Source organism: Carassius auratus, chromosome 13, assembly GCF_003368295.1.
Source record: "Carassius auratus strain Wakin chromosome 13, ASM336829v1, whole genome shotgun sequence".
In the NCBI taxonomy this organism is placed as follows: domain Eukaryota; kingdom Metazoa; phylum Chordata; class Actinopteri; order Cypriniformes; family Cyprinidae; genus Carassius; species Carassius auratus.
In genome coordinates, this window is record NC_039255.1 from 1993941 (window position 1) to 2066029 (window position 72089).

General features: G+C 34.6%; 1 protein-coding gene across 3 annotated transcripts; it reads right to left on the minus strand.

The window, feature by feature from the left end:
- Window positions 1-9173: 9173 nt before the first annotated feature.
- Window positions 9174-54271, minus strand: LOC113112315 (gamma-aminobutyric acid receptor subunit pi-like). 3 transcript variants are annotated; one of them, XM_026277764.1, is made up of 11 exons: window positions 54190-54271; window positions 53946-54087; window positions 27180-27260; window positions 18943-19055; window positions 16567-16634; window positions 15437-15654; window positions 14386-14468; window positions 12745-12882; window positions 11558-11710; window positions 11253-11446; window positions 9174-9696 (listed from the first exon to the last, which is right to left on the minus strand). In XM_026277764.1, exons 3-11 carry the CDS (start codon window positions 27221-27223, stop codon window positions 9337-9339), a joined length of 1371 nt encoding a protein of 456 aa, XP_026133549.1. In that variant the 5' UTR covers window positions 27224-27260; window positions 53946-54087; window positions 54190-54271; the 3' UTR covers window positions 9174-9336. The 3 variants fall into 3 exon arrangements, with proteins under 3 accessions (XP_026133549.1, XP_026133550.1, XP_026133548.1); XM_026277765.1 differs by lacking the exon at window positions 53946-54087 and having other exon boundaries at window positions 54190-54258; XM_026277763.1 differs by lacking the exons at window positions 53946-54087; window positions 54190-54271 and adding an exon at window positions 30101-30288.
- Between the last annotated feature and the right edge of the window lie 17818 nt (window positions 54272-72089).

The following is a 72089-nucleotide window of genomic DNA, read 5'->3' on the forward strand; positions in this document are numbered from 1 at the left end:
AACTTGCTGTATAAAGCAGAACGTCATGGAATTCGGCCATATTTGAATGAATAAAACAAAAGTAGAGCATTTAATCAAATCTCGATATGGACTAGTGTCTGCAATATTAAAGGTGTTCAGTACCGTCGCTCCCTAAACGCAGAGTACGCAGTCTGCGTAGAGCACCAACTCCCAGAGGGGACACCATCTACTGTCTATGGGCACCATCCCAGTTGCTCAAAAAAAAAAAAAAAAAAAAAAAAAAACTTCCTCCATTCTCCCATCCGCGCTCGCGACCGAATGTTTTCTATGGGTGGAAGATCTGGACTGCAGGCTGGTCATTTCAGTACCCAGATCCTTCTTCTACACAGCCATGATGTTGTAATTGATGCAGTATGTGGTCTGGCATTGTCATGATGGAAAATGCAAGGTCTTCCCTGAAAGAGACGACGTCTGGATGGGAGCATATGTTGTTCTAGAACCTGGATATACTTATTACTTAAAGGACACTTAAACTACAATGCACTGTGAGTGGTGTAGGATAATCTGTGATTTATCTATTTTTTGGATGTGTAAGCATTAGCGTGTTTCTGTGTGTGTGTGTAACATCATGCATTACTCATCAGAGTGTGTGGCGTCAGTGGCTCAAGTTTAGCGTTTCGTGTTTTTTCTTGCTCTGAATTTGAACTGGAAACTTCAAGCGCCTCTAGTGCGCTTTAGGCACAAAACTGCAGAAACCCCGTGATCATCTTCATCAGCGTCATCGACGGCACTGACCTCACGCTTCTTCAGAGCTCAAATCATCTTCTCCACAGAGATGTTCATTAATAAACAGCTGTAAGCCTTGAACCCAATCAAAGGCTCCATGATGAATCTTTCATGTGAAGTAAAAAAGTATGAGAAGTCAGAAAAACAAGACAAACGTCATCAAATGAATTATTGAATGAGAAACTGCAGTACAATATAAAACTGAAATTGTAATTTAAATATCTTTATATGCTTTAAAATCGCTGTGCATGAATAGTCTGTTATGTTGAGAGTTCACAGCAATAAAACATTTTAAATTCATGACGAAGTTTCGGTTGTGACAAAATCCCCCTCTTTATGTACATTAGCTTTCAGAATGGAAAATTTGAGTAAATACTGATTTACTGGAAAATACACTTTATTCAAAAAAGATTACTGACTTTGATCAAAATGATAATAATATTTACATTATTGTTATTATTAATATTATATGATTTTTTTATTACAATTATAATTAATACTCATACTACTACTATAAATAAATTATTATTATTATTATTATTATTTATTTGTTTACATTATTATACATTATTGATCCATCCATAATTGAATATTAATGTTCAAAACTGACATGTATTATTATTTAATATATTAAATAATATATTAAATAATAATAATAATAATTAATAATATTATTATACTTAATATTTAATTATCATCATAATAATTATTATTATTTATTTGAATTATTATGGCCATGATTATGTAACACCTAATTATTATTATATATTATTGATCTATCAACAGTTAAACATTCATGTTCAGCAGAGACATGGATTATTATTTAATATATTAAATAACATTAAATGCAGTCATGTTCGGTAGTAATATGGGTGTTGCTCTCTGAACATTTCTGATTATAATTTGTTAATTGTTATTTACAGGTTGTTTGAGAAGGAGTTGAGAGCCAAATCAATAATTTACATAAAGTTCTGCAGGATCCCCAAAGAAAGCAGACCTGCGGCATACGCTTCGTAATCCACACAGATGCATGTTTAAGCATCTTAAAATGTCCCGGATGTTTACAGCAGCAGATGTCTGCACGTACAGTCATGTTTCATAATGAATAACTGAAGAACTCTGAGTGAACAGCGCCACCTGCTGGCGACACTGAACACACTCACTCTAGATCAATGTCTCTGTGTTGGTGAGGTCAATTGTCTATTGATTTCAATTCCTGACCTGACTGCTGTCCAGAAACACGTGTAAGAATTGTGTCAGAATCAACAAGATCGACAGATTGAACAGACCATAAAACATGAGCTTCTGAGATGAAGATATCATCAGGAAGAGAGGCTTACAAAACCATTCGTGAAACAAACAGTTCATGAAGATGGAGCCCAGTGAGATCTATTTCACATCTCTGTTTTTACAAAAACAGAAAAGAAAAAACTCAAATATGTCTCAAACTGTGCTCATATTTGACAAATCCCTAAGTCTGCAATCAGAAGTCAAGAGATATGAACTTAAACATTTGATTTACTTCGTTAGTAATTTTAGTGCTTCAAATTAAACTTATTTTAAATTATTTTAACTTGTGCAAACGTTTTACAGTTCTAAATTTAGTTGATTTTAAGTTTTTCATCTGTTTTATTTAATTTTTATAATTTTTTTTTTTAATTTCAGTAACAAGAATGTTTACTTTTTTTAGTTAACAATAAAAACCCTGTTGTAAATGTTTACTGCATGAAAATGAGAAGCCTAAATATTTTGAATAATTATTATTATTAAATAAATACATTTATATAACATTATATAACAATTTTTTTATTTTTTAATAAATTCATTCCAAAATGTGAAATCAGAAGTCAGACATCTCAATCTAAACTTAAACATCAGTTTTAGTTGTTTTATTTATATTTTTTATTTACTTGTAATTTTACTGCTTCAAATTAAACAAATTAAATGAAAAAAAAAACATTTGCATTTCGAATTTTTTATGTATTTTTATTTAATCTCATTTCATTCTCATTTAAGTTAGCAAGAAAACAATAGTTTTAATTTTAAATGATAACAATCCTGTTCCATATTTTAAATTGTTTGAAAATGAGGGGCCCATGAAGTTTGCATATTTTTTATATACATTATAATAAATTAATAATAAAGATCTGAACTCCAACATTTCTCATCAAATGATCTGAGCTGATTTTCGTATTATTTTAACAGCTCTGTAAATCTCCTGAGCAATAAAAGAGCGTCCACACACACACACACACACACACACACACACACCTGTGCACCTTCACGACACATTAGTCATAAACACTGTGAGCAAGATCATCTGTCTTTATTAATTTCATGCTCAAAGACAGATTCATAATTAAAATCCAGTAGAGGAATGATTCTTCAGGTGGTGTTAGTCTTTAATGTGATTACGACTTTAATATCAATAATTGAATATGAATATGAACAGTTTTCTGCTCAATATCAGGATCGTTATACAATCTGTTGTGTTTAATTAGGACTAATGAGTGAAGCTGCAGTCGTGCTCATTAAAGTGTAATGATACTCCATGACCTGACGAGACATGAACAAATCATTCTGCACTCAGAGACGGCAACACACACACACGTGCACACACACATGCACACACACACACATGCATGCATGCACACACCCACACAAACACACACTCACACACACACACATGCGCACACACACACACAGACAGACCTTTAACTCAACAGTGTGATGTTCTCAGGTGCACGAGTCTCAGTCTCACTATTCAGTTTTCAGCGCTGATATCAATATTCAGTTCATGCATCTAAACTCAGATCAGAAATACAGACTATTCTGCACGGATTACTTTGAATTCAAATCTTTAAAACACTGAAATCAAGATGCAAATACTCAGATGAACTTACCAAATGCATCTTTTGAAGAGTGTGTGATAGAGAAGGTCAAATCATTTAAAGTACAGCTCCTATTTGAAGAGAGACAGACTGAAAACTTAAACTGCATTTCAACTCAACTGCACATTTCAAAAGAACAATAAATCATGCAAAATGATGGCAAAGCTTCTGCTCAAATCAGGCATTATTTTTCATTTATGTCCAGTGCATATATTAATGAATGTGTGCTCAAATATACTCACCATCAATCCATTAGAATTAAATACTGCTGGGAACTTGTAAAACTTGTGTAAGAGTGATTGAGATATTGTAAAATGAAGCTGTTCATGCTTCACTGGCTGCCCTTAGACTTTAATTATGAAGCATGACGATTCACATCATGAACAGTCAGTAAACTGAAATCATGCTGTAACTCGCAGAATTATATGGCTGCATATATTTAAATAACTTTGGCTTAATGTGATTCATTTAATAAATTTTTTTATTAAAAAAATAAAATAAAAACATGTTTAGAAGACAGTATTTTACCTAATAAGGTCTGAAGTGCCTGTTAAAGATCAGTGAAAATTGACAACAATTACAAATAAAGGCTTGAGAAATGAACATCAGAACTGCACAATAAACTGTCAACCAAATATTATTTTAATTGTTTACCTTATGTGCAATTTCCATGCATTATTGATCCACAATTTAAGCAGAAAAGAAAATTTCACTCACAGACTCTTATTTATTTGTTTTTATTAGAATTTGTGCTATTAGTGTCATTTTTAATACATTAGTATAAGCATCATTAAGTAAACATCAAGTAAACATGCAGCATTTACAGCCGTTCATCAATTACGCTCTTGTCTGTGTATGCAAATGTTACATTATACACACATGTTCACATCAGGATGATCGAGAGGTTCAGAAACCAACATAAACAGTCTGGATCTGTGACATAATGCCCTCAAACACGGTTAGAATTGACAGAGCTAAACAAACAGGCTATTGATCGGGTAAGTGTCGTGTGTTTTAGGTGGATTTCTAGACATTTGAAGTCTTTGGATTACATGTTTGGCACTGTCTTTATCATTCTCTCATCGTCCTGTTCGCTGGAAAAGAGATCATTTATTAGAAATGCATGAAGATTTCACACAGAATATATTAATACTGGTGTAAATAGAATTAAACATTGCAGGGATGCTAATAAAATCTAAATAAAGTTCATGATTGTGTCATACAACGGGAATCACTAAAGAAAACTGTTTTCTATTAATTCTGAATATGCATCAGTGTTATTTTTGTATCGAGGAGATACTATTATATTTTTAATTATATTTAGAATTTGTTTTTATATTTTCATTGTTTTAAAGTTTTAGCAAATTTATTGTTTTTGTCATTTTTATTAGTTTTTGTTTATTTCCATAATTTATTTATATTTGAGTTATTTTTGCACATCAAGTCAAATGAAAATGAGAATTATTTTTAGCTGCGACAAAGCATATATATATATACATTTTCAGTTAACATTTATATCAAGTACTGAAGTATTTTGCTCTTATTTTCTTTCTTGGTGTTAATTTTAGTTAATGATTATTAACAGCAAAGCCTGATATGCATATACAGTAAATGACTGAAGTTATTGCATTAACTCTCAACTTGGCAAATTAAAAATACCCTAAGAATAAACAAAAAGAAGTCCCATAAATGCACATCAATAGTAATGTATTATTACACTGAATGTTACCCTAAAGTGGTAAAGAAACATGCATTAAATTGAAAATCAAGCACTTTGTAGTTTTAATAATTGAACTGAAGGCATTCGACGTGAAATTAATGATCTGACTGCATGCCGAAGGCAAATGCTCAAAACATCTAAATGAAGCCGGTTAAAAGTTACAAAAATAGCAGATCTGTTTGAGAGCATCAACAATCCCAAATAACAAACTTTAAAAAAAAAAAAAAAAAACAAGGTCCCGAGAGGAAAATTCATCCATTCATAAAATACATCAGTTTTAATACTATATTTAAAACCATAACCAAAAGTGTTCAATCCAGTTCAGTACAGGCTGCTGTCACTTAGAGCTGTAATGCACAGAAACACATCCCAAAAAATGGGTCAATGTTTCCAGACAGTTTAGCATTCGTCACCACACGCAGTCCATGGTCTTTGGTTCGGTCCGAATGCGTCCCATATAGAGTCCACAAACACCTCCAGATCATTAAAACCAAGTCATTTAGAGAGCTTACACGACTCCTGCAATCCATCGATAATGTGCAAGAAAGTGGCCGAAGCCGGAGGATTTATGGAAGCAATAAACTGGTAGCAATGGTTTCTTTCTGCCCTCAACACCGTAACTCAAACTCGAGAACCACATGCACGCGAGGAAGACACGTTCGAGACATTACAGTGTGGAAAACATCGAAACAATAGAATAAAAACAGACTCCAGTAGAGCAGTCACTATGCTTGAAGGATAATTCACCTAAAAACCACTATTTATTGACCCTCATGTTTCCAACGGCTCTCATACCTCGTTCACACTTGTGTTTAATACAAATATGACATGTTGCACCGAATTAGATGTCAAGTAATGCTGCAAAACACAATGGTTTCGATAATCGATTAATCTAACGATTATTAGAAGAATTAATCGACTAATCGCCAAGTATTTCACTGATCAATCAGTAGACTTTGATCGATTATTCAGCTTTTGCAATTCGCTAAAATATTAAGTTATACCACACATATTCATATACATATAGAGCTGCTTGATAGCTGAAAATCAAGGTGTTTTCTAACAGAAAGCCACACTGAGACAGTCTACTGTATAAAGTGTTAAATAAATTAAGGTGACAGATAAACAACAAACGTGCACTTTGATCAGATGCTTACTTAACTGCTGTTTTCTCACCGCTGTCATTATTGCTGTTTTTATTTTGTTATTGAAAGGAAATGCACAGCATATATGTCACAGGTTTTCAATGGAAGTGAGGGTGAGTAAATGACATTGCTTTCCTCTTTGAACGAACTTCATTTTTAGGATATCAACTTGTTAGGCCCTTTTTGATAATATTTTTACATTTACATTTAATCATTTAGCAGACGCTTTTATCCAATTTTTCTGATTTGTGCTGTTTCAACAACCCTTAGCTGATGATGATGAACACCCAAATCAAAAAAAAAAGATTCTGACAGTTCCCAAAAAATGCTAAAAATCTCCCTTTTATTTATTTATTGGTGATAAAACCTACGTGAAGGATGAAGGTCAAATTCATCCTGCAGAGCACTAATGCTTTTTTATTTTCAGCCAAAACCCTTTGAGATTAATTATCTGCTTGAAGTCCCCTGAGATTCAATTTAATTTATTAATAATTTAATATTTCAGTAATTTAACAACACATTTGCATGTTCATGGTTTTCTGTTGTTGGTTAATAGTCACAAGACAAGCAGGTAAACTAATATTAAAACATTTAGTGAATGTTTTATTATTTTTTATTTTATTTTTTTCATACATTTTTATTATTTAATTAATTGCTGTATTAGTTTGGGAAACTCTGCTCCACAAAATCTCCTTATCAAATCCATCATTATTTGCTATTTTGCTGTAACCTCTATTATATTAAAATTTACCAGCATTAAATGTTAACTATAAACAATATTTCAGAAAGGATATATTAGCTAGAACAGAAGCCTAAAACAACATCTAAATACTTGACTAATGCTTTAGTTGAACATAATCAAGTAGTCCAAAAATCATCCACAGCCCAAATTATTTCAATGGAAACGTTGGCTGAATTTCAATTTCATGTTGATGTTAAAATATAGTCTGCTCATCCTCAGCCACATGTGAAGTCAAATACAGATTTCCAGTAATCTGACGTTAAAATTCAGTATATCTTTAGTTATCTAGAAGATTTAATCATGGGAGCCATTGTTGAGATCCAGGGTTGAATAGCCATCATCAACCACTACAAACTTCCAACCTGACGCTGACGCTATCAGTGAGATTCATATATGGGAAATTACGAATACTGAACACGTCTCCTCGCTATGTTCAATGCAAGTTAATCTCTGTCAACAGCATCTGTAGCACATCAAAACTGGTAAATACAACGACTTTCAAAAAATAAACATATGGACGTTTTCCATACAGAAAAAGCGACTCACAGGGATTATGTTGCTAAATTTGCAAGAATGACAAATAATAATAGGGATTAAAAGAGTAACTAAAAAAGTTGACATTTTAGCTTTTAAATGGTGCACTGTTTTCTGCCATTGTAAGTGTTTAGTAAATGAAAAACTAAAAACATTTAGTAATGGAGATTAAAGCACAAAAGCTGACTAAAGATCTATAGTATTGGAATCATTCTGAATAATCGGCTGTCCATATCATTATTTGTATCTGTATCGGCAGATATCATTCTGAATAATCGGCTATCTGTATTGGCATGTATCATTCTTAAAAGTAAGCTATTTGTATTAGTATCTGTATTGGTACATATCAATCTGAATAATCGGCTGATAAGTATCGGTATTTGTATCGGTATCGGCAGATATCATTCTGAATAATCGGCTATCTGTATTAGTATCTGTACTGGCAGATATCATTCTGAAAAATAAGCTATTTGCATTAGTATCTGTATTGGTAGATATCATTCTGAATAACCGGCTGATAAGTATCAGTATTTGTATCGGTATCGGCAGATATCATTCTGAATAATCGGCTATCTGTATTAGTATCTGTATTGGCAGATATCATTTTGAAAAATAAGCTATTTGTATTAGTATCTTTATTGGTAGATAATGAATAATCGGCTGATAAGTATCAGTATCGGTAGATATTATTTTCTGAATAATAAGCTATCGGTATCTGCAGATATCATTCGGAATAATCGGCTATCATTATCGGCAGATATCATTTGGAATAATTGACTATCAGTATTTGTATTGGTACTGGCATATATTATTCTGAATAATCGGCTATTGGTATCAGCATATATCATTCTTTACAGCATAACCGTATATTTGTATCAGCAGATATAATTCTGAATAATCAGCTATCTGTATCAGCATAAATCATTCTGAATAATCGTATTGGCAGACATCATTCTGAATAACTGACTATTGGTATCAACAGATATTCTATATAATCGGATATAAGTATCAGCAGATATTAATCTATATAATTGACTATTATTATTTTCATCGGTACTGGCAGATATCATTCTGAATAATTGGCTCTTGGTATCTGCAGATATCGCTCTATATAATCGGATATTAGTATCAGCAGATATAATTCTAAATATTCGGTATCGGCAGAAATCATTCGGAATAATCGGTATTGGCAGATATCACTCTGAATAATTGACTATTGGTATCGGCAGATATTATTATATATAATCAAATATTGGTATAAGCAGATCTTATTCTGAATAATCGGCTATCGTTATCTGCAGATATCATTCTGAATAATCGGTACTGAGAGATATCATTCTGAATTATCTGTTACCGGTATCAGCAAATTTCATTCTGAATAATTAGCATTCATAACGGCAAACATCATTCGGTTTATTGGTATCTGCTGAAAAATGTAGTATCGGTGCAACCCTAATTATTCTCCTTCTCTGTTGAGTCTCTACTGGTCTTTCAGACACACATGCCTACGCTATCATAGTTACTAACACACAGAAATGATTCAGCATGATGCGCTGGTTAAAAGTACAGGTAGTATGTCCAGTATAGCAGATTAACGATGATAAACGACAGTGGGAAGGTTAACCGAGAGTAGTTGTCTATATAATGTGGGTTTTTCACATGACAGCAGTTGATGGATCTCAGGATCTTCCTCAGGACGGAGATGTTTTTGGCACAACGGCTGAAGAGCTCCGATGGGACCTCTGCGGTCTTGGGTTCACTGGTGGTCGGGCTGGAGGGTGTGAGGCCAGGCTCTCCAGCAGCGGTGGGCTTGGGTACTGGAGCGTCTTTACGCCGCTTTAGCCGTGAAGAATCACTGGCGATGGTGGTGACGATGCCGTTCATCTCCTCCTCGCACACATGTATGTGATGACCACACTGACAGAGAAAACACGGAGATGAGAGTAAACGAGCAAGGAAATTTAACATGAGATGTTGTGGTCTGTTAGTGGCTGTACATTTTTGAGAATAGAATTAACACAAAATTAATAGCCATGGCTCCTGACAATATATTGAGGTCTTATGAAGCGAAATGATTGATTTGTGCAAGAAACATAATATTATTTACAACATTGTTACCTGTAATCCAGGGCCTCAGGCAAAGCGATATCTGGCTCTCAAACGAATCATTCTTTGGAGCCATTTTTTTTTTTGTGACCTACTTGAACCAGTGCATCAAATCTTACTGAACCATCTGAAACAGTTTAAGGTTCAAGTTACTCATTTAAAACTCACTTTCAGATGCCCGACAGTCACTCCAACTGGAAATGAGCCGAAATAGCAGCATATCTGATCCTGTGATGAATGAATCATTCAGCGCTCCAGTTTCTCCAACAGTCACTGAACTTAGGAAACAGTTTTTGTAGTTTCTCTTGGTTAACTGTAAACAGTTGGGTGCGTCAAAACTTTCTTCAGCTAAATGAGGAAAAAACTGAAGTCGCTGCATTTGGAAACAAAGTTGGAAGTTCTCAAGGTAAATGCACACCTTGACTCTAGGGGTCAAACAACTAAAAATCAAGTCAGGAATCTTGGTGTGATTCTGGAGATAGACCTTAGTTTCAATAGTCATGTCAAAGCAGTAGCTAAATCAGCATACTATCATCTCAAAATTTGTTTTTTTGATTGTTTTTAAAGTACGTTTGCTCATTTATAAATCAGTCAATGGCCTAGGACCAAAATACATTCCAGATATGATAAATGAATATAAACCTAACAGAGCACTCAGATCATTAGGATCGAGTCAAATAGAAATACCAAGGGTTCACACAAAACAAAGGGAATCTGCTTTTAGTTACTGTGCCGCCAGCTGATGGAATCATCTTCCAGAAGATAAGAGATGTGCTAAAACACTAGCTACTTTAAATGTAGATTTAAATCTGTTTAGCTGTGCATTTATTGAATGAGCACTGTGTGATGTCCGAACTAATGTTGTAAATAATGTTCAGTTTCTTACACAGACAGATCGTTTCGCTTCATAAAACCTCTATAAATCACCAAGAGACACAGGATTATAATTTTGCGTTTAATGATATGCTTTTTTATTCTCAAAGACGGGCAGCTGCTGACTTGCATTTTATGAATCCCCTACTACGGTTTCAGCTAGAAAAATATCTTCCTTATTGTTCGACTAAATAAAAAAGGTCACCTACATCTTGCATGGCCTGAGGGTGAGTGCATTTACATTTTGGGGTGAACTATCCCTTTAAGACTCAAAGTAAAATACATTAACATTTATGCATGCTATACTTTTTGTGTGTGCATTTATGCATGCTATACTTTGTGTGTGTGTGTGTGTGTTCTACTGGGAATCGAACCCACAACCTTTTGCACCGTTAACGCAATGCTCTACCACTGAGCCACAGAAACACAAGGGACGTATGGAACACAAGGAGAGTATAAGCAATAACACTATGATGATGGTAATCCTCTCTTACCATGAGTGCGTTGTTGTAGTCGGGGTGCTGTAGCGTGCAGAAGTGGGCCACAGCGTACTCTATCAGCGCCCCGAAGATGAAGCTGAAGCAGATGCCCAGGTACACATCAATGGCCTTGATGAAGCAGTTGGCGTTGGGCAGAGACGTCCGTGCGCCCATCATCAGCGTGGTCATTGTCAGGACGGTCGTCACGCCTTAAACATGTACCAATAACACACATGCTCAGTTGAAACGCCCATCTGCCCAGCTCTAAACTGAAATCAGCTAGAATACTATGTGGTCATCAAGGGTTTGGTTGCTCATACCAATGCAGATGCGAGCGGGGACGGATGATTGGCTGATCCAGAAAGAGACCCAGGACAGCACCACCAGCAGACTGGACGGCACGTACGTCTCCAGGATGAAGTACAGGATGCTCCTCTTCAGCTCGAAATGAAAGATCAGCTTGGGATAATTGCCTGGGAAGAGAATCAGAGAGTCCTTTAGTAGGGATATAAAACATTGATGCTGTGCGTCCAAGTAAAAGGACTATCAATCAGAAATTAAGAAGCTATTGGAGTGGTTTTTATTGCTACATGCACACTGTAAAGTTTCAGGAGTGACAACCGTATCATTATTGGTATTACAGTTTCATGTGTGAATCTAACAGAACTCATCGTCAAAACTGTGATGATTGACACCATTGCAACGTTTCGCCATCTCACGTTTTCAGTATTTGCTATTTCAACCAAAGTTATAACACATCGATCACATCGACATTGTTTGGCGATTTTATCTAAAGGCGTCCTCTTTTGCTTGTGTTTTAAGGGCTACTTAGCAGAGTGTGCTCTTGAAGGGTTGCCATGTCCACTTATTATAAGCGACCCTTATTAACTGTCTTTGGGCTTGGTTCATTAAGCGATCCAATTTACAGAGTTAATAAGACCTCTCAATATCTTGGTATGTGACTTATTTCCAAGATAAGGCATCTGGATTTGATTTTATCATGAGTTTGTGCTTATTTGATGTTTTTTCTAGGAAGATCTGGCAACACTAATGAATCAAAACATCCCGTGATATCTTACACAGCACGAACAGAAAACACACAACTCTGATACACGTATAAATGCGTCATTAACAAGTAGTTGTTCAATTCAGTTTCCGTACACACTGCATTACATTTCTGTAAATGCGGTTGACACTACTTGCATTTTTTTTTTTTTTTTTTTTTATTTAAGTAGTCAATTTCATTGTAAAATGCATCTCTCTCTCCCGTAAATTAACTGTGTGCACAGAACAAGATCAAGCACTAAAAGGTGAATTCACACCCAAATTTAGCTGCAGTGTGTATTTATCCCACTCATAAAATTACAGGAATGATGGTCACTTTGCAATCTGCCATAAACATGAAACACAGTCAATTCTGTGCCATTTCTAAAGAAACCGGTATTATTATCAGGTATCTTTTAATAAGCGCTCCACAGACGTTAGGAGTGTTTGTGGTATTGTGTACCTGTCTCATATACGGCCTCGGACACTGAGGTGTAATGATCTTCTACGGTGAACTGAGCCAGTTTCAGCGTGTCCAAACCGCTCACAGAGTCATTCCCACGAGTCCAGTAAAACATCACATCATTGATGTTATAACCCCCTGCGAACAGACACACACAGATCCACACAAGCACTCTCAATACTGACATTATCAGTCTGGGACGCATTCAGACACGGGAAATAATTCAGTCAAGGCTGCACTTATCTGGTCAAAAATACAGTAAAAATTCTGAAATATTTTTACAATTTAAAACAGCTGTTTTCTATATGAATATATAGTAAAGTGTAATTTATTTCTGTGATGCGCAGCTGAATTTTCAGCATCATTCCTCCAGTCTTCAGTGTCAGAAATCAGAATAATATGATCATTTACTTATCATCAATGTTGAAAACATTGCACAATATTTTTGTGTTAACTCTGATATATTTTCAGGATTCACACATGAATAGAAAGTTCATAAAAACATCATTTATTTGAAATAGAAATCTTTTGTAATTTAAGAAATAATAAATGTCTTTACTGTCACTTTTTGATGAATTTAATGCATCCTTGATGAATACAAATGAATCATTTCTCACATTTACTTTGATCTGTGAAAACTAAAATTGGCATGTTAATGATAAAGCAAACATCTAAGACTTGAAGTACTACGTTTTTGCACTTTCATGCAAAAATTAATAATAATATCAACAGATTAAATAATATAATGTAAATGCTTAAACAATGAATGTATTTATGAAAAAGAGAAGGTGATCTGAAATGGGACACACTGTGAAGAAATTGTGAATGCAGTTTAATTCATTTATATAAAAATATTTCGATGTGTAGTGGACTATATCAGATAAACAGCCACATGTATTAGTGTGTAATGTGTCCTTTAGGTGGCGCTGTGGGACAGTAATCAGATACTGTTTATATTGTGCAAATAATGTTCTCTAGAAACCTGTGCAAAATTACAATTTGGGCACAACTGTCATGAAAATATCACAATGCAAAACAAAAAAGTATCTTAAAGTTCCTGCAGTTTGTGCATGTAAAATGCACCAAGAAATCTTATTCTGTCTTTTTATTTTTAGAGTGCAATACGACCCAGACATTTCTTAAAATTCACCCAAGAGTGAAGCTTTCTGTCGTTTCATTAGAAAAAGACTTCAGAAGCTCCTCTAAGCCTCCTACTCTTTATATAAACACGAGCAGAAGACGTGAAAGAGATCCACATCCAGACAAACAAACTCACAGAAGAACAGCGGACGGGCGGAGAGAGGAAGAGAAAGATAAACTCAGCACTCAGCAAATCAAGGAAATTGACCTGAATCTAGACGCCGTCACACACACATCTTTCTGTCTGTCTGTAATATGTATTTATATTAATGATCTTATGCAACTACACATCAGAGATCTGAATTGCATGCATAATTCAAGGAAAGAAAGCAGGCGTAATGTGGTGTGTTTGTGTTGAAGCACAGCATGCTCTTATGAAATATGAAACAGCGTGAACATTGTGTGAGGACAGATGTCACAAACAAGAGCACAGAAATGTCAGCTTGTTGCCTGAGCAACACTTTGGGGAAGCAGAAGCTGGAAATGTGTGTGTGTTCTTACAGCTCTCCAGTTGTAAGGTGCACGTCTGTTTGTCCATGGGATATTTGGTCAGATCCATGTTACAGGCCACAGTCGTGGTGATCCTACGGAGAGAAACACTCATATCTTCTGATATCTTCTGATATTTAATGAATGGTAAAGAGGCACAGGCTGCAAAACTTCCCATCTGTAATCAGTATTTTATTCTTGTTTCCAGGAGAAATATCTAAATGTCCTTAAACCAAGAAGTGTTTAAAAAACTTAAAGTTTTTCTGTGCTTGTACATAGAGACGCACAATTTTGGCAATATGTTTTGATTCTATATGACTATGTAATAACAATAACAATATAATTAAATATTATTATATTTGTATTATTAAATTATTTTAATGTTTTCCTATTATTATTATTATTATTTATAATAATAATAATTTACAATTATTATTTTTTTTATGTATCAATACTACTGCTACTAATAATAATAATAACAAATGATACATATCTATTTATGTTACCATTATTATTAATAATGTTAATAATAATAATAATAATAATAATAATAATAATAATATTTATTTATTTTTTCTAAAAAAAAAACAACTTTATATCTTTATTTAATTCTCATCCTTTCCATTTTAATAATATGCAAAACTGACTTATTTCGATTTTTTTCTTTTTCTTCTTCTTAAAAAAAAATAAAAACAAAATAATAATAATAATAATAATTAGTAGTAGTAGTAAATATTGTAAATATTTTTATTTAATATTATTGCTATTAATAATAATTATTTTTATAAACATTATGTACTTTTTATTATTTATAGTTTTTTTTCTTTTCTTCTCACTATTAATAATTAATAATGTACAAAATGCAGTAATAATAATAAATTATTATAGTTATTTATTATTAAAATTATATATATATATATATATATATATATATATATATATTATTAATATTGAAAAAAATACATAGATTACTAACTGAAATCAGAGTTTTTAACACATCAAGAGATCACAATGGTCGCATTTACAGCTACATATCTGTGCTATAGACCGGATGAAGCCTGACCGGAGCGCATAGAGAACCGTTCCGTTGGGAAAGATCCGGATCAGTCGGTTCTCCACAGTGATGTCGTGGAGGAAGGACTTCTTGGAGTCCACTATGAAGGTGTCTGGGACCCACAGCAGCTCCACCAGTCGCCCGTCCAGACTCAAGCTCTTATTGCCTTTAAACACCAGCCGCTCGTCCGTCCAGCGCTGACGGAGGAAGATCGTAGCCGTGTAATCCTGACCAATCAACAACAGCACAGCATCCACAATCACTGAGCAATCATACAAATATACACTTCACATTTTACATGAACTGTGTGAGATGAGCCCAAGTTTAATACAAATTAGGACTTGAAACAAACAATTAACTTTATTTAAAAGAAATAATAATAATAATAATAATAATAATAAATTTTAAACTAGTATTATTTATGAAAAAAATATAATAATAATTTTTTTTAATTATTATTATTATTTATTATTATTATTATTCATAATAATAATAATAATAATAGTAATATAAGTAGTAGTGGTAATAATAATAATAATAATAATAATAACATATTTTTACTTTATTAGTATTGTATTATTAGTATTATTAGTATTATAAATTTCCCTTTTAATTACTGTTATTTTAATAATAATATAAAATAAAGATTTTTTCAAAGTAATAATACTTTTCCAATATTTTGGAGCTATTTATTATTATTAACATTAATATTAATATTAATATTATTATTGTATGCTTGGAATATTGTTATTATTATTATTGTCATTTTTTTATAATTATTATCATTATTAATATAAAATAAACCAATTAATAATAAATAAATAAATACATAAATAAATAAATCATACTTTGTAAATATTTTCTTATTATTATAAAAAAAAAATGGATAATAATGTTTTTTTTAATATAATTCTTTAATAATAATAATAATAAAGTATACATTTATTTTGTTTTACTACTACTACTACAACTTATAATAATACTGGTTGGGATAAGTTTATTACTTGAGGTTAAGAAATTGAACAAGCCCTTAATCACAAGTGTGATCAATAATGAAATAATACTCACTAATGAGCAGATAAGAGTTTGAGTCATCATTAATTCCCACTGATGTGGTGTGCGAGTGCTCTGTTTCTCACCATGTTGATCTCAGAAATGGTATCAATACTGGCGATGTCTAAACTCATGCCCACCGTGACGGGACCATCTGCAGAACAGAGATGGAGAGAAGGCATGTAATCATAATTCAGAGAATCGTTGATAAAGACAGAAACCATGCTGGTGTAACTCTGCTCATTAAAGCTGACGATGTGGGATGCATGTGTTTTACTTCTTCACAAATCTTTACAACAGAAGCAGATGATGGGGGTGAACATGCGGTGAACAGGGACAAATTAATGAGAAATAGCAACACTTCAGTGGAATGCAACGATGGAGAAGAGGCAATAGTTAAATATTTTTACTCTCATGGTTTTTGTTGAGTCTTAAGTAACTAAAGTAACTAATCTTGCTGCCGCGTTCTGAATTAATTGTAAAGGTTTGATAGAACTGGCTGGAAGACCTGCCAAGAGAGCATTGCAATAGTCCAGCCACAGAACAAGAGCTTGAACAAGGAGTTGTGCAGCATGTTCTGAAAGAAAGGGCTTGATCTTCTTGATGTTGAATAAAGCAAATCTGCAGGATCAGACAGTTTTAGCAATGTGGTCTGAGAAAGTCAGCTGATCATCAATCATAACTCCAAGGCTTCTAGCTGTTTTTGAAGGAGTTATGGTTGATGTGCCTAACTTGATAGTGAAATTGTGATGGAACGATGGGTTTGCTGGAATCACAAGCAGTTCTGTCTTGGCAAGGCTGAGTTGAAGGTGATGATCACTCATCCGGGAAGAAATGTCTGTTAGACAAGCTGAGATGCGAATAGCTACCGTCGGATCATCAGGATGGAATGAGAGGTAGAGTTGAGTGTCATCAGCATAGCAGTGGTATGAAAAGCCATGTTTCTGAATGACAGAACCTAATGATGCCATGTACACAGAGAAGAGAAGTGGTCCAAGAACCGAGCCCTGAGGCACCCCAGTAGTTAGATGTTGTGACTTGGACACCTCACCTCTCTCAAGATACTTTGAAGGACCCGTAAGACTCAAAACACTGAAGTGTGGTTTCTGAGATGACTTTTGCCAGTAGGGTTGCAAATCATTTCATTCAAAACTCTGATTCTTCAATGTAAAACGAGAATTATATTGTGACAAAACTAATTAATCAATTTCATTGCAAATAAATCGGTAGTTTGAGAAGCTTCAACGAGTTTCAAAGCAGCTTCCTCAACACTGGTGGAGAAACGGTGGGCTGGAGACTAAAGTAAAAGACACAATACTGAAGAAGCTCCAGAAACTCAACTCATCAATAACTGAGAGCAGGAGCAACAGGAGAGACACTTCGAAATTTTACATAATTTACAATTATTTTATTTCAAATAGTTGCCAATGCAACATTTCATTTTCGTTAAGTACTTCTAGTTGAAGTGCTAAATATAGCGACAAGTTTTTTTTTTTTTTATTCACAAAACTAAGGTCAGAATTTTTCTTCTCTGAGATAAAAAAAAATGGTGAAAAAGTCAGATATAGTGAGTTCATAGCTTACAATTCCAGAAAAACAAAACAAAAAGAAAAATCTTGATTTAAATTTTAAATTTTTTTATTTTTATGCTATGACAGAAACAAGCTTCCATGCAATAAAAACTAAAACTAAATAAACTAAAATATAAAAATTATATAGGCATATTAAAAAAATTAAAAATAAAGACAAAAAAACAACTAAAACTGTAACTAAAATTAAAATGAAAACAGAATTACAAAATCTGATTCAAAATAATAGCTAAAAACTATAATATATCAGTTCTACTAAAATAAGACGTGAGCATGCATATGTTTCTGTGAGCAATGCAAGCTCCACTGCAGGGGTTTTCAACCTGTGGTCCACGGCCCCCTAGTGGGTGGGCCGCCCAATTACTATTAAAATAAATAATACTGTTAATATATGTAAAAATGTCTAAGTCGTAACATAACATAATTTCATATATATAATTAAATAACAAAAAAGGAATATTAAACTGTTACTATGCTTCCAATATTCGAGCTCGCTGATTGGTTTAAGAATAAAACACCAATTTGCGCAAACACGTGTGTGTGTGGTTGTCTGGGCCGCGAGCTGAAAAAGGTTGGGAACCACTGATTTACAGTATTTTGTAATGTCTCATAGATGCCACAGGGGGCGCTATAGTCATCTTCAGTCATGGTGGAGCAACAGTTTACACAGAATCTTGCTGTTATGTTATGCATGTCTTTCGCTTTCTGATGGATGATACTGTGTTTTTAATCACATTACGATTCTCATTTGCATGTGTAATATAACGGAGCATCACTCAATCTGTTCTGAATGAAGATGTGAGAGAGTAAAGCGCCGTTCAGCACACGTACAGTACAGTACACGCATGCATTAAACATTCATTATGTCCCTACTGTCAAAGAAAGGCCGGAGGTATTTGTTGTATCCTTTCATCAGCTTCTGGATGGTCGGAGGAAGAATCTCTCCCTCTTTCACCTCAGCGCTGAGAAGAGAGTTTTCCAGAAACCTGAGGGAGAACAAAAAACGGAGGAATATGAATGAAGATCGCTGATCGACGGTTTGGCCCACACTGATAAGAGCGTTCAGATCCCAGAACAACTTTACATTAAGATAAGAGAGAGAGAGAGAGAGAGAGAGAGAGAGAGAGAGAGGGCAAATATAAGCTCATTTTCATAATTGGATTACTTTGATCTGTCAGTGTGGAAGACTTGGAAACATACCATCAGAATACGCTTCACTTTTACACACAACTGTAAAAATACACCTGCACCGTCAGCAGAAACTAAAACACACTTATGATGCCATGAAAGATTTGTGCACGTGTGTAACATGTACAATAAACACAGCAATCCACCGAGACGTGCAAAAACTGACTACAGGAAAACTGTACTTGTTTCATAACCACAGAATCTGTTTAAGTGTTAACACTTTTAGAACTAGGGCTGCATGAAAACAAAAAAAAAAAAAAACGAATTGTAATTTTGTACAGAAGGGCTGCAAAATATTATATATTAACATGGCTATACAAGTAATAATAATAATTATTATTATTATTAAATAAAATAAGAACTATATATATATATATATATATATATATATATATATCCCCAAAATCAAAGTAAAATGAATAAAGCAAATAAACAAATTACATTTATATTCATCTAAAAATAAGAATGAATAAAAAATTAAGCCTATTTGACATCAAAATATTTATTTATTTATTCATTCAATTCATTTAAAAATAGGATACATATTTTTTTTAATGGGCATAAATGCTGTGATAAATTGTATATTGTTATTAAATTTATTTATTGCATTGCATGGACTTAATGCATGAGGAAAAGAAAAAAATGCAGAAAATACTAATGGTTTGTCAGATTTTTACAGATTTTTTTTTTTTTGATCCACACATTAAAATAAATGCACATGCTCATTATCCATTATTTAAAATATGTTTTCATTGTTACTTTCTTCATATGTAAAACAAATATTAAATAATAATGAATACTATTTTAAAATAACATATATGCTATAATTCTACCATGAATTAATAATAGTTTTAGCAATTATCTATCATTCATTTTCTCTCATTATTAATAATGAGCATAATTTTATATATATATATATATATATATATATATATATATATATATATATATATATATATATATATATATATATATATATATATAACTTTTTTTTGTGTCATTAAAAGAATTTGTGGAGAAATATGCCTAATTTTACATTTATTTATTTAATTCCTGCATTCCTTATATGATCACAAATGTAGTGCCACCAAACAAATTTATGACAACTAAAGCTAGAGAGGCATTCAAAGAGATTCATCTCTAATGTATCTCCATTTATACGGAGTCTATTAGAGAAAACCATCAGAAGAATAAAAGATTGTGTGAATGAGTGTGAATTCCTCCCAGCCTCAAATCTGCTGGTAATGATCTAAAGATTGCATTCGGTAGCTGATTACTGACACACCATGAATCATCTGAATATTTAACCAAAGGCAATATTGTGTGGATTGACCTACTTAACAATTACTCAAAGTCTCACCTCACTTCTGTGCAGTTTGCTAAAGAATGCATCACTGTATCACTATGCAGAAATGCAGAAAGTATTCAATTAAACATGCAACCATCTAAAGCTCAGCAGTGTCATAAATACACACATGCAACGCTATGATGAATTAAATTAAAGTTTTATGCATTCATTTGATTAATACCATTTTAGAAAATACCAATTTGTTTTGAATAATTAAACAATTTCAAAAAAATAAAAAAAATGTTAAAAATCATTTCATGTCCTATTATAATTTTTTTTAAATGCAATAAATTATTATATTTTCATAGTTATTTTAATTCAATTAATTAGACCCATCTTTTGATTATCAATTATTACGGATTATTATTTATTATTTCTTTGAGTAAACCATAAAAAAACAGTTTAGAAAAAGATTTGGAATTTGGAATTTTAAACATTTAAAAAAAAAAATCTGAAAAATAAATATAAATAATATTTCATAGACCACTATTATAGTTAAATTAGTAATAAATTATTTACTTGCAAAAAATGTATGAATTCAACTGATTATGCATTTAATTTAATTAAACCACTAAAAACAGAATCTAGAAAAATGTTAATGGGAAAACATGGAATTTTAAAGAAAAACTAAATCTAGAAACAGAATTTCTGAATGAATGACTATTATAATACTATTATTGTCAAAACTGCAATAAATCTAAGTTAAAATTGATTAGACATTAATTAGACAAGCATCAAAAACAGAATCTTGAATAATTCAAATTAATAATACTATATTGTTCTGAACAAATTCAAACAGTACTACATTTAGCGTGCAACCATCCAAAGCTGTTTTCTTCAGCAAACTTTAGTGTGGAATATATGCAGCCTCTAAACAAATATTGAATAAAAAATAAAAACAAAAACTAATAACAAAAACAAACAATGCCATTAAGATGCTCTGTAAGTGAGCATTCAGGTAGAAGTCTATGAAGCGACCCCAGCAGGAGTCGGACTCAATAAATCCCCTTGTGATTCACTATAAAGGAAATAATAACCTCCTGGATGCGTTTGTGAACACGCGGAGAGCGCCGAGTTTGGACACATGACAGCTGGGTTTCACAGGGGCAAGTGGAAGATGCTGTGCATTCAGCAGGAATATTTTCTGCTTATTAATTCAGCGATAACATGCTCCATGCAGTGTATATATCAGCCGAGCGCTTTGCAAACATGCAGAGGACTGATTGAGATGCATAGGGGAAACGGCTGATGATTTGACTTTATGATCGAGTTTAAACATGGTATTTTTATAAGTTGAGGGGAACATTTCTGGTACGTTGTGCTCAAATGATGTGAAAAAACATTTGTGGTGGTACAGAAAAAAATATGCATGACCTATATGTGTATAGTGTACATATAAATGTTTTGTCGGATTATGGTTATCGCTCTGGAAAATCAGCAAGACTCATTAATCAGCAGAACAAGAACCGAACAGCAAACAACCCTGAGAAAGCGTCTGGCTGCTGCTGCGATCTGCTTTAGATCAGATTGAAATAATAATAAGAGTAACTTGAGTGAGTGCATGAGAACTGATGCTTGGCTGTATTTGTGCGGTGCATTAGAGAATCCCTCTGGATGGTTGCTATGGCAACTGCTTCTGAGGCGGGGAAAAAAGTTACATGTTTGAGGATCATTTATAGAAACGGGAGCTTAGAACCGATCCGATCAATTTAGTGCGAACCTCCCAGAAACTGCCAATTAAGTTAGAAACGTTTGCCAAGTCAAGCATCACTGTAACTAGTGCTCACACTCACAACTTCTGTGTAAACGGCATCAGTTTTAGCCATTTTTTTAATAATTTAAATATTTTTTTATATATATATATACACATGCAACTTTATTGAAACAACATATGCAAAAAAAAAAGATGTATTGAAGAGCTTTAGGTTTTGCGTGTATTTATATATATACAGTATATTACATTTGGAAATGGGTCCCTTCAGAAAATGATTTTCTGAAAAGCTTAATATAAGAAAACAGAGGTTTTTAGGTCAAAATGTGATGAGAGCCTATTGCATCATGAAACCCTGTAAGAAAGAAACAATAAATCATCATGTACAATCTCAGACAGCGCTTTCATGCGAAGCTGTATGAGTTTCACTTTAATATATGTTTGTTTAAACTGCTGGAAATGAGTTTAATTTAGGACTTGTGACTGCTGAAACCAACACCACTCGTATAAAGAGCTTCATCATTAATAAGAGGTTAATCCATGACTTCCAGTGAATTGGGACGCTCTCGAATGTGAGCGTCTTTGTGTGTCACGCAGCACACGAGTAGCTTTTAAGACTTCGTTTCACATGAATCCACCTTATCTTTGCCAGCGTGTGTCTGAAATCCCTCGCTGAGGCCGCCGGCAGTGTTTGAGATGCTTGTTCTCGGTCTGTGGGGAAACTCGCTCATTTAACATGTGTGCTTTGACAATGTTCATGATTTCGCTGTCCCAACACAGAGATCAGCTGACCGAAGCAGTGGAATCCATGTTCCACTCATGCATTTATTTAAAACGACTTACAAAAGGGAAACAAAAGCCATGCATGACAGAATAATCTAGTAGTACAGCTGGTTAAACGCTCGGTGATGTTGTGGGATCATTATTGCAAGGTAGTTTGTGTTCAAACTTTACATTTACACTGAATTTTTATATATATAAAAAAAGTAAACCTTGAAAAGATATTAATACTCATTCAACTGATCAAAAGTTGACAGTAAATACATTTATACTGTTACAAAAGATTTCTATCAGGGATGCATGATAATGGATTTTGCCGATATTTACCGGCTCATTTAGGCCGATATGCCGATATATTTCCATTAGTTTGGAAATAATACAAAGTCTCTCATGTATAGAGATTATAAAAAATGTTTTTCATTTTGGTTAGTTAAAAAAAAAAATCTTACTGCATAATTGTCATATCGGCCAATGCCGATATTTGCATTTTGATAACGTTCCGATAATATTTTGCATCCCCAATTTCTATTATTTTGAACTTATCTAACTATATTGTAATAATATCTTACTGTTTTTGCTGTATTAAATTAATTCAGCCTTGTTGAGAATTACATTTTACATTTACAATTAATAATTTAGCAGATGCTTTTATTCAAAGCAACTTATAAATTATAACAACAGAAGCAATCAGACCAACAAGAGAACAACAACAGTACACAAGTGCCATGTGCAGTATGCATAGCTTCAGTAGATACCGTGACAAACCTCCCTCTGCACACCCACACCATACATAAAGCCTACAGCATATAAAATGCTCCTCTGTTCACACAGTTCTAATGTTTTCTAGCTTTCCTTGTGGCTGCATCCATCTGGGTGTTTTAAACAAGACTGATTTGTGACCAGAGCTGAGCTGTGTGACTGTTTCTGCTACTCTTGGATCTTCTCTTGTTTTGTTCTTTCCCAGCAAATGGAAAGTGGGAGATGAAAAAGACAGAAAAATTATAATTCTGTCCCAGAAGAGTGAGAGAGAGAGACATAAAACATGACACAGACCTGTCAAGACCATAACCTCTCACACACACACACACACACACACACACACACACACACACAACACTGAACGCTTCTGAAACTGTGTGTGGGGCTTCACTAGACCTCACACAAATCAGACTTTAAAAATTAGATGGAGAAGTTTTAACTAAAACTAAAGCCATTAAAAAAATTAAAAATAAACATACTTAATAATATAAACATCCTCAAAATGAAAAATAACTGATTTTATTTTTTTAAGATTAAAAATGTCAGCTAGTTTCCAAGGCAAAATGTCTAATTTTCATTTTAATTAACCAAAATAAAATTTGAATAAAAATGAATAAAAACTAGGGATGCACAATATATTGCATTGTGCAATAAATGTTTATTTTTTATGTTGCCTGTGAAATACTGTAAATGCATCAGTTTCAAGATGCATTTAATCAAAAAATTAAGTTTTATTGGTCAATATATAGGTTATCGGTTTCCAAACATAAAAATCATTGGTTATCGGTATCGGCCTAATTTCAATATCGGTGTGTCCCTAAAAAAATAAAACTTTTTTTTTTTTCTGAATCAATTACAAATATCACAAACCAACAAAAAAATAACCAAAACATAATCTTAAAAAAAAAAACAGGATAAGTGAGATGCTAATGTTTTTCTTTGAGAGTCTTTCTCTGTTTAGCACCCAAATCAACACGCTGAAGATAAAAGACAGCCGTTTCTTTAATCTCATGCAGCATTTTTCTGATAATCACCAGATGAAATGACACGTGAAGATCAGTTTCTGTTTTTGTCTGTGTGCATGTGTCCATAATAATGTTTCCTCCAACACGCAGGACCGAAACAAAGCAAATGAGAAGTCATTCAAATTGATACCTGACGCTCTGAAGTCAATGTAATAAGATAAATAAGAATTGTAGTATTCTGCATTATTTTTGCATGCAAAAACTAACAGCACGGCCTGTGTATTTGTAGTCTGATTCATTAACAAATGACTGCGTCGATTACTTTAATAAAACACAAAATCACAAATCAATGGATTGAATGGATTGAATTGGTGCATTTCCCTTAAAGCATCATAAGCATAATCAGATCATAGAAACCACAATCTACTAAGTCAGGTCACATTTAATTATATAAATAAACGTTTGTTTCATAGCAGCTTTAATAAACAATACAATTTAGATATTAATCTTGCAAGTTCATCAATTATGAAAAGCATTTTCAGTTGCAAAGCATCTCTAATAACGGAAATAGTGTCATTAATCAGCTTAATTTAGTTTCATGTTGATTCAGTTTAGTTCAATAACAGACTCAGTGTTTCAGGAACACATTGAGGGACACAGTAAAAAAATCAAATAATGTGGTTTTCCTTAATGAAGGGGTTAAAAGGAGACATTTCAAACAAAAAGTAATAATATATTAACAGAAAAATATTAAGATTTTAATTAATAAATATTAATAATTACTTACTAAATGTATGTATACTACTTAAAATATATTTAAAGTCAGGAGAAATGCCATTATGTAAATTGGTTACCTGTAAATCTTTTATAGAAATCAACGTTCCATAATTTAGATGTGAATATTTTTTAGTATCATTAATTAAAATCACCAAATATTAAAGAGAAAACTACTAAAATGAAACAAAGTATATTTCTCTCTTATTGATGATAACCAGAGGAACGGCTGGAGAGCCTCGGGAACTAGATGAGCGTCAGAATACATCAGTCTCACGGTTACTGGATCAGGCTCAGAGACGTTCCTCGACGGAGACGATTACACGCGCCGCGAGCTCATGCACATGTGTTTGTGTGCGTGGGGAGATGTTTATCAGTCTCTGTTAACACCAGCGTCGGGGAAGCAGACTGAGAAAATGCTCCCATCATTTTCACAAAACACATTTAAGGAGTTCACTGACACCAACATCCATCTGGAATAAATTACAAGCCTTTGTTTCTGCCTAACGCACCTTTTCAAGAACTAAATCCACACTATAGATTGAGAGATTGAGAGATTAATCAATATAAAAACAAAATGCGGCTTAGTGCAATTATCGTGATGGATGGATGGATGGATGAATAGTTAAAGGATGGATGGATGGATGGATGGATAGATGGATAGATGGATAGATGGATAGATAGATAGATGGATGGATGGATAGATAGCTTTAGGGCTTCCTGTGGTTTTCCATCAAAATAAATAAAAATAAATAAAAAAAATAAAAAAAATAAAAAATGAAGACCGCTGTAAATACTAGTATTTATTTATTATGTTTATCTAATATTATTTAATATTATTCTGTCAATTTAATATTATCTATATTAATATACAATCAAACCATTTTCGTGAAATTGTCCATCCCTACAAAACAGCAAACATGGAATATATATATATTTTTTTTTTATTTATTTATTTATTTTATTTTTTTAATCAACCACAAATCTTATTTTTTTAAATCCGGATTTTTATTTTTTATTTTACACTGACATATTAAAATCGTTTTTTATATTATAATTGGTATTTTCATATTTAAGTAAGACTATTATTATTATTATTATGTCATAGCCATATTGATACTATATACATACATATATACATATATACATACACAATTCGGTCAGATCGTGTAGCCCAAAAAAAAAAAAAATTAAGCAATCCACTTTTTCCACAGATGCAATTATTTATGAGAGAAAGCAAAATTCGATTTTTCTCCCCAAATCGTGCAGCCTTATATTACACTATAAACAGTATATATTTGTTGAAACCTAATATCCAAACATCCTTCCACTAAATATTGCTTTTATTGATTTCCAGAAACATTGCACTTGAGGAATAGTTCGCCCAAACTCAGCTATCAAGATATATCTTGCACAAAACACAAAAAGAAATATGAGTGAGTATACGACAGTTCTTTTACTGAAGTGCTGAATAATTACACCCTTTAACTGTTAACATAGTATTCCAGCAGCACACACAGCACAGACTGATCTAGAAACATCAAACACGGTTACATGAGTTTGATGCATGACACAATCCTCTTACCTGCTGATGAAGAGGAGGGCAAATAAAGAGCTGAAGAAGGTCATGGTGAGAGGATGAGAGCTTCAGTGCGCTGGAGTCAATCTGGAGAAGAACAGAAGCAGGTCAGAACGACTGTAAAAGTGTCCTTACTGGTGTCAGGCAGTGTGCTTATAGCTGCTGGATGCATAAAGAGCTCATATCATACATTTCATTCATGCATCACTGTTTTTTCATATTATAAGGCATACCTATAATGTTAGTCAACATATATTGTGGCTAAAAGGTCATTTTTATCACCTTTTCTCACCCCCTCTGATCATTCAAGTTAAACAGGGATGATCATTTTAAGACATTTAGTGAGACCACATATAACAGAATTTACTCTCCTGATGTAGCCTTCTGCAAAGCATGCTGGGAACTAATGCAATTTCAGATAATGCAACAAAAATGTTTCAGGTCGTCCCAAAACGAGTGGATTAAGTAAACTTCTTTTTTACATATTTAAGTAGATTTAACAATAAAATTAGCTAGTGACAGTATGATCATCAGTTGTGTTGCTTTTGATTATTTTAAATAAATTGTGCAAGCAAATAAAATAAAACAAAATAAAATAAAATAAAATAAAATAAAATAAAATAAAATAAAATAAAATAAAGCATAATTCCTTAAATTTTAAATTTAATTCAACCAAAAAACCAACATAAATAAAATAATAAATAAAAACTTGTAAATAGCAGATTTTCCTGAAATTATATATATATATATATATATATATATATATATATATATATATATATATATATATATATATATATATATATATTAAGATGATTTCCTTAATTATATAATTCAACTGGAAACAGAAGTAAAAATGTAAAATAATAATAATAATAATAATAAATGAAATCACAACTGAAAATCAAATAAAAACATTTTAAAAATATTTCACCAATAAGCACAAATCAATAGAATGGTTTATTTGACCAGATTTATAACAAGACATCAATTAGAGGTTAAATAAACAAAGACTTCAGATATACACTCGTCTATGTTACAAAAACAAAAACCTACTCTCAAATATTATAACAAATTCCTAACAAAAATTCCAATAATTCCAAATTGCATTAATGTTTCTCTTTTAAAACAATGGCAAAAAAAAAAAGACTTGATGCACAAAGGTTGTGCAAGTAACATTACAATCGTAAACAATACCATCGAGATCCATGACAAAACACAGACTGCTGCTGAAAGACACTTTCATTCAAGCAGAACACCTCAGACAGAGATCGCTGAAGTCCAGCTGACTCGTACAGAACTGTCTGTCTGTGATTTCAGATCACAGAGAAAGTGTGTGTGAATGGTTGCCAGATTGCAGGAAGCAAGAAGCCGGGCTGAGTAACGTATCCGTTTAACAGCAAAGCTCTGATCGGGGGATTTTGTTATCTGGCAACATAAACCCTTGCATAATAGAGACTTGTACAGCAGTCGAAATGTTTTGATGTTTTAAATCAGGTGTTTGACTCTCATTCTGACGGCACCCATTCACTGCAGAGCATCCATTGATGAGACACTGATGCAGTGCTACATTTCTACAAACCTGATGAAGACACAAACTCATCCTGATCTGGGATGAACTGAGGGTGAGCACATTTTCACCACGTTTTAGTTTTATAGATTCAGTGGTTTTCAACCTGTGGTTGAAATCATTCCTCAATTGACATCTTTACAGAATTATGGTAAATCAGACTACCTCCATAATCCATAAACATATGATCTTATGACAGTGCAAAATCCCAAAGGATCTCTCATTCAAGTGTGGGCTTCGGGAGAAATAATGGATCAGCTGTCACACTTTCTGCACGATTTGTCTGCAAAGAACCCGAAGGTCAAGGCAGAGAAGCCAAAAAAGACCCACACAGCTAAAACTGGAGAAAGAGCTAGATTTATCTTCTACCTGTGGAGACATATAGAGACGGCCGTGTAGAGCGCCGTCCAGAGATACTGTTCTTCAATCAAGTCTGGAGTGCTGTGGATTATTGTGATGTTTTTATCTGCTCTCATTCTGACGGCACCCATTCACTGCAGAGCAACTGATGCAATGCTACATTTCTACAAATCTGATGAAGAAACACATTTATCCTAATCTCGGATGAACTGAGGGTGTGCACATTTCCAGCAAATTTTTTATTTCTTGCTGAACTATTCCTTTAATTGTCACACTGAAGTATGAGCAAAACAACACTAAATATATAAGTGTATACTCTACACACCACTGCCCTGATTCAGTCTCTCTCTATCTACGCATATATTATTAAACATCTCTATATGATGTTTTCCACTCTACTTTTCCCAGAACTAGTAAATCCATTCTTTAAAATGTTATTTAAATTGATCCTGTTCATCCCCAGTCCTACAAGCTGTGAGAGAAACTTCAGCACATGCACGACTATAACACTATATCAAATCTTATCTCTGGCCATAACACAAACTTATACAAACTATGTGATCTGATCAATTACAAGATGATGTGACCTGCTCCTCAGCAATTCTGGAAGAAAAACAATCTGTGCCAAAAGCAATGGAAATACATTAATCTCTAACGCGTTTCTTTCTGCTTCTTAATATCTATAGAGAACATAAGGCATGTGACGCACGTGCATATTTAAATGATATAACAATATGCAACAACATATGGACACATGTTTGCAATAGATAACTCACTAAGAACTGCGCTCTCCGTGGATGAAACTGCTCTCATGACTACAATACATCAAAACAGGATTAAACCAGAACAATATTCCACAAAGCTTCTTTCGAATCTTAACTTGGGAACATTTCGTTTGCAACTTCTTATTTAAAACGTGCTCGTGTTTCAGGTTAGAGTAACTGCGTAACACTGTACCGTCGAGTTCAGCGGAGAGCTCGAGATCCCGTTCTCTTACCTGTGGCACCGTGTAAACCCGGGCATTTCTCAGGAATATCGGGAAGAGCTGACCGACCGAGTCCACGGAGACAATGATCTTCACTCAACATCCGAAGAAAAGTAGTTCCGAGCAGGATTTGCCTCCGGTTGACGGGCGCGCGGTTGGAGCTCTGCGCTCGTGCTCGCTTCTGACGCTTCACGAGAGCTCCGTTCATTCGGTGTTCGTGATTGACAGCCGTGCTTACCATCAACGGTGACTAGTTAACCCGTTTAATCCCACTTTTTACCCAAACATCAAAATATCCAAATGACGTGTCAATAGTGGACTTTGAGAAAAATAAATAAATAAAATAAAAGGTGTATATATATATATATATATATATATATATATATATATATATATATATATATATAAAATCATCAAAGTTTTATATATCTCTGTTTGATCACATTCTATAGTTATTTTATACATAAAATCCCTTATACAACACTGTATAACACAGGAATACTGAGATGAGAGACAAAAATATATATACAACGTATTTCAAAATTGTTACATTATTGTAACATAGGTTACACACATATATATATATATATATATATATATATATATATATATATATATATATATACACACACACACACACACACACACACACACACACACACACACATTTGTAACATTTTAACTTTTAATTTAGTGACAAGACAATTTTGTTGCACTCCAAGTAAGTAAAAATAAATCCTTTTTTAAATTTAGTTATTTATTGTTTTTCTAGACTTTTTCGTCTCTATTGGATTCAGTGTGTGGCTAGCTACCAATTTTTTTTTTACTTTTAATTTAGTGCAGTATTTTATCATTGCAACATTTTAGTGCACAACCTTCACTAACAACTGCAATTGGCTTTACAGTATATGTTTAAATGTGTTTAATTATTCCACTATTGCCATCAACATGTTTACTCGTTCTATTACAACACCCAACACAACTGAATAATTGTGAATTCATATATTAATATTAGAAATATTAAATATAACGTACCAAAACTCTTTATCATATCTTTGTGTTAAGATACACTCTTAGAAAAAAGGGATCATTGGGGTTCTATATAGAACCATAGGGTTCCTTACTCAACTACAAAGAACCTTTTATGCTAAAAAGGTTCTATAATGAGAAGAAAGAACCCTTTTGGCACAAAGGTTCTTCAGGCTATTATTCATTCATATATTACATTATTCTGCAACATTTTGTATTTGTAATTAAATTATTGTTTGTAGTAACATAATATCACATTTTAATCATGCTGATTTTTGGAGAAAAACTGAAATGGCACTCTTTGTGTGATATTGATTAACCACATAAAATGATATATATACATCTTCTAACCCCCATATCTTGAATTTTGTGATCATTCACTTGCATTCATAAATGCATTTGAATACACCGAATAATGCAGTGAAAGAACGCACTCAAAATGCACGTGCACTAGTATGACATCATCATGTAACTTTACATTAGCCTAGATGCGTGCACTTTTTAGGCAAGATTTGTTTTTGAATATAATTGATACTGTTAAAAGGCACATCATTAAAACAAAAAATACGAGTTCACATATCATACCTAAACATGCTTGGAAAATGTAATTAGAACTAGCTGCCAATCCATATACAGCTATGATTCTCGAACCCCGAACTGACTCAAATGATTCGCGATCCCCAAACTGAACCAAATGATTCGCGATCCCGCTCCAAAATCCCGAACTGACTCAAATGATTCACGCTACGAACTCCCGAACTGACTCCAATGATTCGCGAACCCTCTACGAATTCTCGAACTGATTCAAATGATTCGCGATCCCGCTCCGACCTCCCGAACTGACTAAAATAATTTGCGATCCCCAAACTGATTTAAATGATTCGCGAAGCCCAAAAAGACTCAAATGATTCGCGAACCCTCTCTGAACTCTCGAACTGATTCAAATGATTCGCGATCCCGCTCGGAACTCCCGAACTGACTCAAATGATTCGCGACCCCAAACTGACGCAAATGATTCGCGAACCCCGAAAAGACTCAAATGATTCGCGAACCCTGTCCGAACTCTCGAACTGACTCAAATGATTCGCAAACCCTTTCCGAACACTTAGTACTCTAATTTCAAAACATTTACTGAAATTAAGGTACGAAAGTATGTTGTTAACAAATAAAATCTTAATATTTCCATTCCGAACTGCTTTCCACGTCGAAACATCCACGAACATAACCAGGTGAGCAGATCACTCTCACTATTTGATTGCTCTAGTCTTGATCCACTCATCATCATCATCCACCAATCAGAACACAGGAGAACTCTTTGGCCACAGCTGCTGTGCTTCAGAAGCTCTTGCAGCAGCTCAACACTGGTTTTCTCTGAGGTGGTCGGATCACATCAGATTGTGGTTAATCTTGCAGATCATGACTTATATCTACTCTTCCTCTCCCTGCAGTTTGGTAATATAAAGATTCCTCCTTTGAACTCCCAACTCTTCTGTGGGTTTTATTGTTCTGGGTCTGAATTTGGGCTCCTGGGGTCTCAAAAAAGAACGTTGGTGACAACACACTCTTAGAAAAAAGGGTTCATTGGGGTTCTATATAGAACCATAGGGTTCTTTACTCAACTCCAAAAAGGTTCTATAATGAGAAGGAAGAACCCTTTTGGCACAAAGGTTCTTCAGGCTATTATTAATTCATATATTACATTATTCTGCAACATTTTGTATTTGTTATTAAATTATTGTTTGTAACTTAATATCACATTTTAATCATGCTGATTTTTGGAGAAAAACTGAAATGGCACTCTTTGTGTGATATTGATTAACTACATAAAATGATATAAATATATAAATTTTCTAACCCCCATATCTTGAATTTTGTGATCATTCTCATGCATTCATAAATGCATTTGAATACACTGAATAATGCAGTGAAGGAACGCACTCAAAATGCACACGCGCACTAGTATGACATCATCATGTAACTTTACATTAGCCTAGATGTGTGCACTTTATAGGCAAGATTTGTTTTTTAATATACTTGATACTGTTAAAAGGCACATCATTAAAACAAAAAATAAGAGTTCACATATCACACCTAAACACGCGTGGAAAACGTAATTAGAACTAGCTACTAAATTAGTTAAAAATGCCTATCTATATACAGCTATGATCAGCTGTTCCTTCATATTGGCTGAGCTTCAATGATGTCACGGGAAAGGATGAAGCTGATTGGTTGGTTCTTGTCTCATGACCCGTGGTGCGCTTGCGGCATTTTGAAAAGTTGGATGTTTTTAGTTTTGAACTCCAAACATAAACAAAAAGAAGTAATAAAATCATTATTTTCATTAATTTTACAAAGTAAACAATTTGTTTGCATTTGCGCGAGCATATTCACGAGCGTTGTCTCGCGAGTGCAGTGCACGTTTTTTTAATTCCAGCGGTCGAGAAGAGATTGATCCCGTCTGTGACACTGCACATTTTAAAATAATTATTTACTTTATCACATTTTTTATGTAAATCTCAAAATGAGATCATGAAGCTTGCAACACCAAGGTTATGGGTTCGATTCCCAGGGAATGCATGAAATGATGACTTGCTTATACCTTGAATTCAATGTAAGCCACTTTGGATAAAAGTTTTTACAAAATGCATTGGAAATTCTGCTCGATGATGATGCACGTTCTTCAGATTTAGTTTTCTTAAAATGCGTCCTTCATGCAATATGGAAGAAAACTTTGGATGCTCTACAGATATTTAGCATTTGACTTCAGTAAATGTCAAACTCATGAAGCTGTAAGGTCTCTCTCTCTCTCTCTCTCTCTCTCTCTCTCTCTCTTCCACACTCATGCTATCATTAATCAAACTGTATACCCTTAATTGATGAAATGAGATTCAGGCCGGAATTGAAACTCACTCTGTGCTTCCTTTGAGGTTTCTGATAACGTCTTCATTTTCTCCACGAGTCTTCAGGCATGTTTAATTTAAGCAGTATGTTTGACGTTATTCGTAGATGAATTAGGGTCTATTCTCCCTAGCCTGTCCAGAAAATGAAGTGTTTGCTGTTTTACTGTTAATTAAGTGACATTAATTGTGTCATTATGTATATAACACTTAACAGAAGCTCTGGAAATTATAATCTAAACACAAGCACAGCCGCGGACGAGCACGAAATGAGATCTTTTCAGTGTTTTAGTTAGAGTTTCTTCTCACACCTGTTCCAGCAGATAATCCGTTCCTACACTGATGTTAAGCTATTCGCATTTCTAAAATCTATGAGTGTATTTATGCTACTGTAAAATAGAATAATATGCATGTCTATTTTGAATTAGACTAGTAAATTGGATCCATAAATGGGGGTTTCAAGCAATATTAAAGCTGGTGGTCCCTGTGCTGTATTCAATGCATCTTCAGCCTCAGTTTGCACTAGAATGACTAGAATGATAAATACATCACATCTGATCCGGTCCCACGCACTAATCCAGACAGACACAGGGCATCCCTATGCATTAAACATCAAAGACACTTGAGATCTCTGCTCAGATGCTGCTAAGAGGACATTTTCGGAGGGAAAGGCAGAAAACGAAGCGTCTAGCCTACATCTGCCATCTGCATCTGCTGTGACAAGAGTTTATGACGAATACAACATCATACCTTTTCCTTACATCATTTTGCTGATGATGTAATGCCGATATGTAAAATATAATATCATGGTAGCAAATGTGACACGCACAATGCAGATAATCTCAAAATCTGAGTAATGTGTCATAAAAAGCTTAAAAAGCATATATTAAAAAGCATGTTTCGTGTTTAAAATAATAACTCAAGCCAAAATATAAATTGATTAAAATGTGCTCACGCTACGAGATCAGGAGGAGTGTGTGTCTTCATCAGGTTTGTAGAAATGCAGCATTGCATCAGTGTCTCATCAATGGATGTGAATGGGTGCCGTCAGAATGAGAGTCTGATAAAAACATCACAATAATCCACAGCACTCCAGTCCATCAAGACAAAACATTAAAGTTTAGATCTGTTTAAACGCTGCTTGATCTGTGCAGATTTCTCTCCTGATTCAGACCAGAACACTTTTTCACTGGAGGAAGTGTTATTATGGATTATAGACTCTATGTGTTTGAGTTAAAATCATCTTAATGCTGGATGTGTTTCAGGTTTTGTCTTCTCCAGATGTTCACTGATGGACTGGAGTGCTGTGGATTATTGTGATGTTTTTATCAGACTCTCATTCTGACGGCACCCATTCACTGCAGAGCATCCACTGATGAGACACTGATGCAGTGCTACATTGCTACAAGATTAGAAGATATTTATTCAACGAAATTGTATATATATCACATGTATTACAAAATACGCATATACAGTAAAACATAAGACTCTGACTCTTATATAATTTGCAGTGATTCATACAAGTGGGCGGAGCTAAAGAGTTACTTTTGGCACAGTTTGCTTGTTTCAATTCTCTGATTGGTGGAGATTTCACTGCAGAATTATGGGTAATGTAGTTTTCACTGGGAATTCTGCTGTTAAACATTATTATTTTAAAATAGGTTGAAATAATGCTCAGGTCTGTCTTCAATGGTTTGTGAGTTGTTGTTAGAAATCAATTCTCTTATACAATCTTAAAAATAAAGGTTAGTTGGCATTAATTGTTCCATTGAATGAACTTAAACATCTATGGAAACTTTCCATTTCATAAAAACTTCTTTAGATTATTGAAATGTTCATAAATGTTCTGATTTGAAATACAGACAGCATCTCAGTGCACATTGATTTTCTCTGATTGATTTTTTTTTTCATAATAAAATTCAGTTTATCTATCTTTTTCACATTTTATTTTCCCAAGGCACAGATGCACCATACGTCAGAGCAAACATTCATCTCTAATTCAGCACTTTCCACTGATAATCTTCTCTCATTAGGCTCAGTGTTAGTTTACCTTTGAGACATATTTTAGTTTTTCATAATTTAGTTGATTGTACATTGTTTTACTGATTTCTTTTGGATTTTGTTATTCAAGCTGTTGGAATTGTGTTTCAATAGAAAGCACTTTAGTTGATTTTAAAATGTACTATATATATATATATATATATATATATATATTAATTTTATTGTATTTATTTTATTGTATCAAGTTTTTATTTTATTTTTTTATTATAAAATAATGTTTTAATAATATCTTAATAATTAAAATGTAATAATATGTTCATTTAATATTTAAAAAATATAGTGAAATTAATTTTAAGTATTTTTTTTCCTTTAACTATAATAACCTTGTTTGTGCTACTATTGTTTTTATGTGTCTATCTGTCTTTTATGTTCCTAAAAATGAAAAGATAGGAGTCCATTTCTGGTATTTGCTACTGTTTTTGACTTCTATCTTCAAGAGGAGAGACCTTTATCTACAAACACAGAGCTGAATCCTAAAATCTGGCATTTTAAAGACACTTACTCATCATCCCTCTGGAGATGTTTGTGGCCTCATTCAAGCTGGCATAAAAACCAGAGCGCTCAATTCAATCCTCCAAAGAAAATGAAATGTATTTAGATATATCCACAAAAAAAAAAAAATTATATATGTATATGCTGATTTTAAGCTCCACTTTATTAATATAATAAAATACCATTTATATTTTAATATAATTTTTGTTCATGAATTATCACCTGTTTTTATATTTTATTATTTGTAACCGTTATATTGTTTGTGTTTTTCTTGTCAATACTTGTTTTGTGTTTAATGCGTTGGCAATATTAGCACACTTATATAAAATGGAAATATAAAAATGAAGCGATGTGCACTTCTTAAAGGGACAGTTCTCCCAAAAATAAAAATGTCTTCCTTTTTTATTATTTTTATTATTTTTCAGTCTCCCTCAAGTTGTTCTTATGCTGTATGAGATTCTTTCTTCTGCCGAATACAAAAGATGATTATTTAAAAAATTTAATTAAGATTAAAATTAGCTTAAAACAATAAAAAAAAAGATAATAAGAAACCTTATTAAACTATTAATATAATATGGACTATTTAATATATGTACCCAATGTGAAACTTAAAAAAATGTCATTACAATGAATAAAACTGAGAATTTTGAGATTTTTTTTTTTAATGAACAAACATTCGTTAATAGAATGTTAATTCAAAGTTATGGCTTTTAATAACTCATACAGCACAAAAATAAATAAATAAATAAATAAATAAAAGTTATATATACATATAGAGAGAGTTTCGAAATACATTTACGTAAATAAATATTCTACTATTATAATTTTTTCTGTATATTTTTAAAAATACATTTTACAATTCTAAATATGAATTTATTTAGGCATTTAAAAACATATTTTGACATTTGTATATTAAAATTCAAGAAAATACATTCACATATAACACATTTGAATAACATTCAGCAAGGAAACATACTTTACACTGTAACTTGTTTTTTACAATATATAAAAATAAAAATAAAATAATTTTTCAATATTTTAACATATATATATATTTTTAAATTTTAAAACATATTTATAAATTATTAAGTCTTTAGGATTCATTTAGACTAAATCTAAAGATGAAAATTATTTTCTTGACCCTGAAATACAATTTGAAATATATATACAAAGGTTGTACTTAAATATATTTTCTATTTCAAAAATTTATTTCATTGAGCTTCACTGTTCATAAAAACAAACAAAAAGATATAAAAAATAATAAACTGAAATACATTTTACTTCATCTAGCGATTTTTTATGTTCAGAGATCATTTAAAAGTAACATTTCTATAATGTTTTCAAAATTCTAAAATGGAACGTTCCTTTAACTTATACACTATATATCATTCAAAAGTCTCATAGTTTTTGAAAGAAGTCTCTGCTTGTCACCAAGGCTGCATTTATTTGATCAAAAATACTTACAAATCTCTAAAAAATTTGAAATATTATTACTATTTCAACCAGCTGTTTTCTGTGTGAATATCTGTTAAAATGTAATATATTCAAGTGATGCGCTGCTGTATTTCCAGCATCATTCCTCCAGTCTTCAGTGTCACATGATCTTCAGAAATCAGAATAATATGAAAAATTTCTGATGATTATCAATGTTGAAAAAATTCCAGGATTTTTCTCCATTTCAATGGACACCAACGGGCTCCTTTAATATATTTCATATATAATATTTATGATACTGTTTTCTTACCTGTCTTAAGCTCAAGTTTCACAAAAAAAAAAATAAAAAAATAAAAAAATAAATAATGAACAGTACTTTTAATATAATATCCAGTTTAAATATGCCATTTAAAGCTTTGTGTGTTTGTTCCGGTGTACCGTGTGATTTTATACTCAAAACTGTGCCATGGCAAAAAAAAAAAAAAAAAAAAAAAACACGTTGGGAGACACTGATGTAGAGGAGTGTGACAAAAGCTGTGTTATGTTCTCTGTCATCTCTCATCTATGATTTCTTAGATCGGTCTCACCTCAGATCAGACAGAGAAGCACCGAACAGGACCTTCATGCTGTAACTGAGAGCCTGCTTTCAATAAAAACACTGATGCATATTCATATACATGGATTTTTTCACAGCAAAACTATACTTTTAACTTCACACAGCATCTTAAAGACTTTGGTTGAGCAGGCAGCCGCAGATGAGCCTGTGATCTGGATCTTATGTAAAACAGCACTGTCTCTTTAAATGTGAATTAGAGACTGGTTTGAGTGTTACAGTGATGCTTTAATAAGTGGGTCAGGAAAGAGAAGAGGAGGAGAAACTAGTAGATTATCTGTGTGTAAATGCACATACGAATATTCCTAAACCTACACCATAAACAGCAGCATACGCAAATATGCACCTCATCCACTCTGAATATTTTAACGTCACAGCATTTTCTCTGTAAGAACAAGATTTCTTGCTGAATTTATGCAGTATGTGTGTTCGTTTGCATGCAGCTTCTTTTTCAAATGTGGAGAACTAACACAGAGGCATTCGGTTAAAATATGCATGAATTTAAGCAACAGTATTTCACTGCAGCCATCCTGGAGAAAAACAAGAAGATGAGAGGGAACGCGTCCAAGACGTCTGCGAGGACACTGTGAGGATAAACGAGAGTAATCGAGCGCGTTCACACTGGTCTGAGATCAGCTGTGAGCAAACTGAGAAGTTAATGAACAGACACCACACAGACTGCTCACAGAAAGCATTGTTTTCATGATCAGATTCAGAACTACTTAAAGGGACAGTGCACTTAAAAAAAGATCCTGTCCTGTCGATCTATACCCAGATTTATTTGAAGTTAAATCAGTGTCTGTCTCAGTGAATGTGTCTAAAGGCACCATATTTAATTATCAATATTGCATGACTTGATATAGCAATCTGTATTATTATAGTAAATGTATATATATATATATATATATATAGTCAACATTTGAAGTGGACAAAAAGCTTTCATCAAAAAGTTGTCACAAAACCTAAAACCAAAATGTGTTTGATTAACTGTTTTGATCTGCTACACACGTATACTATTAATAAAAACTACAAAACACACACACAAACTCTCTCTCTCTCTCTCTCTCTCACACACACACACACACACTTTCTCACACTCATGCTCTCTCACACACACACACACAAACTCTCTCTCTCTCTCTCTCACACACACACACACACACACTTTCTCACACTCATGCTCTCACACACACACACACAAACTCTCTCTCTCTCTCTCTCTCACACACAAACTCTCTCTCTCTCTCTCTCTCTCTCTCACACACAAACTCTCTCTCTCTCACACACACACACACACACTTTCTCACACTCACACACACACACACACTTTCTCACACTCATGCTCTCTCTCACACTCACACACTTTCTCTCTCACACACACACACACACACACACACACACACACACTTTCTCACACTCACACACACACACACTCACTTTCTCTCTCTCTCACACACACACACACACACACACTAATAAGGGCTGTTTGTCGCTCTATCACCGGCCTGCGGCATAAAAGTCTCTTTTCTTAATATTTCACCATCACAGCGTTTCTTTCTCTTGCTGTTTGTTTCATCTTTAATCTTTTCCCCTCACACATCTCTTCCTGAAGGCCTACAGGAATATTTCATTTATCAGATTTTGCTCCTTCATAACTCAAGAGATTTATGCTATACGTCATGTTGGGATTACCAGAGTTAGGAGTTTCTGTCTAAAAACTGGAATCAGAAAACTTTAAGAACTTTGAATATTAAATGATGATGTCATGAGAGTAAATGGTCATTATTAGTTACTTTTAGATTCCCATAAAGCATTCAGTGGTCAGCATTTATTTGATCAAAAATACAGTAAAATAGTGCATTTTTTTTTACAATTTCAATCATCTGTTTTCTGAGTGAATCTGTGTTAAAGTGTAATTTATTTCTGTGATGCTCCGCTGTATTTTCACCATCATTCCTCCAGTCTTCAGTGTCACATGATCTTCAGAAATCAGAATAATATGATGATTTACTGCTCGAGAAACATTTCTGATTATTATCAATGATGCACACAGTTGTGCTGCTCAATATTTTGTGAAAATTGTGATGCATTTTATTTTTCAGGATTCACAGATGAACAGAAAATTCAAAAGAACAGCACTTATAAAATACTTGCGTCTGGCGCCGATACAGGATGGCTGTCTCCGTGACGAGCTCCGCATATGTTTTTGTGTTTTTGTTAGTTTGTCCTGTCTTTAGTTATATTCCTGCCATCAGTTTCACCAGGGAAGAACTGCTGAACATTCGGCAGAACACACCACAGGATTTTTTACCGGATTTCAATTATTCAGACGTTTTACTGAACGTTGTTATCGGAGGAGCGGCGGCGCTGATCAAGCGCTTCAGGACGCGCAGACGGGGGAAGCGAGCGGGAGCGCTCGTCAGACTCAGGAAGCGCGGATTTCGAACGCCGTTGCCTAGCATCCATCTGGCAAATCTCCGCTCTCTACCCAACAAAACGGACGAACTCCTTCTGCTTTCTCGGACTAATAAGGATTTCACACACTCTGCTGCTCTGTGTTTCACGGAAACCTGGCTGAATGACACCATACCGGACAGCGCGCTCCATCTGCCGGGCTTTCAGCTGTTTAGAGCGGATCGTGACACAGAATCAACGGGGAAATCGCGTGGTGGCGGGACATGCTTTTACATCAATGAACGGTGGTGTACAGATGTAACTGTGTTAAAGAAGACGTGCTGCTCAAATCTCGAAACACTCTTCATTAACTGCAAGCCGTTCTATTCTCCGCGGGAGTTTCACTCGTTCATTCTGGTCAGTGTTTACATCCATCCTCAAGCGCATGTGAGCTCAGCTTTACAGAAACTCGCTGATCAGATCACAGGGACAGAACAACAACACCCGGACTCTGTTTTAATCATTCTCGGGGACTTTAATAAAGCCAATCTGTCCCGTGAACTGCCAAAATACAGACAGCATGTTACTTGTCCCACAAGAGACAGTAATATATTGGATCACTGTTACACCACAATAAAGGATGCATTTCACTCTGTTCCACGAGCAGCTTTGGGACGTTCTGATCACCTTCTGGTTCATCTTATACCGTCCTACAGGCAGAAACTAAAATCAGCTAAACCTGTATCAAGGACTGTAAAAAGATGGACTAATGAAGCAGAGCAGGATTTACAATCTTGTTTTGACCTCACTGATTGGAGTGTTTTTGAAGCTGCTGCCACCGATCTGGATGAACTCACAGAGACCGTAACATCATATATCAGTTTCTGTGAGGATATGTGTATTCCTACAAAGACTCAACTAATTTACAATAATGACAAACCGTGGTTCACTGCAAAACTCAGACAGCTCCGTCAGGCCAAAGAAGATGCTTACAGGAAGGGGGACAATGTCTTGTATAAACAGGCTAAATACACACTGGAAAAAGAGATCAAAGTGGCAAAGAGGAATTATTCTGAAAAAATAAGGACTCAGTTCACTTCCAACGACTCCGCATCAGTGTGGAAAAGTCTAAAGAAGATCACCAATTACAAGACACCACCCCCCAGCACCGTAGAGAATCAACGACTGGCAGACGATCTGAACGAGTTTTACTGCAGGTTTGAAAGAACACCCATCCCCTGCCCTGAACGCCTCCCCACAAAAACATTCACACCCTTCACAACTCCTGCAACCCATCCTGAACACCTCTCCAATCAAGCACTCTCACCATTCTCACCTCCTGCATCCCCCCTCTCCCCCACACCTGCAATTCAGATCAGCGAGGATGCGGTGCGCCAGGTCTTCCGGAAGCAGAAAAGGAAAAAAGCACCAGGCCCAGATTGTGTTACACCAGCCTGTCTGAAATCCTGTGCTGACCAGCTGGCCCCCATCTTCACACAGATCTTCAACAGATCACTGGATCTGTGTGAAGTCCCTTCATGCCTCAAACGCTCCACCATCATCCCCATCCCTAAGAAACCCAAAATTACAGGTCTAAATGACTACAGGCCTGTGGCTCTAACGTCTGTAGTCATGAAGTCATTTGAAAAACTGGTGCTGGGCCACCTGAAGGACATCACTGGGCCCTTGCTGGATCCTCTTCAGTTTGCCTACAGAGCAAACAGGTCTGTGGACGATGCAGTAAACATTGGACTGCATTATGTTCTGCAACACCTAGACAGACCGGGGACTTATGTGAGGATCCTGTTTGTGGACTTCAGCTCGGCCTTCAACACGATCATCCCAAACCTCCTCCTGCCCAAACTAAATCAGCTCTCCGTGCCCACCTCCATCTGTCAGTGGATCAACAGCTTCCTGACAGACAGCCAGCAGCTAGTGAAGCTGGGAAAATACACATCCAGCACCTGTACAATCAGCACCGGAGCTCCCCAGGGCTGCGTTCTCTCCCCACTGCTCTTCTCCCTGTACACTAATGATTGCACGTCTAAGGACCCCTCTGTCAAGCTCCTGAAGTTTGCAGATGACACCACACTCATCGGCCTCATCCAGGACGGTGACGAGTCTGCTTACAGACAGGAGGTAAAAGAGCTGGCTGTCTGGTGCAGTCTCAACAACCTGGAGCTTAACACCCTCAAAACAGTGGAGATGATCGTGGACTTCAGGAGAAACCCCCCTGCTCTCCCCCCACTCACCATCATGAACAGCCCTGTGACTGCAGTGGAGTCATTCAGGTTCCTGGGCACCACTATCTCTCAGGACCTGAAGTGGGACATTCACATTGACTCCATTGTGAAAAAGGCCCAGCAGAGGTTGTACTTTCTCCGCCAGCTGAGGAAGTTAAACCTGCCACAGGAGCTGCTGAAACAGTTCTACTCCACCATCATTGAATCCATCCTCTGTACTTCAGTAACTGTCTGGTTCAGCTCAGCTTCTAAATCTGACCTCAGAAGACTACAGAGGGTAGTCCGGACTGCTGAGCGAATCATCGGTTCAACTCTCCCTTCTATTCAAGAACTGTACTTATCCAGAGTGAGAAAAAGGGCTGTCAAAATCACTCTGGACCCCTCACATCCAGCACACTCCCTCTTTGAACTGTTGCCATCTGGTCGACGCTACAGAGCACTGAGCACTAGAACGACCAGACACAGGACCGGTTTCTTCCCTCAGGCAATCCATCTTATGAACAGCTTATAATAACGGCGGACACACTACACTTTATATTTATATACACACACACTTTATTTATCTAACACACATACTTAGTATACACTTAAATTTTGCACACAATATATATGTACATACATAACTTCATTTTGTAATATACTTGCCTACAATTGTCATTTGTATATTGTTATTCACTATCTACTTATTTGTATTTTTTATTCTTTTATTATGTGTTTTATGTTCTGTCGCTGTCATTCTGTTGTACTGCGGAGCTTCTGTCACGAAAACAAATTCCTCGTATGTGTAAACATACCTGGCAATAAAGCTCATTCTGATTCTGATTCTGATTCTGATTTATTAGAAATAGAAGTCTTCTAACATTATAAATGTCTTTACTGCCACATTGAATAAAAGTATTAAGTAAGAAACAAATAACCTTTTAAAGTTTCAAGCGTCTCTTTAAAATGTGCTCAAACTATTAGACCCAAATAACCTTCAGACTTCTTCTGCTTTCACACAAGCCTTTGTCAAAGTGAGTCTTGATGAACTTTCCTTCTCTCTTCAGACTTCATTATCTATTCTATATGTTGTCTGAAAGGTCTTGGCCCCTCTCAAGTTTCAAAAGAATACTTGATCATATCTGCCTAAAACTTAGCATATCTGCATGATTAGCATTACGACCGGAGACGTTCAGTTCCCCGAGCGACTGTAAGAGGAGATGTGAGACAGAAGAGCCACAGTCACAGCATCAGACAATAATAATGTGACAGGGAGATGATTATACTGTTATCAGCTTAAGAAATGGTCAAACATGCAAGTAGCTGCAATAATGTCAACAACTTAAAATAATGTGCTCTATAAGACTGTCCTCAAACTGTTGCTCTAACATCTGAAAGACAAAACTATAGCTTTTTAGACATTTCAGAATGCAACATTGCATAAAATTGATGCAAGCACTACCGTTTAAAAAAATTATGTCATTAAGATTTGTATTTATTTATTTTTTACTTTTATTCATCAAGGACTCAGGTGAAGATATTTATAATGTCAAAAAATATTAATATTTCCAATAAATGCTGTTCTTTCGAAATGTTCTGTTCTTTCTATTCATCTGTGAATCCAGAAAAATAAAATGCATCACAGTTTCCACAGAAATATTGAGCAGCACAACTGTGTTCAACACTGATAATAATCAGAAATGTTTCTCGAGCAGTAAATCATCATATTATTCTGATTTCTGAAGATCATGTGACACTGAAGACTGGAGGAATGATGCTGAAAATACAGCGGAGCATCACAGAAATACATCACACTTTAACACAGATTCACACAGAAAACAGCTGTTTTAGATTACAATAATATTACACTATTTTTACTGTATTTTTAATCAAATAAATGCAGCCTTGAGCAGATGATACTTTTTTTTATATACGTTTCGAAAAAAATCTTACACTTTCCAAATTTTGAAACAAAAGATAGAATGTTTATGTGTGCTGCACAGACGGCATAATGATGAAGCACTAACATGATTTAAACAAACTGATTGTTTTATGTTGCTGTGAGACCTGGGTCACTTAAGTCAATTGTTTGCAGCTTGCATGCTTTATTTAGCCAATGGCCGAGTCCTTTTGCTCTGTTATATCAGGCTTGTTGCATGTCATTTTATTGCATGTGATATTGCATCAATAAAAATGACACACAGCTTTAATCACTAGAGTGCTGCAAACTCCACTAGAGAGCATTAAACTGCTGCTGCTTCATGTTTCATGAGCGAAAAGGCTGTAAAACACATACATAGAGACTGAGTTTGTCACATCACATTCACAGTTTCTGCAGTTTCTGTTTGCACTAGATCAGCAGCTGCTGTTAGTTATTTAGTGCACTTGTTTTTCTAAGGTGAGAATGGTTAATGAACGCTCGTGCAGAATAATCACTTCAAAATTTTGCCTTTGGTTTGTTCTTTAAAGCTGGGAAGCAATCAGCGACAAACAAGCAATTAGAGTAGGGAAGCAACACGGTTTCTTATTGCCTTCCTGAAAGCAATTAAAAATGGAATATCACAGTCACAATACGAACACCAGCAATACTTTGAATAAAGCTGCCTATCCAAAACAAAACACACCAAATAAAGCTTTTTATTCTCTGAAAAGTCGTTTTTATTCTCAGTATGGACTCAAACTCACACAGCTTTCTGTCGGCCAATGGATCACAAGCTTCCTGACAGACAGGAAGCAGCTAGTGTGGGCAAACTCACATCCATGACTATCATCATCAGCACTGGCGCCCCCCAGGGCTCTGTTCTCTCCCCACTGCTCTTCTCTCTCTACGCGAATGATTGCACTTCTAAGGACCCCTCTGTCAAGCTCCTGAAGTTCGCAGATGACACTGCAGTCATCAGTCTCATTAAGGACGGAGACGAATCTGCTTACAGACAGGAGGTTGAGCAGCTGGCTGTCTGGTGCAGTCTCAGCAACCTAGCGCTTAACACGCTCAAAACAGTGGAGATGATCGTGGACTTCAGGAGAAACTGTGTTCAGAACTGTCTGGTTTTGTTCAGCTACCAAACAGACATCAAGAGTCTACAGCGGAGATTCAGGACAGCTGAGAGGATCATTGGTGCCCCCTCTGCCCAGTCTCTAAGGTCTTTACATCTCCAGAGTGAGGAAAAGTGCTAAAAAAAAAGATCCCCTTGGACCCCTCACACCCAGCCCTCGCTCTCTCCCAACTGTTGCCTTCTGTCCAGCGCTACAGAGCACTGACCACCAGAACAGCCAGACACAAGAACAGTTTTTTTCCCTGCAAGCTTTATTCAACCTGAAAAATTCATCTTTACAATTATAAAACGTCCATCACAACTAACATAGTTTATGTGAAAATTTGAAGTAGAATGTTTTTTTTATTTACAACTTTGATTAATATTTTTTACAGCCCAATTTCCTTCAAATTTACACTGAAAATAATTATAATGACTTTGTCACAGAGTTATAAGCAGATCTTGTGACTGGTTACTAAAATTGATGATCATAATATCAACCTAAACCATTGTTCCTGATTTAAACCTGTGCTGCTTGTCTTCATAATTGTATTACAGTCTGATATCATGACCGGGGTTTCCACTTCTGAGGGAAATATACAGTACATCAGATGGTCAGCGAGTGTCTGAAGCTGATACTAAATAGAAAGAGAAAATGCATGATGCTGAAGAGAAGCATTAGAAAGAAATGTGGGGATGAAACAATCTCAAAGTGATGAAGAAAAACGGTGCTCTAGGTGGAGAGAATAAAGTGTGACAGCGAACAGAGAGAGAGAAGAGCGGGGTAAAGAGAGCTGACACTGATATGATTTCTTGCCTCAGCAGAGGAGGAATTCAGGCCTGGAGTGGCCCATCTGTGGCCTTACATAAAGTGTTTTTCTCAAGTGGGGTTACAAATGTAAAAACAATTGTGTAATCTGTCACACTTAGTCCAGAGAGAGAGAGCCAGAGGTGGAGGAGATGTGAACCGTGAAACAACCAGAGATGCTCTGACATAAAACATAATCTCCACGCCTCCGTCATCACACATTCATATTCATATCTGTCTATCCACTCATCCACCTGTATATCCATCAATAGATCCATCCATTCATACATTCCTTCATCCTTCCATACATCCACCCACCCATCCATTCATCTGTACATCCATCCGTCCATTCATCCTTCCATCCATCCACCCACCCATCTATTCATCTGTACATCCATCCATCCATCCATCCATTCATTTGTACATCCATCCATTCATTTGTACATCCATCCATCCATTCATCCTTCCATCCATCCACCCACCCATCCATTCATCTGTACATCCATCCCTCCATCCATTCATCCTTCCATCCATCCACCCACCCATCCATTCATCTGTACATCCATCCATCCATCTATCCATCCATTCATCCTTCCATCCATCCACCCACCCATCCATTCATCTGTACATCCATCCATCCTTCCATCCATCCACCCACACATCCATTCATCTGTACATCCTTCCATCCATCCATCCATTCATCTGTACATCCATACATCCTTACATCCATTCATCCTTCCATCAATCCACCCACCCATCCATTTATCTGTCCATCCATCCATCCATTTATCTGTCCATCCATCCATCCACCTGTACATCCATCCATCCATCCATACATCCATTTATCTGTCCATCCATCCATCCACCTGTACATCCATCCATCCATCCATACATCCATTTATCTGTCCATCCATCCATCCATCCATCCATCCACCTGTACATCCATCCATCCATCCATCTGTACATCCATACATCCATCCATACATCCATTTATCTGTACATCCATCCATCCACCTGTACATCCATCCATCCATCCATACATCCATTTATCTGTCCATCCATCCATCCACCTGTACATCCATCCATCCATCCATACATCCATTTATCTGTCCATCCATCCATCCATCCATCCATCCACCTGTACATCCATCCATCCCTCCATCTGTACATCCATTCATCCTTCCATCAATCCACCCACCCATCCATTTATCTGTACATCCTTCCATCCATTCATACATCAATTCATCCATCCATCCATTAATCAATTCATCCATACATCCATTCAAACATCCATCCATTCATCCGTATATCCATTCTTCTGTACATCCATCCATCCATCCATCCATCCATCCATTAATCCGTATATCCATTCTTCTGTACATCCATCCATCCATCCATTCATCCGTATATCCATTCTTCTGTACATCCATCCATCCATCCATACATTCATCCGTATATCCATTCATAAATTAATCCATACATAAACAACCATTCATCTGTACATCCATCTATCCATCCATACAATCATTCATCCATCATCCATACAACCATTCATTTATCCATCCATTCATCCATCCTTCCATACATATATGCTTTCCTCTAGACATTCATCCATCTATTCCTCTATAAATGCTCAGTCTATTTCACTCCGTAACCTCCATCCCACTTTCATTCACATTTCTAAAACTAACCAAGCATCCTGATGAAGCTCATCACTGAATAATAAATGAAGTGAAAGTATGACTTCACTGCTGTGTGAAGTGTTTCTCGGAGGATCAGTGCTGATTCACGGGCATACATGTACTCACTCATTTATGATGGATGGATGGATCCCACACAGCCCATGTACAAAGCTATTTGTTCTGTCAAATTTGGCACCTGAAGGAATAATGATAATCTTGTATCTTGAGCAACATCAAAGGGAAATGAAGAAGAAAGGAGCAAGTAAGGCCCATAAATTAGCTTTGATAACCTGATTGTTAGGTGAACTCTTATTTGATTTGGATGCTGACAGGAGCGTGTGAGCTTCACCCACCTAATTAAGTGCTTTTTTTTTGCCCCATAACCCAATTTCAACAGATAAAGAACAGAAAGCATGTAAAACAGCATGAGGGGGCTGAGAAAGATGCACAGAGAGGAGGAGAAGAGCAAAAGGACAAACTAAGACCATGTTGAAACCCAGCAGTTATTTATTTATTTACTTATTTATTGCATCAATCAGATACTATTATAGTTTTCATGAACAGTTTGAATGATATGATATATGAATGAAAGATGCACATACAAGCTGTTTTTATTTTGAAGTTTTAGTAGATGTTATTTGAATATTTCAATATAGATTTTATTAGTTTTAATTGTTTTACATTGTTTAATTGTTATATTGTTACATTTACTGTTTTAGTGTAATTACATTATTTTACATTAGTTATTTTACATTACTAAATCAAAATGTGAAATGTTTCAGTTGTAGCTCACTAAATTAAAATAAGTTTCAGTTTTTTATATTTAATTAATATAAACATTTCACTTAACAATAATAACTCTGGAAAAAAACTTCTGTCTAACATCTAATTTTTATTATTTATAAAGAAACTCAAAGGCTGTGAAGAAACTTAGGCTGAGTAAATGATGACAGATTTCTCTGAAAAAAATAGTTAAAGAAAAAAAGAAAAGAAAATAATTACATCAGAGATAGATAGATATATATATATATATAGTGTGTGTGTGTGTAATATCATATCTAAAATATAATACATTATATAAAAATGTATACAAATTAAGATTAATAAATAATTTACATTGGTTTATAATTATTAAATATTCATATTTTTTGAGAAAGAACAAGGAAACCACTATTTTGGACATACACAAATAAATGAACATTTAATTTATTTTAAATATTACAAATAATTAAGAAAATCTAGGAAATCATTAAGAAAAATATAATGATTAATATTATTAAAATATAAAATATGAATTATTTACACATACACACACACAAAACAGCTTGATGATGAAGATGGCTGATCCAGCACAAAGAACTAAAAAAAATAATAATAATTAGGCTTGTTGTTTGGCTAGTTAAAGTGGGTTAGTTAGTCCCTGCTGGTATAGATGTTATAACTTATTAATATGGATGTATAAAAAGAATAATAATAATCTTCTTCCACTGACAGCCATTCAAAATAATGTATTTTGATTAAATATATTTTTTTTCAGGTAACATATATAGAGTATGTGGCTGATCATTAAGAAACTACTTTTGATGTTTTGCTGAGGCTCAGGCTGTAGTTGTGTATTAAACCTCCTCTGAGATCCTCTGTGTTTTATCATTTCCCGTAAGTTCTTTGTTTGCATGTACTGCATGTGAAACCAGGCCACATTTACACAGAATCAGGCATTTAAGAGCTAGTTAACAGGCACTTCCTGCCTCATGAGAGACAGACAGGAAGTTTGACCAAACCATTCTGAAAAAAGGGGGAAAGGAATAAAGCGTGGATTTTAGAAGGTATGAGACATAGAAAAAGTCACACCGGAGCAATATTTGTATTTAGATTTAATTAAAAAAAAATCTAATATAATTTTATAGTTATTTGTGAGTTATTTTAGTAGCATTGATATCCAGATGTTCACTGATGGACTGAAGTGCTGTGGATTATTGGGATGTTTTTATCAGACTCTCATTCTGATGGCACCCATTCACTGCAGAGCATCCATTGATGAGACACTGATGCAATGCTACATTTCTACAAACCTGATGAAGAAACAAACTTAAATGGCTTGAGGGTGAATAATCCATGCAAGAGTAATCAATAAATATAGAGTGAATTCTACTGACTCATAGTATTTCTGGTGTGAAGAAGAGAAAAGAAGGTTGCTTGAACACACACCTGAGAGAAGCTGCAGATCTGACGCTCCTTCTGCATCTCAGTGTGTGTGAGCGAGGGTTTGAGTTTCTCAGGCTGAAGACATAATGCTGGGTTAGATAACAGTCACGGTTGTCTGCTGCGCTCACTGTCACGCCTCCACGGCCCTTTTGTGTTGCACGGGATTATTGTAACAGCGGCTTCTCGCAAAATGTGCTGTGGTTTAATAGAGCAAGATTCTCACTGAAACATGTCTATTTCAAACCAAAAACTAAATTATATTTTGCATAAAGAAAAACAAAACATTTTGTCATGAGATCTTAATGAGAATTTTTACTGCATTGCTGAAAATAAACTTTTTTTTTTTTCTTTTAGAATCTTAATAATGTAAGGCATCCAGAAGTTTTGCATGCAATATTTTTGTAATTCTTATTCCCAAGGTTAATTATAAATACAGTAATATATTTAGAATACAGTAAATTGCAGTGACCTGGACAAGTTCTTGACGGTTTTTGTGAGATTCAGCTCAAACCTTTTACACTAAGTGCAAAAAGTAATTAGATGCTGTTTGGATTAAGTTCATTAAATGAAAATAGCAGTGTTTGTACTAAGTGCATACAGTAATTAGGTGCAATTTGCAAATATTTTATTTGCATTAAGTGCAAATAGTAAGTGTAAAGGAAATTCAATTTTCACTTCATGCACAAATGCAAATAATAAGTGCAATTAGATGTGATTTACAAAAAGTGCATCAAGTGAAAATTTCAGTATTTTCTTTGCACTATAGGCACAAAAAGTCAATTACGTATAAATAGCTGTTTTTTTAAGCACAAGATGCTATTTGCAAAAAGATCATTAAATATCAAAACCAGTAAAAAAATAAAAATCAATTAAAGCCCTAATAAATAACACTTTATTTCACTTTTGAAATATTCTATATACATTTATTTAAAATAAATGCCTCTCTGAGCTGCGATGGGAAGGAATGAGTCAGACAGTGCTGGTCTGTTTGCACTGGTGAAACATATAGTGTCAAAAATGTTTTCAAACTGCTTGGTCATTTATAAGAACAGAGGAGAGAGCAATTTTGTTGTCATTTCACCTTAAAGTGCGTGTATAAATCATCCCTCACATGCTGACACAACTCAAATGTCACATTCAACCAACAGAGAAAAGCAATAATTTTTACAGTCCCATTCTGAGAAGAGAAAAGCTGATAAAAACAGCTGAGCAGGCTTTTGCTCAGTGAGTTGTGAGGTGAGGAATCCCGAACAGATAAGCGAGCAGTTTAACTCTCATACATATCCATCCTGAGACAGTGTGGGTTATGAGCATTGTAGATTCATCCCCTCAGAAGTGAAGGAGTCTATCATTTATACCATTCTTGTCTGAAGTGAGCTGAATGCAGGCGCTTGTGCTGAATCTCTTACTTTTTGCTCTTTAAAGCGTTTTAAAAAGCTCTAATGGCCATTATGTGCTTCCTGATGATGAAGAATGTGTCTAATAACTAGTGAGCAGTCTTGCTGAATACCCCATGCATCGACAGCATCCTAACTGAAGTTAAACATTATAAGTGACTTGAAAATCTACATCACTTGAATTTTGGCTTCAAATAAAAATCCTATCTTACCAATATAACTTTTTCAGTTTAGACAGGAGAGAATACTTCTAGTAAAGATTTCTTAACTTATGGTGTTCCCCAAGGATCCGTTTTGGCTCCCCTTCTTTTTTTCTTTATACATGCTTCCGCTTAGTTCCACTGTTATGCTGATGACACAAAAATGAAGTGCAGGGGTGTTAAAGCTTTCTCTACAATTGCCCCCAGACTCTGGAACGATTTGCCCATTTCTATTAGACCGGCTTCTTGTGTTCGATCTGTTCGATAAGGCTTTTCATTCCGGTCGCAGCTCTCTTGTCCACGGAGTTAAGTTTGAAATATTAACACTTGGAAAGTAACACACTCTCAAGAGACGTCCAGCGCACGAGACTCGGCTGGATGATGTGATATCTACTGTAAACGTGTAATTGCTGGATGATGGAGGTGTAATCACTGCTTTACTGCTTCTGTAGTGGCTCTCAGGCTCTGCCAGAGGGAAAACAGCTCGGATACTCGCTGCTAAAACACACCGTTCTCCGGAGGATAAATTAGTGACTGGAATAGAGTCTTCATCCGTCTTTTTCTTGCATTCCTCACCCATTTATTTCTCATGGACACGGAGGCCTCCCGTGGCTCTTTGAAAGGCTCATGCACTCATTACACATTCACACGCTTTGAGATCGAAGGTCGGCATGTGCTTTAAATTGAGATGTAGTGAGAAATCGTATTCTGATCTTCCCAATTGTGACTGCTTGAATAATTAATGCTACTATTTTTTTATTCCCATCTCTTTCTGCTTCTCCCCCGCCTCATTATTTCTCCATTAGATCTCATTGTAACAATATTTTCATGATAATTATACATATCCTCTCCCCCCCACAGACTCTCATTTCTGTTTGTGCAAATAAAATCTCCATTTAAAAAGGCCTAAATTTAAGATTTTATATATTTGAATTGCATATGCACTTTCCATGCGTTTATTTCACAACTAATAAACTCAGTCATATATACATGTTTGATATCATGCAATTCTGAGCAATTAAATTGCAACCCGCAATTGCGACAAAAAAAAGTCAAGAAATGTACTTCCATGGGTTTATGCTGATACTAAGCAAATTAAATAAATGCATTTTGAAAAAAATAATTATGCATTTTTTTTATAATAAACTATGCCATGATTTTGAGGAATAAAAATCTGAAATCTGACCAGTTTGTAACACCTGCTTTTAACAACACTTTTCAATGAGCCATGTGTATTACACCACAAATCACCATACAGTCAGTAATACTACAATGTGCATAGTTATTCAATTGCAAGGGAGACATTGAATAGTCCAGACTATCATAGTGGCGTCTTTAGCTACCATGAACTTAGTCTTAGGGATAGTAGGAGCAAGATGAAACCGTACTTAAGTGCATCGTTGATGAGGACACATCTGCCTGGAACCATACGAGCTGTAGCTTGTAAAATGTGCAATAGATGACAAAGACGTTGTTGGCAAACCGAAGGTTACAATTGAGCTGCCTCCATATGCGTGCACATTGAACCCTCTGCATCAAACAAACAAATAAACTCAGTGACACCATTAACTAATTTACCCATCTCATTTACATAAACATTCCCTAACGTCATATATACAAGCAAGTACTTACATACAGGTTCCTCAAACCAAGGCCAAAAATACCAGAAAGCATTGTTGAGAGAGTTTTGCCATGTGGTTAACACATCCTTCCCACCTCATACTTGTTCTCTTATCCTTTTTATGTTACCAGGCCTCTCACTGGCTAGAGTGCCCCTAGTGACAGGATTAAATATTGCATGTATAAAAAAAGTTAATGGGAACAATGTAACTGTAAGGGCCCTATCTTGCACCCAGCGCAATTGACTTTGTACACCGACGCATGTGTCATTCCTATTTTGCACCCGCGCAAAGCGCGCTTTTCCCTCCACAGAGGCACGTCGCTAAACTAGTGAATGAACTTGCGCTCCCTGGGCGGTTCAGCGCAAAAAAGGAGGCGTGTTCCGGCGCAAACAATCCCTGGTGCTATTTTGCTGTTCCATTAAACAATTGCGCCACTGACCAGAAAAAACCTAGTCTAAAGTCAGTGGCGCGTTGCGCGTTGTTCATTATGCTATTTTAAGGGCGCATGCTTGGCCATAATGTATAGCGTGCACAACGCGCATACACTTTGCTCATGTAATCTACACAGATGCAACAGTTATTTTTGCAAATCATAAATTGTTACACTAAAAAAATATTAAAACATGAGATGACGGAAATCATTGTGGTGTGACACGAAGATGTGAAAAAAAAATAGGCATAAAACTAGCTCACAAATTATTCAGGCTAATTATTCTCCCATCCCCATACAACACAACTTCTCTGTCTTTCACTGCTCTTACAAGAACATCAGTCTCCTCGGCTGTGAACCGCTCCTGGAATGCGCCTGGTAAATACGCCATAATAATAGCAATCCATAATGGAACTTGCGCACCTGCTTTTAAAGGGAATGTTGGATGACGCTCTGATTGGTTTATTTCACGTTACGCCCAAACCACACCTATGAATAATGAAGCTACTTCAGACCAACCCACTTTAGATTTGCGCCGGGCGCAAGAGCCATTTATCCCTCCGGGAAAATAGCAACAGCGCCGAGACCCGCCCACAAACTTACTTGCGCTTCGCGCTTTGACACTTGCGTTTCAGATCGTCAAAATAGGGCCCTAAAACTGTTACAAGTTTAATTTGCCTGACAAATATATGCATTACAATAAGTTTTTTAGTTTATGTTAACACAATTTTATCCAAATGAATGGAAATGTATATGCAATCCAAGTAATGGAATCTTAAATTGCAAATATTTTTGTATACATTATCGTAGTTTTCGTTTCACTAAAAAATTTGGATTTAAAAAGAAAACTGGGTTACAGTGGAGAATTTAATTAATAATAAAAAAAATAAAAATATTTCACCGGTTTCAATTTCTTTATGCATAGTTTATGTAAGATTCAATTATGATATGATACTGTAGCAAATACAATCAATGGCATTTTCAATTCAAACATAAATCAATAATCAGGACGAGAATGCAGAGTCTTAATGATGTGATCAAACCCCTTTATGGCTGTTATTCTTGGAACTTGTGATCCTGGAGCACAAAATAAACTCATCCCTCGTAAAAGATAAGAGGCTTGTCATTGATCTCAAATCGAATCTGGCTCTTTACCTTGACTCTAGTCTTTTGTCGAAGAGGTTGCATTGGAAATTCAAATGCAATGCTGTAAAACACCAGATGTATGGATCTGAATGAGGTGAAGGCTCATATTTCATGTTGTTTTCATCTCTTCAGTCCTCTGGTGTGAGGAAATAAGCAGCTGTCCTTCCAAGGTCACCTCCGATGATATACAAGCACATAAACTAGAGCTTTACCTCCTGTTTTTCTCCATGCAGGTAAATCTCTCTCTCTTGTATTGTGTGTCACTTCTGTTTATTAATCTGCTCGAGCAGCTGCAGACTTCCTCATTCACTCAGGCTCTATTTCACCAAAATATCATCCGAGTTATCTCATGTCTTTGCTTTATTCTCCACAGAACCGACATGTTGTTAACTCATGTCTTATTTAGTGGCTCTTAATTAATACACGCCCATAATACAGGTGTGTTATCCTAGTTATGCAATGTTTTGATTTAGAGGTAGTGCAATTATTATTGCTGCTCCTGTTTGATGAATTGCATGTGTTTCCTCATTTGTAAGTTGCTCCCCATATTCAAATGAAATATTTCCATACATATGCTTATATATCCATACATGTATATGAAATATTGTCATATAAAGTAAAAATGTATGTGAAACCTATTATGAATTTGTATATATAGTAAATCTAAAAATAGATGTGCTTTTTAAAAAAATATGTAGATAATAAAAGATAATAAATGTAAATAATCAGAATAATTTGAATGCATTGAATTAAAAGATTTTCAGGCAACATTTTTTGTTCTTACCCTTTGAAGTCAGAAAACAAGGAGTGAATGCATTTGATTTAACAATGTTCAGATATTTGTACTTTAAAATAAGACAAAAATACTGACGATTAACATTTTTTTGCAGTGAAAAGTGATGCAAATCAAGTGCTTTTGGGAATCTAGCTCAGTCTTCCCACTCACTGAAAACACACAAAAACTGAGTTTTCTCAGAGTTTCTCTAAGCACTGAAGGTCATGATAAACATATGACCTTTCGCAGCCGCAAAGCCTTTAAAATATCTGTGTAATCATTATAACCCTCTGTTTTTCCTCATTATTTCAGTGTTGAAACGGTGTCTGGCTGCCTGAAGGAGATCTGAGTCACAAATGTTTCTGTAACTCAAAGGTCTTGTGTTGTTTTTCTGAAGGTCGGTCAGTGCATAAAGACGGAGTGTGAGCTGGAGCTGAACAAACACAGAGAGAGGGAATGGAGAATTACTCCAGATCCAGTGTAAACATTCAGTGTTTTATTGTTGTGCTCTGTTTAGTTTCAGGCATTGGGAACATATTGGGAAATAGTGGTTTGGAGATTAATATTGATTCGTGAACCATATAAACAACCTGCCAGTGATCAAGGCTTTGAGCACCTGCTTCCCAGAATGCAAAGATTTCTGAATAAGTTCCTGCAATTCAGTAGCATTAATTTAGCATTTATTTCAATTCTGTTGCACATTTAAAGCAACTCACATCAGCCAAAATGCTTTACATTTATTATATATAGCAAAAACCATATGCATGTGTAAAAACAGTAAACAAAATGTAATATAGATCATTTAATGTTTAGATTTCAATGGCAAAATTTATTTTGTGTGTGTGTAAACACCATTAAATTGTAATGCAAAAAATAATAAAATCTTTCTTAATTGTGCTTAATTAATTTTTTCTTGCAATGATATATTTTACTGGAAAATAGGGATTAATTTATTCATTTATTCTTGCAATGTGAAAACAATTAATTGTTCCTGCATTATTTTAGTATTATTTATATATTGTGATTTATTTTATTATTATCAGTTTTTGTTTTAATTTTAGCTTTAGTACTTTCAGTACTTCAAATTATTTATTTCACTTCTTTCCAATGCATCATTTGTCATTTTTTTGTCATTTGTAAAAAATATATAAATAAATACGTTTTCATCTAAAATGTTTGTTTTTTCAGCTTTATTTTAATTAGCAAAAAGTTGTATAGCGTTAGTTTTATTTAACAATAACAACACTGCTAAACTGGCTTATATATTGTGTTTAGGTACTATAAATTAAACCTCAAATCTCCAAAAAGTTAACTTTAAGCACCAACTTGGAAGTCGAAGTTAGATGCAAAATAATTGCTGGAAAGTCTCACGGACAGGTCTGAATGAAACCTCTTCCTATCACTCCAACGCATCTGTTGGAAATAGTGATGCTGTTTGCTGTGGGAATCAGTCGTGTTAGGTCTTCTCTTGGATAGCAGAGTCATAGAAGAATGAAAAGAAAAAGAACATGCATTCATCCGTATGTCAGATTTATTTACATCGGCACACACTGAAGGCAGAAAGTGACCTGAGGCTCAACACAAAACAGAAACCGTCTCATGCACAATATTCTACATCTTCTGAAGTCATGCAATGCATTTTTTACTGATTACCTTCCCCTTGCCTCTAAACCTCCTGGTGAATGTCTACTTTTATGTTGCATGTGAGAAGTAAAGTTGAAATGTTTAGAGTTTTGCAGTGGAAAACAAGACAAAAATAGCATAAAATTATTTCATTGCAATGACAAAACATTCCTAGATTAATATATTATTTTAGTATTATTTATTATGGAAGCTGTTTCCTTCAATAAAATAAAAAAAAACTTTTAATTTCACTTTTTATTCTTCTCAGAATTGTTATAAACTCTCAACTGTCAATTCTTAGAGAGTAAAAATGAAAGTTTTCTTATAATTGCGAGCTTATATCTCAAAATTCTGACTTTATAACAATTATCTCTTTAATATTTCTTATTTGCATTACATTTATCAGATTTATGCCTTTAGCAGATGCTTTTATCCAAAGCGATGTACAGTGTATTCAGGCGATAATTGCAAATGCAGTGCTCTACCAAGTTTCCATAATTTATATGCTATTTTAGTATTTATTCATATTTTTAAGTATCTTCTATGTTAACACAGTCAGTTTTCATTTTAATTTTAGTTTACGTTTTGGTAACTTTATTATATGCATTCATTTTTGATTTTTAAAAATACTTCTAAGAGAAAAACATCAGCAGAAGTGACTTGTTCTTGAGACAAAACAAAACGTCTTATGATGTGTTTTTTTTTTTTTTTTTTTTTCAAAGGATCTATTTTTAACTTGACATCGCATCTTAAAAATGCTTGAAAAAGTAGTAAGTACTAAGTAAGAAGTGTTATTCTGGATTATAGACTCTATGTGTTTGAGTTAAAATCATCTTAATGCTGGATGTGTTTCAGGTTTTGTCTTCTCCAGATGTTCACTGATGGACTGGAGCGCTGTGGATTATTGTGAGGTTTTTATCAGACTCTCATTCTGACGGCACCCATTCACTTCAGAGCATCCATTGATGAGACACTGATGCAGTGACACATTTCTACAAACCTGATGGAGACACACACTCATCCTGATCTCAGATGAACTGAGATTGGGTCAGTTTATATACATTTTTGGCTCAACTGTTCCTTTAAATTGATCGAAAGTGCCGGTAAAGACATTTATAATGTGACAAAAGATTTCTATTTCAAATAAATGCTGTTCCTTTGAACTTTTTATTAATCTGAGAATCCTAAAAAATGGAATGCATCACAGTTTCCACAAAAAAAAAAAAAATTGTGCAATATTGTATCTATAAAACAATGTAAGGTTTGTCCTTGGCTCTCATCTGAGAAACTGTTTGTGTGTGTTGAATGTTGAGCGTGTAATATATATTGAGCTCCTGATGTGGACCTGAACAGACAGGATAATCACACTATTCCACATCCCAGCATGCATTAAATGACTTTCTCAAATGATAAGCCGCATGAAACCATCAGCTCGTCTCTCAGCCAGACAAACAAATCTCAGCAGACTATTACACACGCTGCTTTAATACGTACCGGCCATCCCCAAAAGATCAGCTTCGATTAGATTGAGCTTCATTGTCAGTGTGACTGAGTTAGCAACTAAACAGAAGCTGCAGCATCGCATTTAAAGAAATATCATATCATGTTTCAGTTATTCATCTTGACAAATTATACGTTCAGATCTAAAAAAAAAAAAAATGATGCACACAAAACAAACAAAAAACCCTCATGCAAACTATTTGCATCTATTTGATTTCATTCTGCTGCTTCCCTTCTTCGCCTTCTCTCTAATTAAATTTCATTTGCTGTCTCTTGTGCAGATTTACAAGCCCTTTGCTGAACATATCAGCACTAATTCCACATGAAAGCCTTTTAATAGGGAAATGATTCACTAACGACTTTCCTCACGCTGCTCTTTCCACGCTCGACATGAGAAGCTAATCTCGTGGCGTTTTTATTTATTATTTCTTTTTTTTTTTTTAGTTTGAAGCACACGTCGAGCAGCATCCTGGCTCTTGCAGAGTTGAGATTTGTGTATAAAGCTTTAATAAACGATAAAAGTTAGTTCGTTTCCAAACTTTGCAGTGTCTGATTTTATTTACTGTAGTACAGCATATGTTGATTTGTTTGCACGCCAAATTGTCAATACACAATAGCTGTGATTTACGTTTCTGAATATTTTTTGTCTTCATTAACACGTCATCTGTTGATTACAAGCTGAATTATGAATGAAGTAAGCTTTATTTTCATTTTGTGATGAGTTTACATGTATTCCAAAGTTTTATTGGGCATTGTATTTGCAATACAGACATGAAATTGTAAATAAATATCAATATGCCAAGAACATCAGGATTACTACAGTTTTACTATAGTAATGTAGTAATGTCATGGTTGTTATATATGTGTGTGTGTGTGTGTGTGTGTGTAAGAGAGAGAGAGAGAGAGAGAGAGCGAGAGAGAGAGAGCTACTGTGGATAAACCATAATGTTTTTATCAGTGAAGGGCGCCATCTGCTGGATCTCTGTAGAATAGCGTCATTACGCATTTATTCCCACACAAATGAGTAACACAATAAGTCATTCATCATAAGAAGGCACGTTTACATGAGAAATGCTAGCTATATTTATTTAACTTAATGCAAACTCGCATAGTGGAAAAATAGATTTCAAAAGACTTAAAATGTTGAGTTGCATGGATTACTGAAGAGCCACAGACAAGTGTACAGTTCTAGTTCTTTAGTCTGTCTGTGATGTTTTAGTGACACCTGCTGGTTTCACATGTGTACTGCAGAACCGTGCGGGTCACATTTCGCCCAAAAAACAAATAATTATATATTATTGATGAACAATTAGCATTTTTTTGCATTATTTGCTAAGCACATTTCCCTCAAAACTATGCAAAATTTTGTGTGGAAACGTGAAAAACTTTTTTAAAGTCGCTGGGGTATATTTGTAGCAATAGTCAACAATGCATTGTAATGATATACAGATTTTTCTTACAAAAAAAAAACAAAAAACAATTATATTACAATATATATTTTCTTTACTATCACTTTTTATCAATTTAACACATCCTTGCTGAATTGATTTTATTTAAAAAAGAAAAAAAAAAGGATTGACCCCAAATTACTGACCAGTAGTGTATATTGTTATTACAAAATATTTATATTTTAAAAACATAGCTTCTTTTTTTTTTATTCATCAAAGTATCCTAAAAAAGTATCACATGTTCTGAACAAATATTAAGCAGCAGAACGGTTTCCATCTTTGATAATGAATCATCATATTAGAATGATTTCTAAAGGATCATGTGATAATGATCCTAAAATTCAGCATTGCATCACAGAAATAAATGATCATTTAAAGTATAATACATCTAAAAACTATTATTTTAAATTGTAATAATATATCACAATATTAATGTTTTTTTTCTGTATTTTTGATCAAATAAATGCAGGCTTGATGAGCAGAAGAAACTTCTTTCAAAAACATTAAAAATAGTAATGTTTCCAAACTTTTGGTCTGTACTGTATGTTATTATATATTTTTTTAATTCTATGTTGTACGTATTTCTATGCTGTTTTCTGTTTTAATGTATTTTGTGGACTTTGTGGAATGTGTTAATTATCTCTCAGAAGCGTGTCACATGAATCTTAATCTGTGTTTGTTGAATGTTGTTTGAAAAATCTCCAAACTGTTCGTTTTACATACAATTAAAGCAAACATTGATCAAAGATATTTTATTTTTGTATACTTAAAAAAAAAAAATATATATATATATATATATAAAAAAAAATTTTTTTCCTTTTTTTTTAAGTATACAAAAATAAAATATCTTTGATCACTGTTTGCTTTAATTGTATGTAAAACGAACAGTTTGGATATATATATACTGTGCCTTTCATATATTTCAGTCTACATTTGATGAAAACTGTATTTTGTTGTTTATTATACATGTATAGAAACACGTCCACCACTAAATAAAAATAAAATAAAAATACATAACAATAGCAGATTTACATCTTGATTTTCTGAGGAAAAAATGTCTCAATTGTGAGTTTATATCTTTCAAAAAGTCCTGATTACCTTTTTATTTTCATTCAGTGGCCGAAACAAGCTTCCATTCATAACACATCTAATAAAAATCAGCAAAGGAACATGCTTTACAAATCAAAACAGTAATAATAAAATAACTGAAAATAATAAAATATAAAATTGTAATTTTAATAAAAAAATTAAAATCATAACATGTATAAATAAATAATATTTTTCTCTTTTTTTGGCTTATCGGAAGGGAGAGTAAATGATAATTTTGGTGTACTATCCCTTTAAACGGTAAATCTGAAATGCAAAGTGTTTGTTTGGATGGGACATAAATCAGAAAACACCTGCAGAGTCTTCCTTTAGATTGATCCTCCTCCTACAGCAGATGCAACATAATATAATTAATATAATATAATTTCCACAGAAAGAGAAGAGAAAGCTTTAGTGTGTCTCTGAAAGAAGTTTTACTCTATTCTCATCTCTTTTCTGTAAAAACACCTGTCAAAGTACATCAGGAAGATCCTCGTTCTGTATTTCCCTTAAGATCAGCAACACGGTGTAATACGTAAAATATGATTCTTTTGTCAAGACGCTCAGATTTTCGTCAGCAGATTGAATAAATGCTTAAATGAAATTTAATAAAAATATGTATTTAGTAATTTTATAAAATGTATTTAAAAATAATAATTTATAAAAAATTATTAATTTGAAGAAAATGAATGAATAAATAAATAAATACTTAAATGTAATTTAATAAAAATATTTAGTAATTTAATAATATTTATAAAAAAAATATTATTTAAAAATACAAAAATTATGAATATAAATAAATACTTAAATGTAATTTACTACAAAATAATTATTTAGTAAATTAATGAAAATATTTTTAGTAATTTAATAAAATGTATATAAAAAATGTATATATAAGAATAATGCATTTAATGAAAACGGTGTGTGTGTAATGTAACTTCAATGTAATTTAATAAAAATATTTATTTAGTAATTTAATACAATTAATAAAATAATAATATATAAAAAATAATACATTTAATGAAAATAAATAAATAAATACATGTGATACAGTTTGTAAACTCATCTGATTATTAAGAAAAAAATTCATAAGATAAAAAAAATGCTTTCAGTTGACAACAAGAGTTGAGCTCAACATCACTGTTATTTCTTAACAAATATGAGCCGCTCAGAGAAATGAATATCTCACTGCAAAACTGTAACCTGTTTACGTGGCTCTTGCTGGAGGCAGATTACTTCATGACAGAAGTACAAGCAAACACAAAGTTAAATGACCTTTTAAAAGGCCTTTTTAGGCTTGTTTCGCACAGCGACCCAGCGCTCGTTTCCAGCTTTATTAGTCGTTCTCTTGGTGACAGCTGAAAGTGAGAATAAAGAGGAGTCAAAGTGAGAAACATCAAGCGTGAGTCTGTCGGCCGCTGATAGAGATGCAGTCTGCTTCAGGTTTCATTTCTCTCTCTTCTTCGGGTAATTATATAATGTGTTTCCCCGGAGGACGCCGTCTGACATTCTCTTCTTCAGCTTCTCCGTTAGAGAAGCACTTTCTTCTGCAGGACACACACGGGTTCAGATGTTTGCTTGATCTGTGTGAAATGTCAGCGCAGTCGTTGCTGTTTCTGACCCTGATGATGGAGAAATGTGTTCTTGACTCTTCAACATGTAGAGGATGAGGAAGACGATGGAAAGCAGTTTTCAGACTTACACTTTTAACACATTAACAAGAGCATTAGCAAGAACATTAACATTTAACTGAAATACATTGAGTCCGTAATCCATATTAACTCTTCCTTTCAGCTTTTATCTTCTGAGTGTGTGTTTATTGTCACATGGTCATATGAGTTTATCTTCTTCATCAGTGCGTTCATCATGCTCCTCCATCCATCATCATTCATCACTGTGTTATTAGAGGTTTTGATTGGGTTTATTGTCCTGTAAGAACTGATTTTATAATGCATATTTTTATGCAAAATGTTGGATATTGCATAAAACTCGAACACAGTTACATTTAATTCGGTGCTTTGTAATATATATAATTAAAATGTCTTGGCAAGTAACCTGAAATAAAATATTTTATATATTAGGTATTTCATTTGACATTCATTTTAAGTAACAAAATTGTTGTTGTTGTTTTAATGGTTTTAGTTGTAGCATAATAACCCTAATAAATAATTCTTCACTCGACTGATTCTGCACAGTGCATCTTCACCAAATCTAGATCACGCATGTTTTCAGATTGTAGTAAATGTAACAAATGCAAATGTGATCTGTTCCTGCTTTCCCTGGGAATCAAACCCATGATCGTACAGAACTGCTGATGACAAAAGCACATTAATCCAGTTTTATCATCATCTCTTGACTCATAATTCAGATTTCTCTGTCTCTCTCTGTTCTTTTCACATCTTCAGATGCTCCGGTCGGGGTTTAGACGGCGCGCTCGGCTCTTACAGTTTTTAGTATTATTTTGAATACATTTGTATATTTGTTTATTTTATTTTGAATTTTTTGTTAAAGTTTTAGCCAGTTAGGTTTTTATTTTACTTACACTAAAGAACACTTAGAAATGTTGCCTTGAAAGCTATTATTTATTTTATTACAAGCACGTTTCTCATTTTAATTTATCTTTACTAAAATAACTAAAAATGTAAATAAAAAATAATAACCTATATTGACATAAAAACTAAATAAAACATCTAAAAACACACAAACAAAAATAAATAAATAAAAGAAAATGCTAAAAAGAAATTTTAAATGACAACACCCATTCTAAAATAAAAACAAATTCAAAATATTAATAAAAACTATAATAGTATAATTTTTTTAGTGTTAGTAAAGGATGTTCCTGAAAGTAAATAAAAAAAAATTCAGTTTAGTTTATAGGGGAAAATTATGCTTTTAGTTTCATAATAGATGTAATCTATAATCTTCTGAAAGGGTGGGAATGCTTTATTTCTGCTGCATGTGCACATTTGACTGTTTATGCACCTAAATAACCATAAAATAATAAGCGATAAAGATCTGTGTCTGTTTCTTTCCTCACAGCGGCGAGAGTTCAGCTGTAAATCTGAAAGACGGTTCATTTATCTCTCTTATATCATTTGCACTCAATAACCAGTGTTGTGCTAGTTACTAAGAAATAGTTACTAGTTACAGTTACTAGTTACTTCATTCAAAAAGTAACTCAATTACTTTGTTGATTACTTACACCAAAAAGAGATGCATTACTGTTAAAAGTAACTTTTTAGTTATTGTAAAAAACTGTTTTTGTAAAAAATAGGCTAACGATTGCATCATAACCAGGGACTCTCTGTCGCACAGTAGAGAAATTACGGTATGGACAGGAGGAGAAGCTCGCAGGCAATATTTTACTGTCTATGAAGCTATCTAGGGGACATGGAGGCATAAAGACAAGGGAGATAATTAATCAGAATACTTACTAAAGTGTGCTCCTGTTCACGCTCGACTTCTCTGGAAGATTCGGTGGGTGATTCAGATTTCTCTTGGCACAGCGATGAGAAGAAATACATGTTGCTCACGTGACATCTGCGTCATCAAGCTCGTGTGAGTCTGTGCAGTACACCCGACCCCCAGGAACTGCGTGCTTCTTATTCACTTCATTTTTATCTGTTGAATCCAATGGGGTCGCTGTGTCCATTTCTTTTACTGTCTACGATCCGAACTCCCAAACTAACTCAAATGATTCGCGATCCCGCTCCGAACTGTCGAACTAACTCAAATGATTCGCGATCCCGCTCCGAACTGTCGAACTAATTCAAATGATTCGCGATTCCCAAACTGACTCAAATGATTCGCGATCACGCTCGGAACTCCCGAACTAATTCAAATGATTCGCGATCCCCAAACTGACTCAAATGATTCGCGATCCCGCTCCGAACTCTCGAACTAATTCAAATGATTCGCGATTCCCAAACTGACTCAAATGATTCGCGATCACGCTCGGAACTCCCGAACTAATTCAAATGATTCGCGATCCCCAAACTGACTCAAATGATTCGCGATCCCGCTCCGAACTCTCGAACTAATTCAAATGATTCGCGATTCCCAAACTGACTCAAATGATTCGCGATCACGCTCCGAACTCCCGAACTAATTCAAATGATTCGCGATCCCCAAAATGACTCAAATGATTCGCGATCCCGCTCCGAACTGTCAAACTAATTCAAATGATTCGCGATCCCCAAACTGACTCAAATGATTCGCGATCCCGCTCCGAACTGTCAAACTAATTCAAATGATTCGCGATCCCTGACTCTCAAACTAATTCAAATGATTCGCGATCCCCAAACTGACTCAAATGATTCGCGATCCCAAAACTGACTCAAATGATTCGCGATCCCCAAACTGACTCAAATGATTCGCGATCACGCTCTGAACTCCCGAACTAATTCAAATGATTCGCGATCCCAAAACTGACTCAAATGATTCGCGATCCCCAAACTGACTCAAATGATTCGCGATCACGCTCTGAACTCCCGAACTAATTCAAATGATTCGCGATCCCCAAACTGACTCAAATGATTCGCGATCCCGCTCCGAACTGTCGAACTAATTCAAATGATTCGCGATCCCCAAACTGACTCAAATGATTCGCGATCACGCTCCGAACTCCCGAACTAATTCAAATGATTCGCGATCCCCAAAATGACTCAAATGATTCGCGATCCCGCTCCGAACTCTCGAACTAATTCAAATGATTCGCTATCCCCGAACTGATTCAAATGATTCGTGATCCCGCTCTGAACACACGAGAACTCTTTGGCCACATCTGCTGTGCTTCAAAAGCTCTTGCAGCAGCTCAACACTGGTTTTCTCTGAGGTGGTCGGATCACATCAGATTGTGGTTAATCTTACTTATATCTACTCTTCCTCTCGCTGCAGTTTGGTAATATAAAGATTCCTCCTTTGAACTCCCACCTCTTCTGTGGGTTTTATTGTTCTGGGTCTGAATTTGGGCTCCTGGGGTCTCAAAAAAGAAACATTTTCAATCTCTAAGGTGAACGTTATGACAACACCAGTGTTGTGCTAGTTACTAAGAAATATGCATTACTGTTTAAAGTAACTTTTCAGTTACTTGTTTAAAGAACTTTCTTTAATGTTCCCATTAATGCACTTTTATGCGTTATGGTCTATACAAACACAGTAAAACAGAAAGTAATTTTTAAAAACTATTTTGATTGAGGCAGATTGAGGCAGACCATAACAAACTGAATATTGTATATCGCAAGGATTTCTGAAATAAATAACAAAACACCTGAATAATATATATATATAAATGCTGTTTAAAAATGAAATCTATGTTATCATGCTAAGGATCTGACTGAAAGCCGGCGACTCCAAAGTAGAGACAGGCTGCATGTTTTCAACAATGTTTCACCTGTATGAGAAAAACATACAGAGAATCACTTAAGACACTTTGCTGTAAACCCATTCCACATAATAATATTCATTAAAACTGTATGTTAACACGTAGGAGCTTGCTGCATGAATCCGTGAGTAGGCTACAGTTTACAAATCCATGGGAACAGATTGGGAAAGTGTGCGCGCAGATTATGAATTTGTGGGTACAGATTCAAAAACCGAGGGTACGGTTACCAAAATCTGAGCACGGATTGGAAATTCGTGGGGTAGGATAGGACATTCGAACCAGAAAGACACAGCTTACATTTGACTTAAAGGTTTTTGTCTTTATGCTCAAATAAAGTGAAATAATGAGCATATTTCCACTTTGAGAAACTCGTGTTGCTCTCGCCTTGACTCGCCATAACTGCAGCTCATACTAGAATAAACGGAAACACGTGAGTTAATTTATTTAAAAAGTAATGGGTTACAGTATTAGTTACTGTCTAATGGAACTGGAAAGCAGATGCAGAAACACTTTCAGATCACTGAAGAACCAGGACTGACCAGGTTTCATGAAGGTTTTCAGGTTTTCAACACATGCAGACCTGCACTTCAGAATCATTTAAGCTTTGACGTATTCCCCCAGTCATCAAGCAATAAAATATCTGTAATAAATGCTAACTAGGAACTATTCTGAGTCTCTGATTAATTCGCTTCTCATTCAAGGGCCGTATAAGAATATTATCCATAATCCAGCCAATCAGAGTTTGTTAATAATTCTGATTGTCTGTTAATCACAGAGCTGTTAATCACAATGTTTCACAAATTTACAATGAAAAAATGAATAAATCTTGTTCTCAGTGCATGAGAAGAGTTTAATTTCCATAGATTTTAAGAGCAACAACTCCCATTTTGTATATATAATGTATGAACTGTTTTTTAGTTAATGTTTATTTGATTCCAAGCAATGAAACCGTTTTTTATGGTTTTAGTTTCAGTGAACTATAGTGTTAGTATCATTATTTCATCCTCCCTCCACAGATTCAGGCATTCATGAGTTAATTCATTAGCAGAAACTTGACTGATCAATGTTAATTGTGATGCAGGATGTAAACATGCTGTTTTCAGAGTAGAGTACGTCATGAGCGCTGCGTTGGCCTCCTTTATTAAAGGTTTAATCAGTTTTTCTGGATTTCTGTTCCTAGAAATTTGAAAGAAGGCCACAGTCACCATCGAGAGCTCTTTTGTGTTTCCATGAATAGCTATTGATTCACACCACAGTCTATAATGAGGGGTGTGTGTGTGTGTGTGTGTGTGAGAGAGAGGGAGAGAGAGAGAGAGAGAGAGAGAGAGAGAGAGAAATGAGAAAGTGTTTGTGTTTAAACAAATATTAACTGAAATGTAGCATTAAAAAAAACACATTTTATTGTAGCAAGTTGCCAAGGCTGCATTTATCATTGTTATTTTGTTTATTTTTTAAAGATATTTATGTAAAGTTTGTTGTTGTAAAGTGAAACTAAAAGAAAAGTAGCTGAAATTAAAATCATTTAAAAATGTTCTGCATTTTATTTTGCTTAAACCCTTTTTTTGTTAGAATAAAAAGTTTTATATTTTTGTTTTGTTTGTATTTTGTTTTTAGTTATTTTAGTACATCACATAGAAAAGCATGTTTGTTACTTGAATTAAAGTAAACATTAACTGAAATAAAATCTAAAAATATATACATATAAAATAATTGAAAAAATATCAAAATATCAAAAATATCAAATATCAAAATATCAAAATATAATATAAAAATATCTTCAATATTTTTGATGAATAACTTCTTTTATAGTGTTTTCTTTATTCGTTTTTATGATAGTGTTCAGTGCCGTGGCACATGCATGAAGAGAAGAAATTGTCAAAATAAAGTCATTCTTTTTTTTCTAAGCACATAAACTGTATTCTTTTAACTTCATAACATCACGTTTGAACCACTGATTACACATGGACCATTTTAATGATGTCCTTACTACCTTTCTGTGCCTTAAATGTTTCAGATTCAACTCTGGGATTTCATCAAAAATATCTTGACTTGTGTTCTGAAGATGAGCGAAGCTCTTACAGGTTTGGACCCATATCAGGGCAAGTAATTAATGACAGAATTGTCATTTTTGAGTGAACTATATATCACTCTAATGAGAATGTTAGCAAAACGTTCTTAGAACCAATTTTTAGTCTTTTAGGTGTAATTGCATTTCTTTTGTCCTGAACAGCACATTCAAAATGTCTTGTTTATTCATATATTTTCCTCAGTTTTTCTCTTGCGTTTAGCACTCTGTCCTCTGGAATTCTCTAAAGCTTTGTTTCTGGTGGACGCAAATGAAAATACCGTGGTGCACTTAATTAGATTTCTCTTAATGGCCAGTCACAGTTCATTGACTCAGAGTTCTTTACCTCAGGCACCGCTCGTCCATCTGAAGGCTTTATTGATCGCCGGTGTCCCGACCTATTCCAGAAACAGCGCCTCTCCTCTAGTCTAGTGGCTGGTGTCTGAAACGGACACTGTTTTGTGCTTATAATTAGATTATTATTCCAGACCAGGCTGCAGAAACTGAAGTCGATTTGACATGGGACTGAATAAATAGTTTAAACTGAAATGCTGTAAATTGGGAAGTTGCACCCAAGCACTTCCTGTAAGTTGCTGTTAAATGGTTTGGAGCCGATGCATCATCATATGTCAATGTTCGCACTGACAGACGGACAGACGGAGCCCAGATTATGAAATGTTAGCACTGTCAGTCTGTCCTATAAACCTTTTAGCAGAAAATCAGGAAAAATCTGTACCATTTTAACCACAATAACGTCCCATCAGATGCAGAAATTATTCACCTACAAATTTAAATGTACCTCAGACCATCCGAGATTAGGATGAGTTTGTTTCTTCATCGGATTTGGAGAAATGTTGCATTGCATCATTTGCTTTGCAGTGAATGGGTGCCGTCAGAATGAGAGTCTCACACGAAATCCACAGCACTCCAGTCCATCAGTGAACATCTGGAGAAGACAAAACCTGAAACACATCCAGCATTAAGATGATTTTAACTCAAACACATAGAGTCTATAATTCATAATAACACTTCCTCCAGTGAAAAAGTGTTCTGGTCTGAATCAGGAGAGAAATCTGCACAGATCAAGCAGCGTTTAAACAGATCTAAACTAATCTGTGAGAGACAACAGCAGATGCACTTTACAGTTATTATGGATTATGGACCGTTGTTTTTAGTTTGGACTCTCGTTCTGACGGCACCCATTCACTGCAGAGCATCTATTGCTGAGAGAGTGATGCAATTCTACATTTCTCCAAATCTGATGAAGAAGCAAACTCATCTACATCTAGGCTGGCCTGGATGTGAGGACACTTTTAAGCACTTCTGAAGTTTTTCCATATAAATCAAATTCCACTTTTATAGAGGAGAGCCTCGTGCATTTTTTCGAACATCTCATTGTGTTTCCCAGAAGAGAGGAAATAGAACAGGACCAGATCAACATGAGAAACTGTTTTAATTTGCATTTTTATGAGCGCTTTTCTTCTTCTCCTGCATATCATCACATACATCAGTGTGACGGTGGTTTGGTGTTCGTCCGTCCAGCTGTTGTGTGAGGGACTGTGTTCTTGTTTGAGTATCAAACTGTGTTCCCGCAGTAACAATGTGAGCGGATTACTGATCTCCAAACAGCCTTTATGTCATCTGGATTGTGTTTGCCAACTGGTGTGCAGAGAGGGACATGATAATGTGAATGTTTTCCAGTCAGAATCCAAAGTGCTAAATCCCCTGGACTTATCAGAGGCTGGGAAACCGATGTGCGTTTGCTGTGAAAGTCATTTACAGACTCTTGGGCTTCTGTGCTCGACCGCTGCCTCCGTCAAGACTATTCGACTTCACCATTTATAGTCAGTTTAGAAGAATAATGATCTTTGGGCATGTTGATGGTCTGATGATCACCTCAAGTCCCAAAGAACAAGAGTTTGATTCCATCTTATCCTCCTCAGGTTTCTGCCAAAGTCATGGTCCCATTATAAACATTTAAATTCATAATGACGTGGAATAAGTGAAAAGAAAACTTGATTGACTCATAAAATAATGAAGGCTTTTGAGCTAAAGTGTTTGTTGCTGACTCATTTTACCTGGATAGCTACTAACACGATATGTGTGCAAAAAACATAATAGTACCACAGGGCTCTGTGGTGTGACTGTTGCAGTTTCATTCGTAACTGAACAGTGACACATTGCTGCCACACACATTATTTTTTCCACTCAATTATGTCATAAAAACGAGATCTAATGTCATTTTACTGACATCTTTTCTCATAATAACAAGATGTTAGGTCATTAAAACCACATATTTTCTCCTAATAATAAGACGTTATTTAATTAAAACATCTTTTTCTTGTTAAAATTACTTTTTATTTCTTATAATAATGACATTATGTTTTTTAAAAAATGATTAAATATCCATTATAGAAGATATTATAGAAAATAACAATAAAAGTATTCTTATTA

What these genes read in the sequence shown, in the direction of transcription:
- LOC113112315 (XM_026277764.1), bottom strand. Translation starts at nt 27,223, where the DNA reads ATGACCTTCTTCAGCTCTTTATTTGCCCTCCTCTTCATCAGCAG. An exon ending in CCATTTCTGAGATCAACATG is followed by an intron (nt 15,655 to 16,566) that starts GTGAGAAACAGA and finishes TTGATTGGTCAG; the next exon opens with GATTACACGGCTACGATCTT. An exon ending in ACTACAACAACGCACTCATG is followed by an intron (nt 9,697 to 11,252) that starts GTAAGAGAGGAT and finishes TTTCTCTGTCAG; the next exon opens with TGTGGTCATCACATACATGT.